The following is a 72,089-nucleotide window of genomic DNA, read 5'->3' as shown; positions in this document are numbered from 1 at the left end:
TCCGAACCCTCTCCAGCTTTATAATATCCTTCCTATAACTGGGCAACCAGACCTGGACACAGTATTCCAGAAGCGACCTCACCAATGTCCTGTACAACCTTAATGTAACTTCTCAACCCCTATATAAGTTAGAACATTAATGTTCTAACTAATTATAACATAATTAGTGTTCAAGCCTTACGGTATACCTGATTAGTTATTTATGTTAAACATTGGTTTTATCTTTTTTATTATAAAATGATTTTAAGGAACATTAGGGTCAAGTGTCCATTAATAAAACTGATACTGCCCCTTTGTACTTCACATGCTTGTCTCAAACCAGTGCCTCCCCCAGGTTGCAGTGGGCATTGCTGTGGGGAGACATGATTTGTGTTATCTTAAATATGTCAAGTAATATATTGACAGGACCATCTGATAGCTTCCCCATAATTTTAGATTTATGTATAAAATGACCAAAACATTAAGACCAAACTAATCTTATAATTACATGATTAGCCATATGTTAAAATACTCTTAAGTTATTTTATTTTTCAAAGACAACAACATTTTTACAGCCATACATTCATAGAGCTGTACAGCATGGAAACAGATCTTTTGGTCCAACCTGTAGTCCCAAACGAAACTAGTCCCACCTGCCTGCCCCTGGCCCATATCCCTCCAAACTTTTCCTATTCGTGTAAATGTCCAAAAGTCTTTCAAACACTGTAACTGTACCCACATCCACTACTTCCTCAGGAAGTTCATTCCACACGCAAATGATTCTCTTCCTGGAAGGTTTGCCCCTTACGTCTTTTTAAATTCTCTCTCCTTTGTTTCAATATTTTTCATTCCAGATACTCAGCTCACATCTATGTGCCTTATAAATCTTAGAATAGTGTGCAGCAAGAGTTCCATGCAAAATATTTCTAATTATTCTCTCAATTAATTCAGTTAGGAGGCCGTTGGAAGTTTATTTCATGTGTTTGAGATTAGTCTGAAATATTGACAGACGAAATTGCTATTCTGTCAAATAGTGACAAATGAGCTGTTAGGGATTATAACAATGTCATCCATTAGTACATTGACTTCAATTTGAGTAAATTTTAATAACATCAGAATTATGGAGGTTTTATCATTTATCATTTTGAAGTTAGAAGTAAGAGCTGGAAAACCTTTTACGGTTACTTTTTCTCAAACCTGTAGGTCCGAACTCCATAGTTCTATTACATTTCTGAGTGATTAATTGATTTTGCTGTTATAACTTATTGATAATATTTTACAAAGAAAATCACTGCTCTCTGCCTTCACTTAACATATTCAAAACGCATTTGGTCAGATGCATGTGATAAAGCATTCATTGAATCTTTGGTCTAATGATCTGTTCCTGTCTTTGCTGTAGATGGTTTCATTCAGAAGCCTGTGATCCACCTGATCGCTCCTCTGTCTGACGCTGCCTCTGCAGGACAAAATGTTACCATGACTTGTTTGGTGTCAGATTTTTACCCTGCCGATATTTCTGTGACTTGGAGAGATGAGAATGGCCCAGTGGATACGGGAGTGACCCAGTTTGCGGTAGCTTTGGGCAGTGCCAGCACTTACCGAACAGTGACCCAGTTGACCGTGCTGACAGCAGAGTGGGAGAGTAACCGCACCTACTGGTGTGAAGTGAAACATGTGTCCCTGGGACAGGCGCTGCAGAGAGCTGTCACCAAGGATCTGCACGACGTCTACACTGGTGAGCTGGTGTGGAGGTGCTTTGGAAGTGCTGAGGGCTCAGTGCATGTGGTATGCATGGTGCATGTGGATGGGTGCTTGCAGGGGTGTACGTGGGGAGTGTGGAAGAGCGTACGTGTGGAATTGAGCTCCATGAGTCTGGGTCAGATGTGGTTTTGTGGAAGGGAGTTGTTTTTTTCTCATCTATGGTGGGGCTGTCAGTTGGGTGCCTTTGAGGTGTGGGTGGGTTGCTGGGGTTGTTGTGTGGTATGCAAGTGGGTACACATTAGTTAATGTTTGTGAGGGCTTACACAGTGTTCGTCTGTAGCCTCTTCACACTATCCTGAAGAACATTCTGACCACATGGGGAGACCCACGGTTTCAGAGGTGGCATTTTTCTGAGGTGTGGAATGTTAAATGTGAAAACGAGCTGCACAGCAGAACATCCATGGTAATCTTTGGTTTGAATTGCATTCATTTACACAGAGAAGCGTTTACAAGTGAATTGTGATGTGCAGAGATGCGGTGCTAATGGATCAGCTCTGGATTCACAATTGTGCAAAGTGGAGGAAATCTGCTTCCTTATTGTGAACACTGTAGATTTCCAGCATTGATTGATTGCTCACAATGAGGTTAAGTTGCAAAAGCAGCACGCCAACCAAAGAAAAACTTATTTAAGGCCATAAAACCATAAGACATAGGAGTGGAAGTGAGGCCATTCAGCCCATCATGTCCACTCTGCCATTTAAATCATGGCTTATGGGCATTTCAACTCCACTTACCCGCACTCTCCCCGTAGCCCTTAATTCCTTGCGAGATCAAGAATTTAACAATCTCTGCCTTGAAGACATTTAACGTCCCGGCCTCCACTGCATTCTGTGGCAATGAATTCCACAGGCCCACCACTCTCTGGCTGAGAAAATGTCTCCTCATTTCCGTTTTAAATTGACCCCCTCTAATTCTAAGGCTGTGTCCATGGATCCTAGTCTCCCCGCCTAATGGAAACAACTTCCCAGCGTCCATCCTTTCTAAGCCATACATTATCTTGTAAGTTTCTATTAGATCTCCCCTCAACCTTCTAAACTCCAATGAATACAATCCCAGGATCCTTAGCCATTCATCATACGTTAAACCTACCATTCCAGGGATCATCCGTGTGAATCTCCGCTGGACACGCTCCAGGGCTAGTATGTCCTTTCTGAGGTGTGGGGCCCAAAATTGGACACAGTATTCTAAATGGGGCCTAACGAGAGCTTTATAAAGTCTCAGAAGCACATCACTGCTTTTATATTCCAAACCCTATTGAGATAAGCGGCAACATTACATTCGCTTTCTTAATCATGGACTCAACCTGCAAGTTAACTTTTAGAGAATCCTGGTCCAGCACTCCCAGATCCCTTTGTACTTCGGCTTTATGAATTTTCTCACTGTTTAGAAAATAGTTCATGCCTGTATTCCTTTTTTTCTAAATAAGAAACACATATTCCATTGCAGATTCTCCCAGTTCTTCAGCAATGATTATTCACTGTCTTGATTAGTGTGAACTCACAAGTGATGTTAAACTATGTTTGGTTTTGAGGTCTGATTGAAAAACAATGTTATGACTGAAATCACTGTCGGAAGGGAAGGTGAAGACCCCAGCATTGTACAAAACCCACATGTTGAGTTTGCTTACCGATGGTGACTTCTTCCTGTGACTGCTTATTTTCCCCAATTTACATGCTCTGAGGTTGGCTTTCAGAGTAGGTTTGTATGTAAGTCTGCAATGTTCCATGATGTGAGTTCAAAACTGTAATTTGGGGTGGCGCATTTGTTCAGTGAATAGCACTGCAGCCTCACAGCACCAAGGACAAAGTTTGAGATCACAGACGGGTATCATCAGAGAATCCCCACAGTGTGGAGGCAGGCCATTCGGCCCATCGAGCCCATACCAACCCTCCGATGAGCATCCCAACCAGACTCACTCCCTGCACTATCCCTTGTAACCCCTTAGTTACCATGACTAATCCATCCTAACCTGCACATTGCTGGACAGTGGAAGGAAACCAGAGCTCCGGAAGGAAATCCACGCTGACACGGGGAGAATGTGTAAACTCCACACGGACAGTTACCTGAGAGTAGAACTGAATCCAGGTCCCTGGTGCTGTGAAGCAGCACTGCTAACCACTGAGCCACTGTGCCGCCCTAAATTCCACAACCTTGAACAAATGAAATAAAACTTTACTGTCTAAGTTATGACACTAAAACTGTACATAGATATTTACCTTATAGTCTACAATCTAGATTTAACGTGAGGTAACTATGTGTATACAGACAAACACCTGTTAAATATCCCAAAGACCACATCAAGTAGCCAATGTTGTCATGGCAACAATCAAGATGGCAACAGGATTTCTCAGCAGTTGCTTTCCACTGCACTATCAGATGTTAGTACAAGCATAGATCTCCATAGAATCCCATTAAAAACTTGTTTCCTTCACAAATGGTTTCAATTCTTAACATTGGAGGTCCTAACTCTGAAGCTCTTGCTAAAATTACCCTGTCAGATACTGCCTGGACAGCTCCTGATGTCCGAACCATTCAGTCCCTTCTCTCACATTTCACCAGGCTCTCAAGGTCACACTCTGGAACCTGCTCGTGAGTACAATTCTAACTCTTTTGCAGACAAGTTACATTGACTAAGCTGAAACAACTCTTTGTTTATCTGAGCTCTAATCATTCTCAACTGTATCAAGCTTGACCTGTTTTTCTACTGCCTTCATCCTAACTCTCAGCTACGCTGAATTATCAATGGTCCCCAGGTTGTTCTGAGTCCCAACTGTTCTGGATAGCAGCCAGGATCTCTCCTCCTGAGATCTAACTCCAAATATTAGCTCTGCTTATTGGCCCCCTGGAGCCCTTACTGCTGGAATGCGCCATAGCATCACCTTTTTAACATGGAACCCCTTTCCCAGCTTGGTGAGAAACTGACAGATAAACAGGCTGAAGGTAGAAGTCTTTGATCTCCTCTGACCAAACAACTGAAACTGACTGCTCGATGACCCTCGAACTGTGTCAAACGATCAATTGAAAATATTGCAACAAGACCTTGATCCTAGGCAGGATCAAATATAGTAACTGTTGAATGTAACAATTAGAACATCGTTTGCAATTTTCACCAAACCCATTCTTTACAGCTGTCACCTTCAGAACATAGGCAGAGTCGCAGAAAGATGTGTTTTATTTCACAAACCCCACAGTGAAGGTCTGAAACTGAGCTCTGATGAATAGGCTCTGGATGTAAGACATTTGAAGCTTTGTTGTTGGGGATTTTGTCCTTCCACTTGCAGGGAGACCTCAGACAATAAATAGCTTTGATATGGAAGTGCCGCTGTAGGACTGGGGTGGACAAAATTAGAAGCTGCACAACTTCATCATGTGATGCTCCGAAAGCTTGTGATTTCAAATAAATCTGTCAGACGATGCCTGGTGTCGTGTGACTACTGAGTAAATTGTGTTGTGCAATTCGGGTAGATTATCCCACCTCCCAAGTGATGTGAGAATCATTACCTAGAGGATGTTAATGTCTCAAAAAGCTGTAGGTGAGTCTGGCTAATTGTTTGTCTCATTGAAAGCGATTCACTGGAGAGAATGTTACAACATTTGCAGGCCTTCTGAACTGAATTGAGGGTGTGTTGTTGGTTATAGTGATATAGTGGCCAGAGGTGGGTTGGCACAAAGTATTTGTCTTTTTCAGAAGAGTTATGAGCCGATTGGGGTTCTGAGGCTCGGGTGTAGTTGTTAATAAGAATCTGGTTTCTTCTGGATTGTGCTATCCACTATGTGTGATTACTCACAGGAACACAGGAGTTCACGTTGCACCTGATAGAAGTTGACAAAATTACAAAACTATGAGAGGCAGAGATAGGGTTGACAGTCAGAATGTCCTTCCTGGAGTTGAAATGTCCACATTTAGGGGGCATGCATTTGAGGTGAGAGGAGGAAAGGTCCAAAGAGATGTGAGGGATGGGTTTTTTACACAGAGAGTCTGGAAAGCGCTGCCGGGGATTGGTGGAGGCAGATACAATAGGGGCATTTAAGGGGCTTTTAGATAACCACATGGATATGCAAGAAATGAAGGGATATGAACCGCGGACAGGCAGGAGGGATTAGTTTAATTCGGCGTCGTGTTCGGCACCACATCGTGGGCTGAAGAGTCCGTTCTTGTGCTGTACTGTTCTGCGTTCTATCTGCTCAGTGATCTTTGTAAGTGCCTTGAACCTTTGCAGATGGAAGAAGTTGCCATCCGTCCTGAACCGAGAACGTGAGGAACGGAGATGTAAGAGTGACCAAAACGAGGCGGGCAAACAGAACGGGAGCTATCGCATGTCTTTCTTGGTGGTACTGGCTGACAGGAAGGGCATCTGATAAGGCACCATTCTGCACCACACCAGCCTTTTGCCATCATGAAAGATCTCTGCACTACTCCTCATTCCTCTGTCATGATTCACTAATGATCCACTGTCTCCTTTGTCTGTAATTAGTGAAATCCAGTGGAGTCCCAGCGGTGGCATCGGTTTTGTTGTGGATTCTTGCGGCCGTGGGGTCTCTGATTTTAGCTATTCTCGCTGTTACCCTCATCTACAAGAAAGCCACTTCTTCCTCCCACACTGGGGCTGGTAAGAATTTTGCTTCCCTTCCCTCTCAAACAATAAACATGTCTCTGGGACTTTCCCTTTGAATAATGCCCATCAGTGTAAGTGGTTTTATTCCCGGGATGTGAAACCCCAGTTGGACTAAGCACTGAGTTGAAAATTAGGAGTGGAGAGCAATGCGTCTGCAGTAGAACTCATTAAGTTTTTCCTTCCACGTAGATCGATGAATAGAAAATGGGGCCCGTTCTGTACAAACCATAGCGCATAGTTGGACAATCAGCAAGTGAGTTTGTAGAATAGAACCATAGAGCAGTGTGGAAACAGGCCATTTGGCCTATTAAGCCCACACCAGCCTCGATTAAGCTATTGAGTTGGATGATCAGCCATGATGGAGTAGGCTCGAAGGCCTCCTACTATCCCACCCAGAAATCCCCCCAGCCACATCCCTGTGACCCTGCATTTCCCACAGCTAATCCACCTAGACCGCACATTCCTGGACACTACAGGCAATTTCCCATGGCCAATCCACCCTAACCTGTACATCCTTGGACTGAGGGAGGAAACCGGGGCACCCAGAGGAAACCCACGTAGACACAGGGGAAGAACACACAAACTCCACATGACCAGTTGCCTGAGGCTGGATTCGAACCCAGGTCCCTGGCACTGTAAGGTAGTAGTGGTAACCATCATGTCACCCTGGTTAAAACTGTTTAAACAGTTTAATACAGATCCCACTGTTTTCATGTTTAATCCTTTGGGTGCCATTATGCTGATGTAAATTCTGGGATTGGCAACTGCAGAATATAACAGAAGAAATTCTGATCCCGTGGTTAAATTTTGGTTTTGTGGTCAGGATCGAATCTGGGTTCCAACACTCCAAGTGTAAGTTAGAGCCACGATCTTCCGAAGCGGAGCCAGTCAGTGGCCAGGCAATGTGCTCTGTGTTCCATTCAAGGACAGTAGGTGATTTCCTGAAACTGGAGAACTAATAGAATGGCTAAGGTGGGAGAGAAAAATAAAATAACTCATTATCATAAGCAGTTATGCACTTGGCAAAATCAGGGGAATAAAGCCTGACACAGTCCTTGGACTTGGAGATGTGCTCCCTGAACTCTTAAAAAAAAATTGCTGAGGGAAAGCAGATGCATTAGTTATAATCTTTCAAAATTCCCTGGATTCTGGGAAGGCCTCAGTGTGTTGGAAAACTGTAACACAACAGTTGTATTGCAAAAAGCAGGGAACCAAGGCAACTTAGCCTCACATCCATCATTGGAAAAAATGCTGAAATTCTCATTAAGGACTTCACCTGACGAAGGAGCAGCGCTCCGAAAGCTTGTGATTTCAAATAAACCTGTTGGACGACAACCTGGTGACTTCTGACTTAGAAAATCGCTATACAATCAAGCCCTGCCTTTGTGGTTTAATGAAAAGAAAAAATCAGGTTTTACAAATGTGTTAGAATACTTTGAGGATGTAACAAGCAGAGTGGATAATGAGCACCCCATAGATGTAGCGTAATTAGATTTCCAAAAGGCACACCGTAAGGTCGTACATAAAAGGATATTGCGCAAGGTGTGTTGGGGAAAATGTATCAGCATGGAAACAGAATTGGTTAACTACTAGAAAACGGACAGTCAGGTCAGATGGTTCATACTTAGACTGGCAAACTGTAATCAATGCATTGCTGCAAAGATCAGTGCTGGGGTTGCAACTGGTTATGATGTACATTAGTGAGAACGATGTAGAGACTGACAGTAATGCACCACAGTTACTTGTGAGTAAAAGTAAATGGGAAAGGAAATTGCGAGGAGGATGCAAAAGGATTTAGATAAAGTGAGGGGGCAAAAAATGGCTGATGGACTCTAATTTGGGGCGGCACGGTGGCTCAGTGGTTAGCATTTCTGCCTCACAGCACCAGGAGCCTGAGTTCAATTCCACCCCCGGACGACTGTCTGTGTGGAGTTTGCACATTCTCCCTGTGTCTGCGTGGGTTTCCCCCGGGTGCTCCAGTTTCCTCCCACAGTCCAAAGACGTGAAGATTAGAGTGGGTTGGCCATGGGAAATGCAGGGTTTTGGGGATAGAACGGGATGCTCTTCAGGGGGTCGGTATGGACTTGATGGGCTGAATAGCTTACTTCCACACTGTAAGGATTCTGTAATGAGTGAAAATATGAGGTTATTCATTTTGACACAAAAAGCAGGGTATGACATAAATGGGTAGAGACTGCATATTGCTGCAGAACAGAAGGATCTGGGAGACCTGGTACACAATTGACAAAAAGCCATTGTTTAGACACAACAAATGGTTAGGAAGCACGTTGGTCTTTATTGCGAGGAAGGTGGTGCCTAACCTTAAGGAAGCCTTTCTCCGATGCTGCAGGTAATTGATGTGACTTCACCTAGACTACTGGTACAGCTTTGGTTTCTTTATTTAAATGCAGGGAGGATATTGGATGTGGTTTACTGAAGCCCATTTGGTTGTTTCCGGGGATGAAGGGTAGCATTGTGAGGAAAGGCTGAGAAGATTTGGTCTATGCCAATTGGAGTCCGCTGGTATTTGCGGGAAGAGTCTAGAAAGACAGGGTGATGGGGGGGTGGGGGGCGCGGGAGGTGGGGGTCTGTCATGGTATCAGAATCAGGGGTTGCCCATTGAAGGTGAAGATTAGGAAGGAGACCCTTCTCTCAGAGGGCCACGACTTTCACAGCATCTCAGTGGAGAATGAAGCGTGGAACAGAATCAGCACTGAGGGACACAGAGTTATTGGGGAGTCAGTTCTTATTGGAAAGTAGAGTTGAGACCAAGATCAGATCAGCCAGGACCTTGTTAAATGTTAGAACAGACTTGAGTGGCCTAATTATGCTTCTTTTCTTTTATATTTTATTCTTTTTAAATTTCAGGAAGACACTGAGCTTGAACTTCAGACAGGAATCTACCTCTGTCACTGGAAACCTGTATAGGAGCTATGCTTACAGATTGCAGCGAGATGTTAAATTTGCATCAAACTATAGGATTTTTCGGACTCTTCGCTATCAGCAGTAATGCTTAGATGTGTATTAGCTGTCAGTCAGTCACACTCTGGTTTCTGAGGCAGAAGATTGTGTTCCCAAATTCCACCCCAGGATTTCAGTTCAGGAATTAAGACTGACATGCCATCACTGTACTGAGAGAGCTACATTGTCTGAAGTGTTACCTTTCGTTTGAGAGACTTATCAGAAGACCTCATTTACCCTTGCAGCTGAGCATAAAAAATCCCAAAGCACTATTGTAAAGAAGGGCAGGGGAATTATTCCTGATATCCCTCGATCAGCATCACACACAACAAAAATCAGATTATCTGATTGCAGTCACATTGCTGTTTGTTGGATCTCACTGTGCATAAATTGAAGGCCACATTTCCTTCATTGCAACAGTGGCTACATTGTTTCAGTGGCTGAGGGGATGAGAGCTTCTGTCGAATGTGAGCCTATACTTTTTTCTCAGCCCTTAGACAGTGTAATGAATCCTTACTGAGAAGTTTTAGCCGAGATGCAGGAGTGATGCTATTCTCACTGACCAGAACGGTCAGAAACCAGAGATGCCAGATTTAATATAATTGGCAAAATATTCAGGAGCATAAGGAGATGTTATTTTGTGAATTATCTGTATTACTGTGTCTGAAAGCATGATGAAGTTAACTTTAAAAGAAAACTTGCAAAGTGGAATCGGGATATGTCATTGAAAAACAATGAATTTTCAATGCTCTTGGGAAAACACAGGGTGATTGGGTTATTTAGGTTCCTTAAAAAGCTAACAGACACTGTGGGCTGAATGGCCTCATGAGCTGTACAATTCCGTGATGCTAACTACAATCAAACTGAGAATTCCTTTTGTCACACTCCCATTGTGTTTTGTAACTGAAGCCAATTGCTGGCTCAGAATCCAATAGACAGGCAGTTCCCAAAATTTATTTACTCTGCTTTTGGCAGAAAGAAGCATTTTGGAGGCACTGCATTAAACCTTCAGAATCCGATGATCCAGTGTACAGTGTATGACTCTGTTGGAATTCCTGGCTGCCTATTACTCTCTTACACATTGGAAGAGAAAATATGTACACCCAATTATAGGGAACTTTAAAGAAAAAATGACAGCTCTGATTATGCTTACATCATTTCTTGGTTTAGTCTTTTAAATAAATTTAAATAATAAAATGTGTAGGTGAGTCTCCCAAATGCCTCTGTTCTGTGGCTTTCTGCAGTCTTTCTCCATTTAAAAAATTTCAGTTACTCTTCCTTCCTGCCAAAGTGCAACACCTCACATTTCCTCACCTGATATTATATATGCCATGGTTTGGACCACCTGCTTAGCTTGTCCATATCCCTCTGCATCCTGGCTGTTGGCCTTCCCAACTATTTTTGTGCCATCTGCAAATTTTGTACATTCACTTTCGCCATCTGAATCATTCATATATATTGTAAATACTTGTCACCCCAGCACTAATCCCTGTGGCACTCCAATAGCTACAGGTTGCTATACTGAAAGTGTCTCTCTTAACCCAACCCTTTGATTAGTCAATCCTCTGTCCATGTTAATGTGTTACCTACAACACTATAGGCTTCTGTCTTATTAAGTAGCTTAATGCGTGGTACTGTAACAAACACCTTCTGAAATCTAAATACATTACATCCACTGCTTCCCCTATATCTAAAAACCAAAAGAACTATAGATGCTGTAAATCAGAGACAAAAACAGAATTTCATGGAAAAGTTCAGTACATCTGGTGGTATCGGTGGAGAGAAATCAGAGTTAATGTTTCAGCTCAAGTGACCCTTCCTCAGAACTATGAAGAATGGCACAGTGGCAAAGTGGTTAGAACTGCTGCTTTACTGCAGCAGGGACCCAGGTTCAATCCCACCCTTGGGCGACTGTCTGTGTGGAGTTTGCACATTCTCTCCGTGTTTGCATGATTTCCTCTGGGTGCTCTCCCACAGTCCAAAGATGTGCAAGGTAGTCGGATCAGCCAGGTTAAATTTCCCACAGCGTTCAGGAACATGTGGATTAGCAGTGGGAAATGCAGAGATCGGGTAGGGGTGCGGGTCTGAGTGGGATGTCCTTCAGAGGGTAGTGTGAACTTGATGGGCCCAATGGCCTACTTCCACACTGTCAGAATTCCATGACCTTTAGCTATCCTTGTAAATGCATCAGAGATGATTTCGCCTTCATGAAACCATGCACAATCTGTTTGATATGCTAGTTTATTGTGAAAAATACGCTCATGTATTGATGGGTTGAACTTTGCATTACATTAAGGGAACTCAGATTGTTGCTGGATTCCCATCATCCAGTTTTCTAATCATCACATTGGATATAAGAACCAGAGATCACTTCCCTCTGAAACTCATGATACTGAAATGCTGGCTTTTTTCATGTATTCATTGCGTTTTGAGAACAATTTTACAATAAAGTGATGACCTGTTAAACCAACTAAATCTCATGTTGAGGGTTTTATTTCCTATCTAAAGCCATTGAAACATCAAAAGATTTCTCCACAGACTGAAAAATGAAGCCTGATCTCGGAATGATCACTGAAATTCCAAGGAATAGCCTCTTCATGTTGAAAAGAATCAACTCTCCAGCGTTGGTTGAAGGGGGAAGGGGGTAAATATTGCCCCACCACCTCTCATGTCCAGTCCTTTCAGAAGTGTGGCTGGGTAGGAATAAGGAATATTGTAGTTGCATTTAAATAGAAGTTTAGTAAGTGTTTAAATACCAATTAATGGTGCAGAATGCCAAAGGCAGTCACCAGGGTGTTGAAGACAGAAGCTCTTTTCATTTTGCAGTAGCACAGTTTCTGGGGACAGAATTTTTCGAATGCTGCTGGCTGTAAAGGATGTTTTATAGCTTATTAAGTTTGTATATCATATTTGTATAAAGAAAATTAAAGGGCTCATCTTCTCCAACACCACATTTGTCAAACAGCACACTTGATTGTATCATCAGCTCAGAATCATGCCATTAAGCTGAAATGTAGCTGTTCTTAGAGCGACCTGTCCTGATTACCAGTTATAGAGTCCTAGAGCTGTACAGCATGGAACAGACCCTTCGGTCCAACTTGTCCATGTCGACCAGATATCCTAAATTAATCTAGTCCCATTTGCCAGCATTTGGCCCATATCCCTTTAAACTCTTCCTATTCATGAGCCCATCCAGATGTCATTTAAATGTAATTTTACCAGCATCCACCACTTCCTCTGACAGCTCATTCCATACACACACCACCCTCTGTGTGAAAAAGTTAGCCCTCAGGTCCCTTTTAAATTTTTCCCCCCTCACCTTACTCAGAGAGTAGTGAGGGCGTGGAATGCCCTGCCTGCAACAGTAGTAGACTCACCAACTTTAAGGGCATTTAAATGGTCATTGGATAAACATATGGATGATAACAGAATAGTGTAGGTTAGATGGGCTTCAGTTTGGTTTCGCAGGTCGGCGCAACTTCGAGGGCCTGAACTGCGCTGTAGTGTTCTATGTTGTGTAAAACTGGCCTGCTTTAGAACCCTGCTTTAAAAGAAGTATATCAGCCTAATTCCAGTTTCTGCTCACACCCCTGCCTTGTGCTGTTTTCAAGCAGTTCCCCAATTCTAAGGAAACATTAATTCTGTTTTTTTTTAACTTCACAGATACTGCCAGACCTGCTGAGCTTTCCCAGCAAGTCCAGTTTTGGTTCCCAATTTGAAGGTTCACTCAAGTTTCAACCAAGATTTGTACTAGAAATTGCCCAATATTCTAACCACTCTACATGGGTATAACCTTCTCTAATCCTTTTTTATTGGTGTTTGTTTGATGCTTTGCCCTCTTATTAACATCCTACAGACCAATGGAAACTTTCTTCCAGGATTTACCTGACCATATTCCTTTATCTCTCTCACTGTCTGTCTGTCTCTGTCCCTGCAGAGCCTTGAACACAATCTAGATTGACACAATCAGGCGGTGTTAATGGTGTGTTGCGCTGTCAGTGATACTGTCTCAATAAGACATTAAAACCGTCCCTCCAGTGGATCTAAAACACAATCCATGACACATTTGAACACGAGCAGGAAAATTCTAAGCATCGCCCCATGCACTATTCATTCTTAAGCAATATCAGAGAATCTGGTCATTAGCTCACTATTATCTGTGGGATCTTCCTTTGCCCATAGTTGTCGTGTTGGTGATGAGGTCAGCTAAGTGGGCCTCATAGGCTATGGCTCCTTGACTGGGTCTGTTAATCTGGCCCAGTCAGGGAGCCCAGGCTGGCAGATACTTACATGAGTGTCAGAGGTTCTGTTTCATTCTGAGAGTTAGCTCTGAGGGAACTGGATCCAATTCCACGATTCTGCAAGGACCACCCAGTACTACTGCCATGTGGGTAAAAGTAAGGGCAGGAACCAGTTTGTTAGAAAAGGAAGGATTCACTCTCCCCCCTCCACTGGGCTCACTCTCCCCCGATCCTGCACCAGGCTCGCTCTCCCCCCCACTGTACTGGGCTCAATCTCCCCTCCGCCCTGCACTGGGCTCGCTCTCCAACACCCCCCCCCCCCAACTGGGCTTGCTGACTCTCCCCCCACGCCCTGGCCCCACACTGGGCTCACTCTCTCCCCCTGTACTATGCTCACTCTCCCCCCCACCCCCTACTGGGCTTGCTCTCCCTCTGCACTGGTCTCACTCCCCCTCCTGCACTGGGCTCACTCTCCCCCTCTGTACTGTGCTCACTCTCCCCCCCAACACCGTACTGGGCTCGCTCTCCCCCTGCACTGGGCTCACTCTTCCACCCCCGCACTGGGCTCACTCTCTCCCCCTGCACCGGTCTCACTCTTCACCCGCCCTGGGCTCACTCGCCCCCAGCACCGGGCCCACCCTCTCCCCCCCTCCCCGTACTATGCTCACGCTCTCCCTTGGCACCAGGCCCACTCTCTCCCCTTGCACAAGGCCCACTCTCTCCCCTTGCACTGGGCCCACTTTCTCCCCCTGCACCAGGCTCACTCTCTCCCCCTGCACCAGGCTCACACCCCTCCAACCCAGGACTACCTGCTGCTGCTGATGCCGTCTGGTGTCTTCACAGGAAGTAAGTGAAAGAAAAGAGAAATAAAAGAGGCCAAAAAAGAGAAAAGAAACAAAAAGAAAAGCAGAGATAACGGTGAAGAAGGTTCTTGACCTGAAACATCAGCTTTCCTGCTCCTCTGATGCTGCTTGTCCTGCTGTGTTCCTCTAGCTCTGCACCTTGTTATCTCAGATTCTCCAGCATCGGCAGTTCCTACTATCCCTGTAATAGAAAGAAAAGCAGACTGAGCAGTTGAGTCCCAAGCTCAGGAGCCCTACCCCACCGTCTTCTTGAGATATTGGTGAGACAGGGAACACAGGGGAGATCCTAAATCTGACCATTGTCGCCAATCTATCTGCCAATGATGCATCCATGCTTGACAGGAATGTTAGGAGCAATCATCCTTTGGTCCCTGTGGAGATAAAGTCCGATTCTGTCAATAAGGACACACTCCATCCTGTTGTATGGCACTACTGCAGTACTGAAGGGAATGGATTGAAAATTGGACGATTCCAATCCGGACAAATGTGAGGTGATCGTGGAAGGTCAAGTACAGGTGGAAATTATACAGTGATATAGCACAACCCTCAGGAGTATTGATATGGAGAGGGATCGGGGTGTGAGGGTCCACAGATCACTGAAGGTGGCACTACAGGTAGACAGAGGAATAAAAAAGAACTATGACATGCTTGCCTTCATTGAAAGGGGGCATTCAGTATAAGGATAGGCAAGTAATGCTGTGGCATTACAGAACTTCAGTTAGGCCACACTTGGAATACTACATACAGTTCTGGTCACCACACAACCAGAAAGACATGGATACTCTGGAAACGGTACAGTAGAGGTTTACCAGGACTTTGCCTGGAGTGGGGGATTTTAGCTGTGAAGAAAGATTGGATAATCTGGGTATGTTTTCCCTGGAACGCAGGAGGTTGAGGGGGGACCTGACAGAGGTTTATAACATTGTGAATGGCACAGATAGAGAGGGAAGTGTGAGGCTTTTTCCCAGGGTGGAAGGGTCAACTACTGGGGGACACAGGTTCAAGGTGTGAGGGGGTAAGTCTAAAAGAAATACTCGAGGCATGATTTTCACCCAAAGGGTGGCGAGTGCCTGGAACATGCTGCTGGAGGAGATGGTGGAAGCAGGGTTCCAGAAGCACCTGACAAATACATGAGGAGGAAGGGAATTGAGGGATTTGGATGCTGTAAGTGAAGACAGTTTTAACATGGAAGGGAGAAATATGTCAGTGCAGACTTGTAGGGCCAGAGGGCCTGTTCCTCAGTTGTGTTGTTCTTTGTTCAAACTGGTCATCCCCAAGGCATTGTGTGCCATCAGCAACTGCAGCAGAATTATATTTGATGGTAATCAGTAACCTTCTGGACTGCATAATCTCATTATCATTATCATCAAGCCAGGCGATCCACCCTGGTTTAATGAGTAGTTTAGCGGAGTATGTCAGAAGCAGACTGTGGCATTCCTAAAGATGAGGTGTTAACTGCAATGCACGTCTCCATGACTGACGAACAGAGAAAGTAGAAAGAACCAAGGAATTCCGATACCAGTGCATTCAGTTGAAGCTCTGTAATTCTTTCACGTTCAGTTGGGAATGGTGGTGGACAATTAAACAAGTCATGACTAGAGGGAATTCCGTGACTTAGCATCATCCTCAAACTGCAGCGTATGCAATCATCTTTGACCGAAAGCGCTGACTGGAATGATCCCCCTCGTCCTCATCCTGAGATCTCCAGCGTCAATCTGCAGCCAATTTGATAGCGATGTCAAGTAGTAGCTGAAGGCAATGAATATGGCCGCAGGCTGTGGAAATGCCCTGGCTGGAGTATCGAAGGTATGTTCTAGAATGAACAGTCCTCTCAGCCAAGCTGCTCCCCAGACACCTATAGCATCCACACCAACGTGAGGAGCATGCCCAAAGATTTCTACTCACAAAAATCAGAACAAATCAATCTTGACAATTACTGCCCCTTCTGTCTGTTCTGAATCATCAACCAAGTGATGGAAAGCATTGTCGCTGTCATATGTGCACCAATAACTCCATTTGAAGTCTGGCAAAGTCACCCAGCTCTGGAGCTCATTGCAATCTTCATTCAATCAGGGCTAAAGGGAGACAGGTGAGGTCAAAGTGACTGACCTTGAGACCTCACATTTGGTGAAGAGTCATAGCCTGGAGCCCACTCAACGGTGAAGCCAAAGTTGGGAATCAGCTTGAACCACGAGACTGCTGACCACGCTCATTACTCCACCAAGACTTAAGAGGAAGTGAGTCGAAACTGTTATAGTTCCATCCAATACGAACTGCTTAAAAATTTAAGGAACAAGAAAGTCTTGAAATTACACCAGACCATCACCATCTCAGGTTCTTTGTACTTCCCTTTAAAGTGAATGCAACAGTTTGGAATACAGTCATTGTTGTAATGTATGATACACATCAGCGACTGGCGCACAGCCCATGGTGTTGAAGGTAATGTATTGGCATGGATAGAGACTTGGTGAATAAGCAGGAAACAGCGAGTGGGGTTAAGGGGTTCTTTTGCAGGTTCCACAGGGATGAGAGCTGGGCCCACAACTGCTTACAATTTATATTAATGACGTGGAGGAAGGAAGTGAAAGCACTGTAGCCAAATTTGCAGGTGACAAAAAAGCGGGTGGAAAGGCAGATTGTGAGAGAGATAGAGACAAGTTATGTAAGTGGGCAAAAGGTTGGCGAATGGAGTATAATGTGAACTATTTCATTTTGGAAGGGAGAGCAAAAGTACAGAATATTATTTAAATTGAATGAAACTGCAGAAAGCTGCAACAGACGAGGGACTCGGGGGACATTGTGTATGAAACACAAAAATCTCGCAGACAGGTGCAGCAGGTAGTCAGGAAGGCTAATGTGGGCCCTTATTTCAAGGGAGTTGGAGTGTACGAGTGGGGAAATCTTACTGCAACTGCACAAGGTGCTGGTTAGACCACACCTAGAGTACTGTGAGCAGTTTTCGCCCCAGTATTTAAGGGAAGAGATCATTTCTTTAGGGGCAGTACAGAGAAGGTTCAGGAGGATGATCAATAGTATGGAGGGATTGTCTTATGAGCAAAGGCTAAACAGGTTGGAACATTATTCACTGGAGTTGAGTAGAATGAGAGGTAGTCTTTTAGAAACATAGTATTCCATCATACTCCTTACAGATTGTGGACAGGTTTTGGGGAGTCAGGAGGTACTCCCTGCTGTATTACACACCGTTACTCACCTGCCCTTGTAGCCACCCTATCTAAATGGTGAGTCCAGTTCAGTTGCTAGTTAATATTAAGTCCCAGAATGTTGAAAGAGGGAATTCAGTGATGGTTAGATTCTCTCTTATTGGAGAGGGATATAGCCAGGCATTTGTGTGGCATGAATGTTACTTGCTATTTGTCTGCCCAAGCCTGGATATAGACCAGGTTGTATTTGGAGGTGGACTGCTTCAGTATCTGAGGTTATGGGAGAAGAAATCTATCGACCTGGGTTAATAAGCTGAGGCACTATCTGCTTCATCAGAGCACCATATGTGTAATAAGAACAGCAAAACTATTGTAGGCCAAGCAGCATCAGAGGAGCAGCAAAGCTGACGTTTCGGGTCGAGATCCTTCTTTAGAAATTTCTGAAGAAGAGTCTCAACCCGAAACATCAGCCCTGCTGCTCCTCTGATGCTGCTTGGCCTGCTGTGTTCATCCAGTTCCAAATCTTGTTATCTCAGATTCTCCAGCATCAGCAATTCCTACTATCTCTGTAGCAAAACTATTATCCCCATTTCTCATTAAGTCCTTGACTAGTATTAATAAACATCAATTGTTCATTATCACGTTGCTGTTTGTGGGATCTTACTGTGCACAAGTTAGCTGCTGCACTATGTTACAACAGTGAGTACACATCAGAAGAATGACATTAACCTCAAAGGACTTTGTGATGGTCTGAGAGACTGCATAAGGTAACTACATTTTGTCTCTTGAAACTTTGCATGAATTTGGCATTGTGCAAATATAACCATTTTGTCTCATTTCCTCTTAAGTATTTTGGTAAATACTAACTATGAACTACAGTCATATAAATAGTATCAGATGGGAACATTGAGAAATGATTTTTTGATGTGTATGTTGTCGTGTGTTGGGAGGAGGGCACTGTATTTCTCTAGCTTTAGCATTCCACTAGTCACAGCATATAATTCAATAAAAAATGTTTTACCTATTTATCAGTTTGGCCAATTATATATACATTGAGTCATAAAGATATACAGCACAGAAACAGACCCTTCGGTCCAACCAGTCCATGCTGACCATAATCCTAAATCAGACTAGTCCCACCTGCTTGCTCCTGGCCCATATCTCTCCAAATCTTTCCTATTCATGTACTTATCCAAATGCTTCTAACACATTGTAACTGTACCCCCATTCCACCACTTCCTCAGGAACTTCATTCCACATGCGAACCACCCTCTGTTTAAAGAAATTACCCCACATGTCTTTTTTAAATCTCTCCCCTCTCACCTTAAAAATGTGCCCCTAGGCTTGAAAACCCACATCCTAGGGAAAAGGCACCCCAATCTATACCGTTCATTATTTTATTAACTTCTATAATGTCACTTCCCAACCTCTTACGCTCCAGTGAAAAAAGCCCCATCCTGTCCAACCTTTCTTTATACCTCAAACCTTCCACGCCTGGCAACATCCTGGTAAATCTCTTCTGAACCCTCTCCAGCTTAATAATATCCTTCCTACAACTGGGCGACCAACACAGGACACAGTATTGCAGGAAAGACCTCACCAATGTCCTGTAGAACCTCAACATGATTTCCTAACTCCTATACTCAAACGACTGAGCAATGAAGGCAAGTGTGTCAAATGTCTTTTTAGCCACCCTGTGAACACAAACTTCAAAGAATTAAGTACTTGCACCCCATGTATATCACTAATTTAGTTGTTTCACAATACAGAACCACCAGTCACGTCTCTGTAATAAAACTAAAGCAGTTGATATTCATAAATAAAATGGGATTTATTCAACAAAAGCTCAATAACACACAATTTTGCATATGACATCATACAGACATGTTAAAGAATTAAAATGGAGATTTCTTTGCAGACATTAACTTTCAGAAATAATTTTGGCTTGATAATTGTTAATTGTTGAATAGAAAAGGGATGAACGGTTCCATCTGGCAATCATACATTAAGATAAATCTCTAAACACAGATGGTTGTCACTAAATAAGTGTCATTTTCCCTGGAATATCTTCAGATGCAGTTTATTCAGGAGGTGCTAAAAGGAAGTCTTTGTAAAACTGTCCCCGGACGAAATGCCATCTCTGTTTGCTGCCCTCATTCTGGATTCTGAGAAGACGGAAGTACAATTGACTTCTCTCAGCAATCAACTGAGCTCCAAACCGTTTCAAATATCCACAACTCCTGACAATTCCTGGATACATGGGGTACATGGATAGGAAAGATTTAGAGGGATATGGGCCAAATGCTAGCAAATGGGGTGGAATTAATTTCGGATATCTGGCTGGCATGGGCGAGTTGAACCGAAGGGTCTGTTTCCGTGATGTTCAAATCTATGACTCAATCCTTGTTTGTGCACAATACATTGGCTGTAGCCAGTCAGCTCAGAGTCAGTTCCCTGAACTGAGGAGACTCTGATTCTCCCCCTCATATTTTTCCCCCATCAGCATCGCCCTAACCGATCTTTGCTTGTTGCTGGTTCCTCGGCCACACGGGTGTTTTCCTAGCGGTGGAAAAATGGAATAAAAATCTTTTGTTCTCACTGAGTCCGTATACTTACACACACCCAACATGGTTGCTCTGGGGGAAAGAAAACAGTGCTGCTATGCAGCAGTTGTGTGGGATAACAATAAAACCACTCTACGACACTATCCAGGCACGCGCTGTCCAGTAAACAAATTCAAGCTGTTAGCTTAAGTCACAAAACTTCTATTATGTGTCTTCTAAATAAAGTACAAAGTATCCTTTTTGGCCCTTTTTAAAAACAAAACACATCAGTACTTCCTCAATTTTTCAAATGAACCAGTTTTGACAATCTCTTAAACATGAGTACTCAAAATATATTCATTATAGAAGCACCTTCATAAGACTGTGCTGTATATTTCTGAGCAAGTACCACTGAGAAGAAATCATAAGCTTTATCAAGCAGCAACCTTCCAAAGTCTAGATTTTCAATGCAGCCAGGGTGATTATTGGAAACATGATGAGATGCAACCTTTCTCTTGGTCCTTAACGCAACTCAGATCTGTCACAATGCCGACATTTAGGGAAATTAATTAGTAAATTTAACAAAACAAAACATCTTAAATCATAGACTCCATAGAACACGTACCATAGCAGGCCATTCAGCTCATTGAGTCATCACCAATCCTTCAAAGAGCATCCCACAAAGACCTACCTCCCTACTCAATCCCTATACTTGCATTTCCCATGGCTAACCTCCCTAATCTGCACATCACTGCACACTATGGGACAATTTAACATGGCCAATCCACCTAACCTACACAACTTTTGACTGCGGGAGGAAATCGGATTTTGCAAGATGATTACAGATGAGGAAGGATATCGGTCACATCTTATTTCTTCCAGCATTCCTCAACTCAAGCTACTTCTCCTAATTAGAATAAGGTTTATTCCCCCATAATCCTATCTGGAAGTTTATTTTACATGCTAATTTCCCAATTTCTGACCTAAAATTACCTTCACTAGTTTCAAGCAGCATTCTGCTGTCACAGTTTAATTTAGTGTATTGTTCTTGATTAACATTTTCTTCATCTAAACTTCTTTCAGATAAATTCTTAAGACCACCTCTCAGTTGCAATCTCCCATGGCTGGTTAGCCAATGATTCACATCTTTCTGTATTAATTAAATTCTTGATTCTAGGGTTCATCCTCCAAACTATTCCCTCACACATGGCTGCAGTATTCAAAGTCCCCCGCATGCTCCAGTTGCCCCCCACAGTCCAAAGATGTGCAGGTTGGGGTGGATTAGCCATGTTCAATTGCCCCATAGTGTCCAGGGATGTACAGGCTGGGTGGGTTAACATGGAAAATGCAGGTACAGGGATAGGGTAAGAGTGTGGGTCTGGTGGGAAGCTCTTCAGAGGATCGGTGCAAACTTTAAGGGCTACATGGCCTACTCCTACTCCGAAAGGATTCTATGATGATTTGAGAATCGTACACTAGTTGTCCATACTCACAATGCTTAGCGTACCTTTCGTCAATTTAGGAGTATCATGGCCAGTTTGATAATCGTGCAATAACACCTCTTTACCATCATCCTTGATTATTTGAAGGTCATCAGTCTATGACTTATTCTTGAATAAGTGAGGACACAGGCTCAGAGTGTAACTCAGCCTGAATAGGAATTGATTCTTGTGCTGTTGGCTTTATTCTAATGTGGAGATGCTGGTGTTGGACTGGGGTGGACAAAGTCAGAAGTCACATATCACCAGATTATTGTCATAAGCTTTAGGAGTGCCACTTTCAAAAACACCTGTTGGACTATAACCTTGTTAATAAAATGTGAAGCTGGATGAACACAGCAGGCCAAACAGCATCTCAGGAGCACAAAAGCTGACGTTTCGGGCCTAGACCCTTATAACCTTGTGCTGTGTGATTTTGGCTTTATTCTGAGCCACATGATGGCCAATTGACCATCCAGGAACCCAACGAAAGCATTTAACAATTTTTTTTAAATGGAAATTTGGATTCATATTATAGTTAAATTAGCTCCAGACATTCATTGATTTAAGTCATGGTTACTGGACTAGGAATCTGCAGGCCTGAACTAGCTCCCCCTTTCAGGTGGATAGGAAGGATCACTGGCATATGTAGAACAGCCTTTGCCAATATCCATTCCACACATTAATATTCCAAATTGCTATTGGTGGGAAATTGCTGTGACCATAAATCCATAAGAAATAAGATAAGGAGTAGGCCATTCAGCACCTCGAGACTTCTCCTCTATTCAATAGGATCAAGGCTGATCTGACCTTCCTCACAACACTTTCCTGGATTTTCCTGTAACTTGATTCCCCTGGAGATCAAGAATGTATCTATCTCTGTGGCAAGGAGTTTCGAAGGTTCACAACTCTCTGAGAGAAGAAATTCCTCCTCATGTCAGTCTTAAATTGGTGCCCCTTCATTCTGGCAGTATGTTCCTAGACTCTCATATGATGGGAGGGGGGGAGACATCCTCTCAACATTTACCCTGTCCGACCCTTGAAGAATCTTCTATATTTTACTGATTTTCAATGAAGGCTTCTCTCCATGAGGCCTCGTAACATCGCTCATCCCATCTGACCAAACCATCCCTCAATAACTGCTCACCTCGCCCGTAAGGCCAATCCCTCTAGTTTGATTCTAGCCCTGTTCTACCACTCACCATACCCTGGGCCAATTCGTCACTGCCGAGATACCTGGGAATGGACTAGATTCCATGATCCTCAAAAGCCAGACACTGTACCAGCATACTCATTATCGCCTGCAACATCCTCCACACTCGCCCTCGCCCACCCTGATATCACTAATGCTCTCTGCCTTCTGCACTGCCCACTCACTCAGGACACCCCCTCACCTGAACCAACAGTAATAGCTGTGCCGCTCACTTCCATCTCCCACGCTGCCTACCTCTCTCTCATTCCAGGAGGAACAAACTCCACTCTCAAGGGCTGCCTGATATTCAGCTCCTCACACCTTACGGAGAGTTTGGACACTGAAAGTGAGTGAGCACTGAGAGAGCCAGCAAACAGCTTGGATGGCGATTCAGCCCAGTGCAGTCCCCAAGCTGGGAGGTGTGTCCCTGAGCACACAGTGTTCTTGCTGCAGTGTCGCAGTAAGAGTTACTGGGGCAACCTGAAGTTGATTGTTTGGTTAATCGGTTTATTATTGTCACATGTACCGAGATACAGTGAGAAGTATTGCTTTGTGTGCTACACAGACTGATCATACCACACAATCTGCAGCAGGTTAGCAGAACAGAGTGCAGAGTACAGTGTCACAGCTTCAGACAAGGTGCAGAGAGAGAGATAAACATTAACATTTGGGAGGTCTGTTCAAAAGCCTGATAACAGCAAGGAAGAAGTTGTTCTTGAATCTATTCAAACATGCATTCAAACTTTTATATCTCCTGCCCGACAAGATGGTGGAGGGCATCTACACGGGGTGGGAGGGACCTTAGATTATGCTGTTTGTTTTCCTGAGGCGGTAGGACCTGTAAATGGAGTCAATGGGTGGAAAGATGGTTATCACAATGGACTGATGTCTGTCCATGACTCCTTGTAATTTCTTGCAGCTCAGCATTGAAGAGCAGAAGTGTTCCACAAGTTGATCGGAAATCTGACATGAGGCTGGCACATGTCAGATGCCAATTTCTGTGGATGTGGGGTTCATGTGGCCAACGCCCATAGGATGTGGCTGAGATGGTGGTGACTGGCATCAAACATGGAGGTGTTTTGGAATAAGCAGTGGGCTGGAGCTGCTACATAACTGCCCTGACTTCCATATCAAGAGTTGTTACAGTCTCAAAGTTGATTGTAGGATGGAATGTTGAATGATAATGACCTGAAATTTTCTAATAATACAATCAATAATCCCCTGGAATGAGCAACTTGTTGCGGTTAAATAAGAATTTCAGTCGCTGCTTCTGGAACAATGCAACATGATGACCCCAACATCGAGAAAGGATTCGACCAGATTTCCCTCCATAATGTATATAATCAGGCCCTTCTCATATTTAATCCACAACTACTGTGCTAATGTGGAACCAGCTACAATCTGAGCGATCGGCATGTTGAATAGACTTCCTGTACAGCCATGGAGCCAAAAATCTCAGAACAATTTATGAGGTAGCTGGAAATTGTGATGTGAGGGAAGTTAGAATTTCTCAGGTAAGTGAATTAAGATGTGGCAAATGCCCTTCTGCATTTCTCATCATTAAGAATAGAATAGAATACCCACAGTGCATAAAGAGGCCATTCAGCCCACTGACACTCTGGAAAGCATCCCATCCAGACCGAAACCCCAACATTATCCCCACATTTCCCATGGCTAACCCACCTAAACTGGACATCCTGGGGCTTTTCATCTGTTTTTTCCTTTATGTTAGCATTTCATAGAATTCCTAAAGCATGGAAGAAGGCCATTAAACCCATCAGGTCCGCTCTGATCCCTCAAAGAACAACCCAACTAGACCACCAGCCTATCCCTGCATTTTCTATGGCCAATCCACCTAGCCTGTACATGTTTGGACTGTGGGAGGAAACCAGAGCACCCGGACGAAACCCACGCAGACAGGGGGAGAACATGCAAACTCCATACAGTCAGTCACTCGAGGATAAAATCGAACCCATATCCCTGGTGCTGTGAGGCAGCAGTGCTAACCATTGAGCCATCACGCTGCCCAAGCTTAAATTAAGGAATTAGTTATTTTAAAACAGTAATTTCTGGTAAAAATTTCAACATGCACGGAAGCATCTATAAGTATATCACAGAGTATGCAATTTACAATTATGCCTCCAATGTTCAGATCAATGCTATTTATAAGACCGCTGATCAAACTTGTTTCTTTCCCAAAATACTCAGCAGGAAGTGAATCCGAACTGTTACAGTAACACTCAACACCAAATTTATTTAAAGTTTTAGAGACAAAGGAAGTCTTGATATTACATCAGAGAAAGTAGGAACCGCAGATGCTGGAGAACCTGAGACAACAAGGTGTAGAGTTGGATGAACACAACAGGCCAGGCGGCATCTGATGCTGCTTGACCAGCTGAGTTCATCCAGCCCTACACCTTGTTGTCTCTTGATATTATATCGTACTTGTCAACACTGTAGGCCATTACAACGTCCTTTGGAGTAAGTAAGGCTCTTTTGAAGTATTGTTGTTGCAATGTAAGAAATGCAGCAGCCCACTGTGTACTCAGTATGATCTCAAAAGCAATGATGTGGTCATGACTAGATTATCTAGGATTAGCGGTGTTCCGCAGGTATCTGTACTGGGACATCTGTTGTTTGTGATATATATATAAATGTCTTGGATGAAAACGTTGATGGGCAGGTTAGTAATTTGGAGATGACACCAGGATTGGTGGTGTGGATAGTGTAGAAGGTTGTTAATGATACAGCGTTTTATAGATCAGTCACAGGTATGGGCAGAGAAATGGTAGATTGAGTTTAAAGTGTGAGGCACTGCACTTTGGGCGATTAAACTTAAAAGAAAAGTATAGGTTTAATGGAAGGGTGCTGAACATCATTGATATATGGCGGGATTTTGGGTCCCTCGTCCACAGCTCCCTGAAAGTGGCCACACAAATAGATCGGGTGGGAGAGAAGGCGTATGGCATGCTTGCCTTTATTGATCACGGAACTGAGTATAAGAGTCAGAATGTCATGTTGCAGCTTTATAAAACTTGGGTTAGGCCGCACCTGGAGTATTTTGTTCAATCCTGGTCACCACTACAGCATATCTTTTAACATAGAGAGTGCTCAACGTGTGGAATGAACTGCCAGAGGAAGTGGTGGATGTGGGTACAGTTATAATGTTTAAAAGATATTTTGATAAGTCTATGAATTTGAAAGGTTTGAAGTGATATTGGCCAAACACAGGAAGATGGGACTAATTTATTTTGGAACATGGGCTTGTTGGACTGATGGGTATTTCCACGCATACTAACTTGGTAACTCATTATTTATAAACTGTAAATCCTTCTGCACCCTAGAATTCTGCAGTCATTCATCATTTACGGAATATTCTACTACTATTTATTCTTCCTGCCAAAGCGAATGATTTCACATTTTCCTTCATTATACACTGCCTGCAAGATCTTTTGCCCATACTAATGTTCTGGGTTTCAGAAACTGTAGGAAGGATAGAAAGGGAGATAAAAGATGAGAGGGAGTGGTATTTTTTAGAAAGGAAAACATTACTGCTGTAACTAGAAGAGATATTAGAAACAAGAAAGAAATGACGTGAGTGCACTGTATATCCCCCAGTAATCAGAGGGAAATTCAGCAACAAATATGTAGAGAGAGCTCAGATATACGTAAGAATAATAAGATTGTAATGGTCGGTGATTTTAATTTTTCAAACATTGACTGGGACTGCCATTGTGTGAAAGGTTTGGATGGTGAATGATTTGTGAAATGTGTTCAAGAAAATTTTCTTTATCAACAAGTCAATGTGCCTACAAAAGAAAGCGACAACCCTTGAGCTTCTCTTAGTTACTAAGGCAGAGCGAGTGACTGAGGAAACAGCGCAGAAACACTTTGCGTCTAGTGATAATAATTATATCAGTTTTAAAACAGTTTGGGAAAAGGATATGCCTTCCATCAAAGTTAAACGCTTTTAATTGGAGTAAGGCAAAATTTCATGGCATGAGACAAGAACTTCCAAAAGTTGATTGGAATAGACTGGAGGTAGAGGACATCGAATAAGTGGGAAACTTTCAAAAGGGTGGTAACAAGAGTTTAAAGTCATTATATTCCTTGTAGAATGTAAGGTAAGGATGGTAGGGCTAGGGAGCAACGGATGAAAAAAACATTCAGGTTTTAGTCAAGAATAAAAAATAATCCTACATTAGATATCAACAACTGTGTTCAACTGAACCTCTTGAACAGTATAAACAGTGTTGGGAGACAAAGTGGGGGGTATATGAAATTGCCTGATAGATAATGTTAAGGATAATCCAAAGAGATTCTAAAGGTGCACTAAGAGAAAAAGAGCAACTAGAGAGGAAACAGGGCCCATAAAGATGAAAGAGGTCATCCTTGCGTTGAACCTCGGGAGATGAGCGAGTCTTAAAGGAGTATTTGCATCAGTTTTTACTATGGGAGAAAGAAATGGAGGCTAGAGAACCCATGGAAAGAATATTGTGTTTTGAAAACAGCTCACATGGACCTCTTCAAAAATATAAAGATAGATATAAAGATGGGGAGGATTTTTAATGGATATTTCTCCTCTGTGTCTAATGAGGAGAGAATCATGGATGCTAAGGAATTAAGGGAAACTAGTGGGGATGTTTTGGACCGCGTATATATTACCAGAGAGAAGGTGTATGCACCCTTAAAGCACATTAAGGTGGATAAATCTCCTGGGCCTGATCAAGTCCTTCCTCAGATGTTGTGGGACGCTAGGAAAGAAATTGCAGAGGTTCTTGCAGAGCTTTTTGCTTCTTCTACAGCCACTGGTGAGGTTCCGGAAGGTAATGCCACAACGATATTTCCCCGAAGGTTGCAGGAACAGCAACTCATATTCCACTTGGGAATCTTGCAGCCCAATGGTATCAATGTGGATGTTACAAGTTTCAAAATCTCCCCTCCCCCTACCACATCCCAAAACCAGCCCAGCTCATTCCAACCCCCTCCCTAACCTGTCCTTGCACCGATGTTTCCCCTCTCCCACCTTAAGCCCCACTGCCATCTCCTACCTACTAACCTCATCCCTGGACTGACCTATCTCCTCCCTACCTCCCTACTTGCACTCACATCTACTGGCTCCATTCCTGCCTCTTTGACCGGTCTATTTCCACTCCACCAATCTTCTCCTCTATCCATCTTCTATTCACCCCCCCCTCCCTATTTATTTCAGAACGACCTTACCCTCCCCCATTTCTGAAGAAGGGCCTAAGCCCGAAATGTCAGCTTTCCTGCTCCTCTGATGCTGCTTGGCCTGCCGTGTTCATCCAGCTCTATACCTTATTATCTCAGCTAATGTTGTTCCTTTGTTTAAGAAAGATAGCGAAGACAAACCAGGGAATTACAGATGAGTGAGCCTGATATGAGTGGTTGGCAAGTTATTGGAGAGAATCCTAAGGGACAGGATCACCCAACATTTGGATAGTCATGGTCTGATTAGGGATAGTCAGCTTGGACTTGTGTGCAGGAAGTCATGTCTGACAAATCTTTTGGAGTTTTTGAAGAGGTGACCGAAAGATGAGGATAAGGCAGTGGATGTTGTCTATATGGACTTTAGTAAGGCCTTTGACAAAGTCCTGCACAGCAGGCCAGTAATGAAGCTTAGGTGGCATGGGATCCAGGGAGAGCTAGCTAATTGGATTCAAAATTGGCTTGATGGTAGAAAACAGAGGGTGGTAGTTGAAGTTTGTTTCTCGAACTGGAGACCTGTGCCTGGTGGTGTGCCACAGGGATCGGTGCTGGGACCTTTGTTATTTGTTATTTCAATAAATGATCTGTTTGTGAATGTACAAGGCATGACTCACAAGTCTGCAAATGATACAAAGTTAGGAAGTAACTTTAATAGTGAGGATGGTTATCAAAAATGTTTCCATGCTGTTTGACCCTATGTAAACATTTCTACTAGAAAAGGAGCAAAACTTGACCTTGTCTTGGGTAATAAGGCAGACCAAATGACTGCAGTGATTGTATATGGGAACACTTTGGGGCCAGTGATCATAATTCTATCAGTTTTAGAAGAGTTACGGAAAAGGGTAAGTCTTCCATTTAAATGGAGTAAGGAAAATTTTAATGTTATGAGACAAGAACTCTCAAAAGTCGATTGGAGTAGAGTGTTCACTGACATCTGGTTAAAGTGGGAGGCTTTCAAAAGTGTGATAACAAGAGCTCCAAGCCATTGTGTTTCATGCTGTTCCTGTTAGAATGAAAGGTAAGCCTGGTGTGATTAAAGAACAATGGATGAATAAAGATATTGAAATCTAGTCAAGAATGAAAAAGAATCAGATATTAGGTATAGAAAACTGGGCTCAAGTGAATTTCTTGAACAATGTAAAGAGGGTAAGGGCTTTCTTAGGAGCGAGATGAGGAAGGCGAAGAGGGATATGAGATAACCTTATCTGCCAAGGCTAAGGAGACTCCAAAGAGAGTAGAGCATATAGAGCAAGGGAGCAACTTAAAGACCAAGGATGATGTCTCTGTCTTGAAACTCGAAAGATGGGAGAGATAATAAATGAATAATTCACATCAGTTTTGACTGTGGAGAAAGTTAGCCCAAATGTTTACTCTCCACGTATGAAGCTGGACAGCTCCTGTTGCCAAAATATTCGACCAAGGGCCAAAGAAATAGAGACTTTTTCATGTTTCTTGTGGCTGGATTGACTTTCTGGTCTGGGTGGCTTCATGCTACACTTAGAGTCTCTATGTCAGCAGGACTGGAGAGTTTACGTTATGAGGAGAGAATGGAAAGGCTGGGACAACTTTTTCTGGAACATAAGAGATTTATAGGAGACTGTAAAGAGGTTTATCAAATCATGAGGGGTATAGATAAGATGAAAGGCAAAAGTTTTTCCCTGTGGATAGGGGTGTCCAAAACTAGAGGGTAGTTTGTATGTGGAATGAACTGCCCGAAGAAGTGGTAGATGCAGTATAGTTACAAGATGTAAAAGACATTTGGACAGATACATGAATAGGAAATATTTAGAGGGATATGGACCAAATGCAAGCAAGTAGGGCTAGTCCAGTTTGGCAAACCTGGTTGGCATGGGGAGGCTGGACCAAAGGAGGCTAGAGAACTCAGAAATAAGTATTGATGTTTTTGGGGTGGCACAGTGGCTCAATGGTTAGCACTGCTGCCTCACAGCGCCAGGGACCAGAGTTCAATTCCACCCCCAGGTGGCTGTCTGTGTGGAGTTTGCACATTCTTCCCATGTCTGCATGGGTTTCCTCCGGGTGCTCCAGTCTCCACCCGCGGTGCAAAGGTGTGCAGGTTAGGTGGATTACCAAGGTTAAATTGCCCTATAGACTCCTGGGATGTATAGGTTGGGTGCATTATCCATGGGAAATGCAGGATTACAGGAATAGAGAAGGGGTGTGAATCTGGTAGGGATTCTCTTCAGAGAGTCTGTGTGGATTTATAGGGCTGAGTGGCCTGTTTCGACACTGTAGATATTCTAATTCTAAATGGTGGGGATTGGGAAGGACTTACACAATTGCAATAGGGCCTTGGGTAGTGCTGTAGAACAGAGACACTTCTGGTTTCAGATACTCAATTCTTTGAAGTTTGCGTCACGTGTAAACAGGGTGATTGAGAAGGCATTTAGCACATTAACCTCTTGCCCATAACGTTAAGTATAGGAGTTGGGACAACATGCTGAGGTTATACAGGATGTTGGTGAGGCCTTATCTGGAACACTGTGTCCAGTTCTGGTCACCCTGTTATAAGAAGGATATTATCAAGCTGCAGAGGCTTCGGGAGAGATTTACCGGGATGTTGCTGGGAATAGAGGGATTGAGTTGTAAGGAGAGTTTGGATAGGCTGGGACTTCTTTCACAGGATTGTAAGATATTGAGGTTGACCTTATGGAGGTCCATAACATCCTGAGGTTTGTAGAATAGCAGGTATCTTTTCCCTAGGGTGGAGATTTCAAGGCTGGGAGTGTATTTTTAATCGAATTAAATTAGCTCCATTGTCACGTGTAGTCAACATGAGTACAGGGAAAGGTTTGCAAGTGTTACTTAGAGCACCATCTTAGGCACAGCTTTACCCACAGGGCCCTAGCTTTAATGGGATAAGCCCTGCCCTTGAGCAGTGGAGTTAAGGTGATTGGCAGGTGTCTTTTCCCCAGGGTGGGGGCATTTCAGGTCTAGGGGGCATATTTTTTAAGGTGAGGGGGAAAGGTGTACATGAGGGGAAAATTGCTTCTTGTAACACAGACGGTGCTTCCTGTCCAGATGCAGGTATAGTTACAATGTTTAAAAGACATTTGGGCAAGAACAGAAATAAGAAATGTTGAGAGAGATGTGGGCCAAGTGCAGGCAGGCGGGACCAGTTTCGTTTCGGAACATGGGTCGGCATGGACTGGTTGGACCGAGGGGTCTTTTTCCATGCTGTATGACTCTATGGCTCCATATGATTAAACTTAGAGAATACTGAGAGGCCTGGATGGATGGATGTGGAGAAGATGTTGCAGCTAATAGGATAGGAGAACACAACTAATAATAGGAGAACCTGAGGCCATAGCCTTACAATGAAAGAACTAAGATGAGGAGGAATTTCTTCAGTCAGATGGTGGTGATTCTGTGGAGCTCATTGCCAGAGAGGGTTGTGGAGTGTATTTATGACAGAGATAGATAGGTTCTTCATTTGTGAGGGGATCAAGGATTCTGGGAGAAGGCAGAAGGCAGGATCAAATGATGGAGTGGATACGATGGACAAAATAGGCCTAATGCTGCTCCTATATCTCGTGGCCTCATGGTTATTGTGCTTGTTACAGGAAGGATGTGGAGGCTTTGAAGAGGATGCAGATGAGATTTAACAGGATGTTGCCTAGATGAGAGGGTATGAGCTACAAGGAGAAGCTGGGAAACCTCAGGTCGTTATCTCTGGAGTTGTGGTTGCTGAGGGAGACCTGATAGGAGTCTATAAAATTATGAAGGGAGAGATAGTGTTGACAGAATCCTTTTCCCGAAGTTGCAATATCTAACACTAGAGGGCATATTTTTAAGGTGAGACGGGGAAAGGAGATGTGAGTTTTACACACAGAGAGTGGTAGGTGCCTGGAACACGCTGCCCGGGCTGGTGAGGGAGGTAAATACAATCGGGGCATTTAAGGAACTTTCAGATAAGCACACGGATAAGCAAGAAATGGAGGGATACGGACCAAGGGCAGGCAGAAGAGATTAGTTAAATTTGGTTCAGAGATGATAGGAACTGCAGATGCTGGAGCATCTGAGATAACAAGATGTAGAGCTGGATGAACACAGCAGGCCAAGCAGCATCAGAGGAGCAGGAAGACTGACATTTCGGGCCTAGACCCTTCTTCAGAAATGGGGGAGGGGAAGGAGATTCTGAAATAAATAGGGAGAGAGGGGGAGGCAGATAGAAGATGGATAGAGGAGAAGATAGGCGGAGAGGAGATGGACAGGTCAAAGAGGCGGGGATGGAGCCTGTAGAAGTGAGAGTAGGTAGGGAGGGAATAGGTCAGTCCAGGGAGGATGGACAGGTCAAGGGGGCGGGGTGAGGTCAGTAGGTAGGAAGTGGGGTGGGGCATGAGGTGGGAGGAGGGGATAGGTGGGAGGAAGAACAGATTAGGGAGGCGGGGACGAGCTGGTCTGGTTTTGGGATGTGGTAGGGGGAGGGGAGGGTGGTGGTGAGGAACAGCAGTAGATAGAGAAACCCGTTTGTAATTTTGCCTGTGCCTGTTTAACTCAGCCACAAGTTTACAAAACAGCTTTTCTGATCAACCCTTCCAGAGATGCCATATGCACCCCTGGAGCAGCTAGGACTTGAATCCTGGTCAAGGGTACAGGCGTTAGTCTGCTACAAGTTTATATAGCAACCCCTTCCAGGCTTTACAGCCAAAGAGGACTTGCTGGCGATCCACCCATACGAGCGAAAGGATTTCCAGGTAAATGAACTAGCATCAGTAGGTATCTGAGTGCTGAAGTCTACAGTGATTCTTAAAGTTTCAGCCAGAACAGAATGGGCATGGGGTGGGGATTGCTCTAACAATTTGCTGCAGGTCCTGCTATAGGCATGAGTGGGCCAGAATTGAGATGCTGTTTTCCATTAATAGGCGGAAGGGGCCAGTAAGCAGATGTGGCTGGAGGCGACCCAGGACATGAACAGCAGAAGGAAGATCCTGTGAACCTGGGTTCAGTGTCACAAGAGGCTGAGTAAACTCATGAAGGCTATTCCAGTGAATGTCATTCCAGGTTCAGGGAGCCCACACTCTGGTTTCTCAGCTTTCTCCTCCAGAGTGGTCCTCAGAGTAGCACTTTGCTGTTTCGTTCATTAAACTCTCTCAACTCACCTCACATCCCAATCCGAATAGCAAACATAGACATATCCTCATTTAGATCTTGCACTCGTCCCTTCTAATCTTCCTCCACAAACATTATAACCTCCCTTATCTCCACACAAATCATTTCCCTCACTCATAACCTCTGTTTACAGGAGAAGGGAAGGTGCACAAGTCCAGGAAGAAGCAGACCTTGTCACCAATGATGGACTGACTGGCTCTTTTATTATTGACCAGACACTTTTCAAACAAATGCACTAACCTTAGCTCATTCAAATTAGTCCATGGGCATGAAATTAAACGTCCATTAAAACTAATTAGTGATAAATTGAGGGGAGGTGACGTCCGAGTGGTATTATTGCTGGACTGTTAGTCCAAAGACCCACGTAAAATCCTGGGAACCTAGGTTCGAATCTTACCATGGCAGATGGTGGAATTGAAATTCAATAAAAGAATCTGGAATTAAGTGTCTAATGAAAACCACGAATCCATTGTCAATTGTTGTAAAAACCCACCTGGTTCATTAATGTCCCTTTAGGGACAATATTGCTGTTCTTACCTGGCTCTGGCCTACATGTGACTCAGACCCACAGCAACGTGGTTGATTCTTAACTAACCGCTGGGCAGTTAGGGATGGGCAATAAATGCTGGCCTAGTCATCAATGCCTTTGTCTTCTAAAAGAAGATGAAGTTGGAGAAATGAATCTTCAGTGTTGGAGAGGACGTATCCTCATTTTTCAAAAGATTAACAGGAGTTTGTAGAGGAATATCCGAAAGCCTCCAGAAACGAAATGAAAGTGTGGGCAGATCCACGCACAACAAGGAAGAGATGAAGATTTGGTAATGATGTTTTTATAAAGTGAGCCACTAAAGGTTTTCAGTGATCCCTACAAAATAAATAAAAAGGTGAGTCAGGTGACAGATTTAATCGAAATTTCCAATCATAGGCTAAGGAATTGGTTGCGAACATGCTGAAATTGTGCTATTGTGGAGAAGATGATGAGAAAATACAGCTGTGTTGTGTGGAACAGAAGGATAGACAAAAGAAGTTTGAGAAATGAGCACTTTCCAAAGTGATCTTCCTACTGTTAGACGAATGAATTTGGAAATATTAGAGATTTTAGACACTGTGTTTTCATATGTGGAGAAACAGCAACAGTGGGATGTATTGCTCAGTTTTGGGAAGATCCTCTCGGACCTCCCACATTAATCCAACATCACGTGGATGTAGGTAATTTGGACCTGATGAAACAAAACCCACCCTGGTTAAACCCAGAGAAACAGGCCAAAGAAACAAAAGAAATTCAAAACGTGTTGGAGAATTAATTGACTGAGCCAACCCTGAGTAGCTGGAGCTCTCCTACAGCATAGTTCCAAAACAAAGTGGTTCAGTTAGGTTTCTGAAGAACATTCCTGGGCCTCTGATGCTGCCTGGCCTGCTGTGTTCCTCCAGCTCCACACTGTGTTATCTCAGTTCAAATAGGTCATGTGTAGACTACAGGAAAGTGAATATAGTTACAGCGATGGATTCATACCCTACTCCCCGCCCAGACGATTACAATAATAGGGTTGGAATTCTGCCATTCTGATCCACAATTGATTTCTTAAAAGGATACACCCAATGAATTGTACCGGTGTTGGGTTATGCCATTTGATTTAAAAGCACTATAGCCACATTTCAATGTTTAATGAATAGACATAATGCTGAATTATCTGATTGTGTAGTTTTCTTGGACGAAATTGTGGAATGTGGTACTACATAGAAGGACCGCAGAGAACACTTAGAAACCTTATTTTCACAATTATGGTTAGGTGGGTTGGTGTTAAATCTAGCAACATTTGTGTGAGCCAAAGTGATGCTACAGGTCAAGGACAGGTGTTACCCAGAATAGCAAACGTTTCAGCGATTGTCCACACGGTAAGGCCGATGGAACAGCTTGGTTAATTGCTTGGCTGGCTCTGAGCACCAGTCTGCAGTCCTATTACTGCAATGTTGTGAGAATAGTGTGTTGCCTTTGCATATTTAATGCCTTCAGCTGTTTCTTGCTATCATGTGGAATGAATCGAGTTGGTTGAAGACCGGTATCTGTGATGGTGGGAACTGTTGGAGATGGATCATCCACTTGGCACTTTTGACTGAAAATGGATGCAAATACTTCAGGCTTGTCTTTTGCACTAATGCACTGGTCATCTCCAGTGTTACAAAATGTTACCATCCCCTCTAATCGTAAAAGAATGAGAATGTTTCTCAAGGGCTGAACGTTAATTTAAAAGCCAGACCTGCATACCTTTATTAATCTGGGCTGCACTTGCTTCGCCTGGCTTAGTATTTCTGCATCGATCCCCACATCACCATTAGCGACCACTGCATCCCACCACCAATCCCATTCCTCCATCCCTTCAAGATTTTCATTGTTTCAACATTCATTAGTGAGCCAAGCGAGCAAAACTGTCCAAGACACACCCTTGGACTAACATTCTCCTCAATATTGTAGAGGATTTCCTTTCATTTCACCAGGGTCCCTGGTGCGGTACTTAGTCAAATGCTGCCTTGATACTAAGGGCATTCACTCTCACTTCATCTCTGGCTTCAGCTCATCTGTGTGTGGGAGCAAGGCTGTAAAAAGTTCTGGAAAAAAGTGATCCTGGTGGATGCCAAATCGCGGTGACATTGTTGATCAATAGGTGCTCCTTGATAACATTGATGATGACACCTTACATCTTCTGTGAATAGGCTGATGAGACAGTAATTGTCCAGGTTGGATTTGTCCTTTAGATTCGACAGACCTATGCTATACTCTATACTGTGAGGGAGTAAAGCCGGTCTAATAATTATACCAGAATAATCTAGTTTGCGATGTGACTTGTTCTGGAGCGTACATCTTCAGCACTATAATTTCTACAAACATCAATTAAAACAGAAAGTGTGACATAAACCCAATGGGTGTGACAACACCTGTGGGAGAGAGACACAGGTAATGTTTCGGGTCCAGTGTGACTCTTTGTCATAACAGAAAGGAATTGGAAAATGATGGTTTTTATGCCGTAGGCAGCAGGAGAAGAGGAGCAAGTGTAACAGATTGTGACAGTGTCCTGAGCCAAAGACAAAGGCACTGCTAATGGTGGTAAGGAGAGATAGTGATGCAAAATAGGTGTAAATGTTGGGTACGAAAAGGAGGAAATGGGTCTTCTCTGCTGACGCAAAGCCAACAAGACAGAGAAAGGGAAGGGTGGGCGGCGGGGTGGGGGGAGCGGAATTTAAGAGAAATGGAAGACTCACCTCCCAACATATTCCTGTAATTCCTGCAGCTAATTCTCCTCGCCTGCACCCTACGGGCAATTTAGTACAGCCGATCCACCTAGCCTGCACATCTTTCGACTGTTGGAGGAAACCAGAGCACCCTGAGGAAACCCGCACGGACACAGGAAGAATGTGCAAACACCACGTAGATGGTCACCAAAGACTGGAATGGCACCCAGGCCCCTGGTGCTGAGACGCAAAGTGCTAACCACTGCACCACTGTGCTGCCCCAAGTTGCGGAGTTCTAGAGGCTGTAATGTGCTTAAATGGAAAACGAGGTGTTGGTCCTCCAGCTTGCTTTGAGATTCATTGGAGCACTGTAGCAGGACCAAGGACAGCAACGTTTGCATGACAGTGAGGAGGTTTAGCAAAATGCCAAGCAACTGGAAGCTCAGGGTCATTTCTACAAATGGAACGGAAGTGATACCATATACCATTGCCATTGTCTTTTGCTCTGGGCACCTCACAATGTGTTACACCTCGTCCCCCTCTGTCAACAGCATAAAAAAGAGCATTTTCCAGCATCCTGCTGGTCTGAAGAAGGGTTGTAAGGTTGAAATGTTAACTCCATTTTTCCTCTCCCCACAGATGCTGACAGACCTGCTGAATTTCTTCAGTAATTTTCTGTTCTTTACATTTCGGCATCTGTAGTGTGTTGCTTTTATTTGACAGTCTCTATAAGAATATATTAGACATATGGAGTCTGTGAAATTATGGAGGACTTAGACATGTATAAAGGAGTTTGGGAGTTGTACAAATGAAGGCTTGGTTTATAGAGAATACACAAGGCCTAAAGACCCTGTATACTGGGCGTACAGAGTAAAAGAAGGGTGACTGAGTAGATGAGACATGTGATGAAATACTATAATCACTTAAAAATGGAACCTCTTTGAGGAAGTGCTGAGCTTATGACCAACATGAGGGTATTTGGGCTACAAGAAGTAAAAGGCTAAGTGGATATGAAAATATATTAACTTTTGCAAAGTGCATAGAGAGTGTACAAGAATTTATGAAGAGAATGGAATGGAATAATTATGGGGCATATTGAAAGTACAGAGATTGTGTGAGGGTAGACTGAGTGCATAGAAGGAAAATGATATACATAATGTCAAGCTGTATTCACCTACGTAAACAAGGAAACATAACAATGCTAGTGCTTTTCTATCACATAATTGAGAAACAAATTTCTTTACTGTACAGAAAAGAAAGATTAGCTGCATAAGTATCACTTCTGAATATAATTGTCTCTTCTGAGCTCTACTGCTGTCCCTGACAAGGGGCTCACTGCTTTGCACTCTGCATAGTAATGTGGATGGGGAAGACCTTTGAACTTTTGCTCCAGCAAAAGACAGGATGACGGCCAAGTCAGGCAGCGATATAATCATCCACATGAATTTCAGTAACATAGAACTCAGGGAGAACTGAGCGAGTCGGGGGGGTATAGACATTTCTCTTGTTTATTTTGTCCTTCCATGCTGTTCAGTTATGATTTCAATTTGACGTTGTTAAATATTCCATACTCAAGTAATCAGACAAGAATCTTGCGTGTAAAACCTCTTTAATCTTCTTAAATAAATTAACATCACAAATACATGAAAGTAGAAAATTTATTCAAGCTGGGCCAACAGGATATGTGTCTGCCACAGGCAACATGGGTACCCAGCATCATCTAATATCAATAATTTGATACAACTGAATATCGGTCAAAACACTCCACTTTGCAATCTTGTGAAATATCTATCTACATGTTTCTTGTATGTAACACAGCTCCCATTCACACAATAGATGGAGACACACAGTACACAGACAAACCTTGAAATACAACATTTTAATAACTTTTAATTCTTCCTACAGCCTGGCAAACTTCACAGATTGAGACACAGAGCACATTGCTGTCGGTGGAGGCATCAACCACCTCGCAGAAAAGGGTAAATAAAACCGATTCTTGAGGATGGAGGTGGCACAGTGGGATAGCACTATTGCCGCATGGCGCCAGTGGCTCAGGTTCAATATCCCCTCCCAGGCGACTCTCTGTGGAGTTTGCACATTCTTCCCGTGTCTGTGTAGGTTTCCTCCAGGTGCTCCGGTTTCCTCCCACAGTCCAAAGATTAGGGTGGATTAGCCATGCTAAACTGCCAGTAGTGTCGAGGGACGTGCAGGCTAGGTCAATTAACCATGGGAAATTCAAGGTTACAGGAATAGGGTGCGGTGCTGTTCAGAGGGTTGGTGTAGAATCAGTGGCCAAATGGCCTGCTTCCACACTGTCGGGATTCTATGATCCAAACTAATCACTTGGGGCTCAGCACTCTGCATAATTTTGCACTAAGTTCACATTATCAATTTATGAGGCTGGCTGATGTCTAGATTTCAGAAGTCACTCTGTATAATAGGGTGCTGTAAGGTAATAAAGTGTGAAGCTGGATGAACACAGCAGGCCAAGCAGCATCTCAGGAGCACAAAAGCTGACATTTCGGGCCTAGGCCCTTCGTCAGAGAGGGGTCTCTGATGAAGCGTCTAGGCCCGAAATGTCAGCTTTAGTGCTCCTGAGATGCTGCTTGGCCTGCTGTGTTCATCCAGCCCCACACTTTGTTATCTTGCATTCTCCAGCATCTGCAGTTCCCATTACTGTATGGAATGTGTTGACACAAATATGTGACAAAACTATACTCTGCATTTATCTTGGGATCTTTCTAACCTGGAAGTGCTCCATATTGGCCATGGATCTAAAGAGAAAGCTTTTCTCCCTGACAAAAGGAAGATTCATGTGTTTATCAGATAAATGACAATGAGTGTGATTTATCAGTGTTCTGAAAAACAAAAAAAAATTGCCCAAAATGAGCTCTGAATAAATCAACTCAACATCTGTGAATCCTCCTGAAGCTTGAATGCTGCCACCAAATTGAAGCATTAACTAGTTGCTGTCATATTATTGGATATAAATGATAAATAACAATAATATCTATATATCGCTACTTCGATTGTGAGGTAATCTACGCCAAGTTAACCTCAGTAGCTGCACTCTTTTTGCGGGGCTGAGCTGTAAACTGTACTTTAAGCCCATCTGTTGGGTGAACCACTGGCACCGTCAGCATCTTGGGAAATGTTCGGGTGGCCAGTTCCCAGTGGCAACTATTGGCTAACTCAATGGCAAAGACTTTCAGGATGAGTTTGGCAAGCTCTTTGCCAAGGCAACGTCGAACGCCTCCGCCAAATGGCAAGTACTGAAAGCGCGCATCCTTGCCCTTTGTCAGCCCATTAGCAAATCTGTCTGGATCGAATATTTCGGGCCGTCGAAATATAGGGGCGGTGTCGTGTGTGTCTTGGATGCTGTACATGACACTCCATCCTTTGGGAATCTGAAAACCCTAAAAGGATAGAAAACATTGACACAGTTATGTACTTGAGCAATTCTTTCTCTCTCTCTCACAAATTTGTCATCACTGTCACCTTTTGTGATAAAACCATTGGCATATTTTAAACAGGACACAATGATTCTGCATTAAATAATTACTCTGAAACCAGAGGTCACTGAGTACACCAATCTCTAATGATGAATGTGGTTCTGACTATTGGATGAAAGGTTCTTTCTCTCCATGTATCATGTAGTGGGATACCAGCTTCAGAAGAGATTGGCCAGGATGTTGCCGGATATGGAGGGTTTGAATTATAAAGAAAAGCTGAATAGGCTGGGACTTTTTTCACTGAGGCATAGGAGGCTGAGAGGTGATCCTACAGAAGTTTACAAAATAATGAGGGGTATAGATCCAGTTAGGGATAGGATGGGGGTTTCAAGACTAGAGGCATGTTTTTAAGGTGAGAGGAGAGAGATTTAGAAAAGACATGGGGGGGGGAGTAAATATTTTTCGCAGAGGGTGGTTTGTGTGTGGAATGAATTTCCTGAGGAAGGGATGGATGTGGGTACAGTCACAACGATTAAAAGACATTTGGATCAGTACATGAATGGGAAAGGTTTGGAGGGATATGGGTCAGGAGCAGGCAGGTGGGGCTGGTTTAATTTGGGATTATGTTCGGCGTGGTCCTGTTTGGACCGAAGGGTCTGTTTCTATGCTTTTTGGTTGTATGACTTTGGTAAATTTTGAAGTAGGTAGAACAGTACTGTGATGTAGCTTAGTGAAGGAAAACGTTAGTCCTCTAATGCTGCAGGCTGAACACAAAATCTAGATCTGCGTTAGTTCTGCAAAATATCATGCCCATTGACATGCACACCTAAATCAAGTTCCTTTCCAGTTACGTAGAGATCTTTGCTTCAATCATGGCTGATCGAAACCACTGCTCCATTTACCTGCAATGTATGCGCGAATCGCTCAATATCTGTTCCTGACGAAATCCAGGACTGTCCAAGCGCTTGGAGCATTCCGTGGCTGTAAGGCCAATCTCACCCCTCGCAATAACAAGGGCAGGTGGACCTCGGTGTGTAGTGACACCTACGTACCGAGGGACTACACACAGAGCGATGCAGCTGCACTCAAAGGCAGCCTTCAGGGTGAGAGCATCATTGAGCATGTTCTTCCTACTCTTACCTAGAGCTTTATCCATGGACCCCCTTCAGTCATGATCCAACCTCGACCCCTAGATGCAGTAGAAGATGGCTAGGGTGCCTACAACAGCACAGGCTTAGGGGAAATGGCCAGATCATTTCCACGAATAAATAAACATGAACTCTAAGTAATTACATGTTTACATTAATGCATAAGCCTAATTGATCCGGTCACATTTGCATATCCCGGGTTTAGTTTGTTTGGATGGACCTTAGGTCTGAATCTGTTCCCATATTATTTGAAATCTCTATGTTTAAATTGACGTCCAGTACTTGAAACAATTACTCTAATGTGTCATTAAAAAAATGCGTTGCTACTAATAATTGTGATTTGTTAATTTATTCAAAAGAATGTTAAATGCAGCTAATAAACAAGGATTGAATAGGAATTAATATTGTTACGGACCAGACCGGACGCCCTCTAAATAATTTAAGAAAGTCGTCTAGACACTAAACTTTTTCTTATTTTAAAGGCAGATGTAGAATGCCATGTTCCAGATGAATTTGTATGGTCAAACTGCTCGACATTAATCAAAATACATTGTGTTCAAAACTGCAATTAAAATACAAAGAACGAAGGAGGAATTTAGAATAACTCTGTTGGAAAACTTCTAATAATAATAGATATAATAACTATTACTAATTAACTGTTCCAATTTAGCAACATCCCTTAATCACACCCCTTTAGCAAAAAGGCAAATTCAGACACAGATTCTCATTGCAACACCCACAGTAGGGAGAGAAACCCCGGCTTCTAGCTGCGATGGAGAGAGAGGATAAAACAGCTTGTACTTCTACAAAACTGCAGCAGCTTCTGCTGAATCTGAAAGCTAAAAGAAACTCGGAACCCTGCTCTGAGAGGTAGCCCACCCATCTCGGCAGCTTCTACTGTTCCAACTTTGAAAGAACTCTCAAAACCTCACAAGCTGTTCACGTGACCATAGACTGATCAGATCCTCTCGTTCAATCTCTCTTCGAGGAAACCAGGACAAAATACACTTCTTAAATCCACAGCATCATTACAAAATATCGTCCCAGCTCTCTGCCAAAGCCTCCTGCACTCTCTTTCTGAACAGCCTCCTTCTACATATACTGTATGTTTTGATATTGGTCAAAAGGTAGGGTGTAACAAGACTGACTCTAATAGAATTCGTAACTTTACTAGATTTTTGAAAATGACCAGCAAACAGGAATGATGACACCTACTGATTATAAACAGCATTTCAACTACACATACTATAAACCATTTAAGATTTGAAAACAGCAAACCGTGGCTACACTTAGGGCCAATGAAGCAATATTGTATGTCAGTAGCATTGGACAGAATCAACCTTCAAATATTGGTGAAGCCAGAGAATGCAGTATGTCTTAATCACTGGGGAGGTATCAGTGGCGCTAAGTTATCATCAGATACGTTTTTCTTGTCAATATCCGGATGAATACCAGATACAAAAAAATCAACTTTCCTGATCCTCTGATGCTGCTTGACCCGCTGCATTATTCCAGCTCCACACTGTTATATCTGACTCCAGCATCGGCCGTTCTTACTATCTCAGGACAAATTCTGGGATTTTGATTTTACGTATTAATCAAGATCTTTATGAGCAAAGCGCGAACAGCAGAAGCCCTTTCACTGGGGGAGTTTATCAGATAAAAATCAGTGTAATTTCCAAAACAGATGACATTTGTAAGTAGAGATAGTAGGAACTGCAGATGCTGGAGAATCTGAGATAACAAGTTGTAGAGCTGGATGAACACGGCAGGCCAAGCAGCATCAGAGGAACAGGAAAGCTGACGTTGGGATTATGTTCGGCGTGGTCTTGTTTGGACCGAAGGGTCTGTTTCTATGCTTTTTGGCTGTATGACTTTGGTAAATTTTGAGGTAGATAGGACCGTGCTGTGATGTAGCTTAGTGAAGGAAAACGTTAGTTCTCTAATGTTGCAGGCTGAACACAAAATCTAGATCTGCGTTAGTTCTGCAAAATATCACGCCCATTGACATACACACCTAGGCCCTTCTTCAGAAATGTAGTGGGATTTAAAATAAACCAACTTACTCCCAGCTCGAAGGTCTGCAGTGCCACCCGGTACCCCCCTGATACAGGGGACAAAAGCCTCAGCACTTCCTTGATTACATTGCCCAGGTACTGCAGGTGGCTGAATTCGCTAAGGCGCAGCATTGCTGCATTTTCAGACTGGAATCCTTTCGCCTGGAGATCGCACCTCAACTTGGCAAGGATCTCCGGATTCTTCAGCAGCTGCAGGACAAGGGACGTACACGCACTGGCGGTTGTAGAGCACGACGCAAACATCAGATCCACCAACGCCTCCTACAATGAAACAATGTCAGCGCTTTGCGAAGCTCAAATCCTGATTGCTTTGGCAGGATATATCGAACGGTTCAAGCTTTTCTAGGGCTCCCATCAACGCCCGTAGATGTCACTAGGCTAGGTCTCCAGAAGAAAATAAGAACAACAACTGCTGGAGAAATTCTGTGCAGCGAGAGAGAAAGCAGTTAACGCTTTGAGTCCATTGACCCTTCTTCAGATTTCTACAGAAGTGTCATATTGGACCTGGAACGTGTGTGTCTCTCTCCACAGATGCTACCAGACCTGCTGAGTTTCTACAGCAGTTGCTGTTTTCGTTATCACTAGGCTGTTGCTGTTAAAGCAGTTAGCTCAGGGAGATCTGTACAAGTTCCCATTCCCTACACTGGGAGCAAATCAGAGTTTACGACTGGATTAAATTAACCTCTTAAATGCCTCTCATAGTCAGAGATAGTTTAGATTAAGACAAATTTGAATTGCTCAGTTCTGAAGAGGAGTCACTGGGCCCAAAACATTAACTCTGGGGTGTAAGCTACAGGGAGAGGCTGAATAGGCTGGGGCTATTTTCCCTGAAGCATTGGAGGCTGAGGGGTGACCTGTAGAGGTTTATAAAATCATGAGAGCCTTGGTTAGGGTGAATAGTCAAGGTCTTTTCCCCAGAGTAGGGGAGTCCAAAACTAGACGGCATAGGTTTAAGGTGAGCGGGGAAAGATTTAAAAGTGTCCTAAGGGACAACTTTTTCATTCAGAGGGTGGTGTGTGTATGGAATGAGCTGCCAGAGGAAGTGATGGAGGCTGGTACAATTACAGCATTTAAAAGGCATCTGGCTGAGTACACGAATAGGAAGGGTTTATAGGGAAATGGGCCAAATGCTGGTAAATAGGACTAGATTTATATAGAATATCTAGTCAGCGTGGACTAGTTGGGCTGAAGGGTCTGTTTCCATGCTGTACTCTCCACAGATGCTGCCAGGCTTGCTGAGTTTCTCTAGCTCTGAGATAACAAGGTGTAGAGCTGGATGAACACAGCAGGCCAAGCAGCATCAGAGGAGCAGGAAAGCTGATGTTTTGGGCCTAGACCCTTCATTTTTATTTCAAATACAAACTGTCATTGTTTTGAATTTCAATTACTTTTAAAAATCTCACATAGCTGGAAGGGCTGAGGTGGGGTTAGATGGGATCGCTGCATTTATTGATCCATCTTAGGCTTGACCCGGGAGTTCTGAACTCTGACACTGAGTGTGAAAGGTCTATTTCTGAGCCCCGTAATGCTGGCTTTGATTAGTGCACACTCAGCACAAAAAAAAACCTGAACCTGAGCTTCAGGCTGTATGTTCACTGATTCTTACCTTCAGTTCCTGTGTGTTTATATCTGTCCCATGTTCTTTGTTGCTCTGTATCAGAATTCCCAGTGCTGTTGGATATTCAGGAGTAGATTGAAGCATATCCTCTATGGCCCTTCCAAAGTATTCATGCAGTCTGTTCCGAGCTTGTATCCCCTGGAGGAAGAACAGGATTCATGAATTTACACACGTTACTGCCTCCCTGTCTCCTGTATTCTGTGATTGGGTAGCCAATAATGGTCTTAGTCACTGATTCCTGAAGCTAACATTGAAATGAAGTATTAACTAGAGGGTTTGCTTGATAAAATAATAATTTTTAATTTGTTCATTCATTCATCCATCCACAGGACGTAGATGTTGCCGGCTAGGCCAACATTTTTTGTCTGCCTCTTGAGAAGGTGTTGGTGTGCTATGTTTTAAAACCCCTGTAGTATGTGTGGGGTAGGTGCTGTTAAGAAGGGAGTTCTAGATCTTAAATGCAGGGTGACACTGAAAGAACAATGATATGTTTCCAAGTCAGGATGGTGTCTAACTTGTAGAAGCAAGGCTAATCCCATCTCTCTTCTGACTTTGTTCTATTCGGAGAGATGAATGCTGGATTGATTCAGTATTGAAGCTTCAGCCTAAGATTCACTTTCTCCACCTTTAGAGATAGATGGAACTTCAATCCATGTTCACTGCAACATTAAGGAAGAAACAAAGTAACAATTTGCATTTACCTAGCGCCGTTGACAATCCCAGGGCACTCCAAAGCAGGTGGCAGCCAATGAAGTATTTGAAGTGTCGTCACTGTTGTCACGTAAGAAATGCAGCAGCCATTTTGAGCACAGCAAGCTCCCACTAACAACAAGACTACCTGTTTCTGTGACGTTGGATGAAATGTAAAGGCTGAGCGGGATAACTGCCCCATTCTTCCAATAAAAAATTGGAAAATTTTGAAAAGGAAGTGGATGTTGTAGTGTACCTTGTCCGTAAGAGGCTTCACTTTTAGGGACTTGAGGTGCTTTGTGTACATTACGTTATAGGGCCACCTCGAATGATCTATTTAGCTGTGTATATATTGACTGCATTCTCTGAAACTAGTTGCTTCAACCTGTTTCTCAACTTATGTGTTTTACTGTTTTCAGAAAAACTAAGCCACCCAGCACACTGCTCAGTGACTAGTTATTTGACCCATGTTATTAACATGGCCAGGAGAACATAAGAAGTTGCAGAAATATTGAAAGAGACCCCTTCCCACTTCGTGGGAGAGTAGAGTGTACCTTTCGGTAACCCGAGCCTGGGAGATCCAGGGGCAAAGAGAAAATGTTGTTGGTAAGTTGCTCGAAGGTGGTGAGCAGATCGATCATCTCCTCCTCAGCCGGTGACGATCCCAGCAGAACAGCCAGAGCTATCCGGAAGGTGAGCTTCCTGCTTTCTGGATAGACCCTGATAGGGCCTTCCCTGGCACACCAGTCTCTCACTGTCTTCACCACCACGTTGCTGATCCGTGGCAAGTAACTCTCTAGAGCAGCATAGCTGAAAACCCGAGTGTAGATCTGCCAAGAAACAAGGAACGATGTTGAAGAGACACGGTTTGGACTGAGGAACACCCAGCAGACTAAAAGCTAACAATTCATTGAAAATATGATACATAATTCGCCAACATTGTACAAACCACTAGTTTTACATGATGTTTAAGTAACCACTATGTTACACCAGGATATAAAATTGAAGCAGATCATAGAATCCCTACAGTGTAGAAGCAGGCCATTTGGCCCATCGAGTCCGCACTAATCCTCTGAAGGGCATCCCACCCAGACCCACCCCATCACCACACATTTCTCATGGCTAATCCACTTAGCCTGCACATTTCTGGACACTATGGGACAATTGAGCATGACCAATCCACCTAACCTGCACACCCTTGGACTGTAGAAAGAAACCAGAGCACCTGGGGAGAAGGTGCTAACTCCACACAGACACAGGGAGAATGTGCTAACTCCACACAGACACAGGGAGAAGGTGCTAACTCCATACGGACACAGGGAGAATGTGCTAACTCCACACAGACACAGGGAGAATGTGCTAACTCCACACAGACACAGGGAGAATGTGCTAACTCCACACAGACGCAGGGAGAAGGTGCTAACTCCACACAGACGCAGGGAGAATGTGCTAACTCCACACAGACGCAGGGAGAATGTGCTAACTCCACACAGACACAGGGAGAATGTGCTAACTCCACACAGACACAGGGAGAATGTGCTAACTCCACACAGACACAGGGAGAAGGTGCTAACTCCACACAGACACAGGGAGAATGTGCTAACTACACACAGACACAGGGAGAAGGTGCTAACTCCACACAGACACAGGGAGAATGTGCTAACTCCACACAGACACAGGGAGAAGGTGCTAACTCCACACAGACACAGGGAGAAGGTGCTAACTCCACACAGACGCAGGGAGAATGTGCTAACTCCACACAGACGCAGGGAGAAGGTGCTAACTCCACACAGACGCAGGGAGAATGTGCTAACTCCACACGGACACAGGGAGAATGTGCTAACTCCACACGGACACAGGGAGAATGTGCTAACTCCACACGGACACAGGGAGAATGTGTTAACTCCACACAGATGCAGGGAGAAGGTGCTAACTCCACACAGACACAGGGAGAAGGTGCTAACTCCACACGGACACAGGGAGAATGTGCTAACTCCACACAGACACAGGGAGAATGTGCTAACTACACACAGACACAGGGAGAAGGTGCTAACTCCACACGGACACAGGGAGAATGTGCTAACTCCACACAGACACAGGGAGAATGTGCTAACTCCACACGGACACAGGGAGAATGTGCTAACTCCACACGGACACAGGGAGAATGTGCTAACTCCACACGGACACAGGGAGAATGTGCTAACTCCACACGGACACAGGGAGAAGGTGCTAACTCCACACAGACACAGGGAGAAGGTGCTAACTCCACACAGACACAGGGAGAATGTGCTAACTCCACACGGACACAGGGAGAATGTGCTAACTCCACACGGACACAGGGAGAATGTGTTAACTCCACACAGATGCAGGGAGAAGGTGCTAACTCCACACAGACACAGGGAGAAGGTGCTAACTCCACACAGACACAGGGAGAAGGTGCTAACTCCACACGGACACAGGGAGAAGGTGCTAACTCCACACAGACACAGGGAGAATGTGCTAACTCCACACAGACACAGGGAGAAGGTGCTAACTCCACACGGACACAGGGAGAATGTGCTAACTCCACACAGACACAGGGAGAAGTTGCTAACTCCACACAGTCACCTGAGTGTGAAATCGAACCTAGGTTGCTGATGCTATGAAGTATCAGTGCTAGCCACTGAGCCACCAAAGGTGTGTCATATAGATAAAGTTTTCAAACAATAAGTGTCATTGAACAATACTTTTGTAATTATTTATGCAGAGTCTGAAATCCCACACACCACTCCTTTGTACAGCAATTATCAGACAGGAAATGAAAAATACACTCATACCTTTTGTGGTAAATGCACCATTCTCATACATAGCAAAATGTATTTTACAATAGACCCAGCGACATGAACTCTGAATAAATGGGTTTAATCCCCTTGGATAATATCAGCAGTCACATTCTCCATTTCCAATTATTAGTTATCAACATGTTTGGACATATAATGTCACGCCTCTAAGGCTACATGGGATTTGAACACAGCTCTTTCTGGCCTGGAGTTTGGAACACTTCCACAGTGTTACAAGAGTCCCCAAACATCCTTGCGATTCAGACAGAGGAGTAATGCTAATGAACTGCACAACTAAAGCATTGTTGTTTAATTCTCCAGGTGGAAAGCATTGGGGTGTATTGTCTACATCAACGATAGAAACAGGCAAATTCAACCTTCAGTTCCAGCTACAAGATGTCATCCCTATATTAACAAAACATAACTTCATCTGTCTGAGAGCGGATTGAAAGCAGGGTTTTAGAAGCAGAGAGAAAATCGTATTCAGTCTTTGAGGGCAATCACACTTAAGTCTGTTCACAGAGGCTGCCTGAACTGTTGAGTACCTGCAATGTTTTCCACTTTGATTTCTGTATCTCTGAAACTGCAGTAGTTCACATTTGCATGAAAAGCGAGGCATTCTTGAAAACTGTGATAATGGGAACTGCAGATGCTGGAGAATCCAAGATAATAAAATGTGAGGCTGGATGAACACAGCAGGCCAAGCAGCATCTCAGGAGCACAAAAGCTGACGTTTCGGGCCTAGACCCTTCATCAGAGAGGGGGATGGGGAGAGGGAACTGGAATAAATAGGGAGAGATGGGGAGGCGGACTGAAGATGGAGAGTAAAGAAGATAGGTGGAGCGAGTGTAGGTGGGGAGGTAGGGAGGGGATAGGTCAGTCCAGGGAAGACGGACAGGTCAAGGAGGTGGGATGAGGTTAGTAGGTAGGAGATGGAGGTGCGGCTTGGGGTGGGAGGAAGGGATGGGTGAGAGGAAGAACAGGTCAGGGAGGCAGAGACAGGTTGGACTGGTTTTGGGATGCAGTGGGTGGTGGGCAAAAGCCTCTTTGTAGGTCACGTGGAACAGTCCCTCTTCCGCACCTACACAGGCCCCAAACACCACCTCTTCCACCGGTACATTGGTGACTGTATCGGCGCCGCCGCTTGCTCCCCAGAGGAGCTCGAACAGTTCATCCACTTCACCAACACCTTCCACCCCAACCTTCAGTTCACCTGGGCCATCTCCAGCACATCCCTCACCTTCCTGGACCTCTCAGTCTCCATCTCAGGCAACCAGCTTGTATCTGATGTCCATTTCAAGCCCACCGACTCCCACAGCTACCTAGAATACACCTCCTCCCACCCGCCCTCCTGCAAAAATTCCATCCCCTATTCCCAATTCCTCCGCCTCCGCCACATCTGCTCCCACGATGAGGCATCCCACTCCCGCACATCCCAGATGTCCAAGTTCTTCAAGGACCGCAACTTTCCCCCCACAGTGGTCGAGAACACCCTTGACCGCGTCTCCCGCGTTTCCCGCAACACATCCCTCACACCCCGCCCCCGCCACAACTGCCCAAAGAGGATCCCCCTCATTCTCACACACCACCCCACCAACCTCAGGATACAACGCATCATCCTCTGACACTTCCACCATCTACAATCCGACCCCACCACCCAAGACATTTTTCCATCCCCAACCCTGTCTGCTTTCCGGAGAGACCACTCTCTCCGTGACTCCCTTGTTCGCTCCACACTGCCCTCCAACCCCACCACACCCGGCACCTTCCCCTGCAACCGCAGGAAATGCTACACTTGCCCCCACACCTCCTCCCTCACCCCTATCCCAGGCCCCAAGATGACTTTCCACATTAAGCAGAGGTTCACCTGCACATCTGCCAATGTGGTATACTGCATCCACTGTACCCGGTGTGGCTTCCTCTACATTGGGGAAACCAAGCGGAGGCTTGGGGACTGCTTTGCAGAACACCTCCGCTCGGTTCGCAAGAAACAACTGCAAGTCCCAGTCGCAAACCATTTCCACTCCCCCTCCCATTCTTTAGATGACATGTCCATCATGGGCCTCCTGCAGTGCCATAATGATGCCACCCGAAGGTTGCAGGAACAGCAACCCATATTCCGCTTGGGAAGCCTGCAGCCCAATGGTATCAATGTGGACTTCACCAGCTTCAAAATCTCTCCTTGCCCCACCGCATCCCAAAACCAGCCCAGTTTGTCCCCTCCCCTCACTGCACCACACAACCAGCCCAGCTCTTCCCCTCCACCCGCTGCATCCCAAAACAAGTCCAACCTGTTTCTGCCTCCCTAACCTGTTCTTCCTCTCACCCATCCCTTCCTCCCTACCAAGCCGCACCTCCATCTCCTACCTACTAACCTCATCCCACCTCCTTGACCTGTCCGTCTTCCCTGGACTGACCTATACCCTCCCTACCTCCCCAACTATACTCTCCTCTGCACCTATCTTCTTTTGTCTCCATCTTTGGTCCACCTCCCCCTCTCTCCCTATTTATTCCAGTTCCCTCCCCCCATCCCCCTCTCTGATGAAGGGTCTAGGCCCGAAACGTCAGCTTTTGTGCTCCAGAGATGCTGCTGGGCCTGCTGTGTTCATCCAGCCTCACATTTTATTACATTCTTGAAAACTGAATGTTTACCAACTATGCAATTTCAATCAATGTGATGGAGTTTGAGGAAATCAGAATGGACGGGCAGAAATTAAACAGATTAGTTTGTGTGAGGAAGGCAAGATATTCTAAATATTATTATGTCAGTTTGTTTCCTCATCTGTAGGCACTTTGGATCAAAGAATGTGGAGAGGTGTGGTGTCGTGGTAATATCACTAGACCTGTATAGCACAGTCCCAGACCAGCATACCAGGCAAGCCTGGGTTCAAAATCCCACCATGCAATATTTGTGAAATTTGCTTTGAACGAAATATGTCCGATTATATCCTTTCGGGAAGGAAATCCATCTTACATGTGACTCCAATCTCATAACAATGCCAATGCTTACAAAGCCAGTGAGCTGCAGCAATCAGCTACAAAACCTCAAGTAACGAATGAGATCTGATAGACTATCCATCTCTGAAGTCATTGCCAGAGACAACAAATAAGCCAAAAAACAGCCTTGGATTGATTTTGGAGAAGCAGCAAATATCCGTGCTTTTATGCAGTCTGAGACACGGGTTGGAGGTGAGGGACAGGGATATCTGTTGGCTATATGAGGGAATGAGGCACTTTGCAGGTTGAAGAGATGTGTGTGTGTGAATGGAAGTTAGAGAGTGTGTGAACCAAGCAGTCACCCTTTCCCTATTCTCCTATGACCCAGGACCCCACCTTTAATCAGGCTCTGAGACAGTACAAGCTTCATCTACTGTTTGATTAGATTTCCGACAGTGTGGAAACGGGCCCTTCAGCCCAAGAAGTCCACACCACCCTTTGGAGCATTCCACCCATCCCCCTGTAACCCACACACCCCTGAACACTACGGGCAATTTAGCATGGCCAATCCACCGATACTGCACATCTTTGGACCGTGGGAGGAAACTAGAGCACCCGGAGGAAACCCACGCAGACACGGGGAGAACATGCAAACTCTGCACAGACAGTTGCCCGAGGCTGGAATCGAACCCGGGTCCCTGGTGCTGTGAGGCTGCAGTGCTAACCTCTGAGCCACTGTGCCACTTGAATGGCTCTTGGGTCTTGGCAGGCACTGGACCAGTTCCATGGTGAAGTCTCCCTGTCTGTCCATCTCCCTTCACATCATGTGGCCAGTGCTCAGGAATGTGGGACTGAAATGCAACAAGAAATTGAAGGACAGAAAATAAAAGAGGGGATGCAAGGTCAAAATTTACATTAAAAATGTGTGAGTAGCATTTACCAGAACACTCTAGTTTCTCTTTCTTTGAGAATTAAATACCAACAAACGAACAACCTCACAACAGTTTGTACTCAAGGCTTTCTCCAACAATGGATTAGGACAACTCCAGGCTATTTCCCCAGTCTGGATTAAAGTCACAATTGGATTGACTGTGCTGGGACACAGCTGTCGGCTGAGACCATTGAACATCACCTTATGATGCAAGGAAACAGATGCTTCGGCCCAACTCGCCCATGCTGACCGGATATTCTAGATTAATCTAGTCTGCTTTGCCAGCATTTGGCCCATATACCTTTAAACCCTTCCTGTTCATGTATCCATCCAGATGCCTTTTAAATGTTTCAATTGTACCAGCCTCCACCACTTCCTCTGGCAGCTCATTCTACACATGCACCACCCTCTGCATGAAAAAGTTGCCCCTTAGGTCCCTTTAAATCTCATTTAGCTTGGAAGAAGTACAAGCACACACGTAGAAAGGGTGAAAGGTCAGAGAGCCAAAGGTCAGATAACAAATCACTTGATTCAAGAGTGTGAAGTAAATAGATTTTGCTTAATTTGGCAGTTGAACAGCATTGTTCACAAAATGAAATCTTAGCTCGCATATTTCACTTGACAATTTTTGCCCCTTCTGAGAGATACAGGTCAGACATCCGAAAGTTTTCAATGCTGGCGATACCTTCCTCCTGTGTTGATGGATTTTCCCAGTGGAGTTTGCCAGGCTGCTGGATCCCAGGATCGCTTGGACACTCTGTGGCCAATTAACACCAACCAAATTGTGCTCTTCCAGCAGCAACCGACGAAGATGCTCTGCACCAGTGACACGCACGACTGGCCGGCCAAGCAAGTGGGTCTTGAACACATTCCCGTGCTGCTTCCTTCTGGAGGCATGGAAACCAGAGCCCTGGAAGGAATAGGGAAATATTTTACACACTGCATAATAAAAGTTCTTGCAATGCAGGCAGCTTTCTGCTTCTTTCCAACTGGTAAATTTTTACTTTATTTATTGAGTAAATATGTTAACATTGAATCCCCACAGTGTGGAAAGAGGCCCATCATGTCTACATTGAGCCTCCAAAGACAATCTCAACCCGACTCACCCCGGCCCTGTTGCCATAACCCTGCATTTACCACAACTAATCCACCTAATCTGCACATCCCCGGATCCTCTGGGCCAATTTTAACACTTCCAATCCACCTGACCTGTCCAGCTTTGGACAGTCATCAGTAAAATCTAATGACGACCATGAATCCATTGTTGGAAAAACCCATCTGGTTATCTAACTTGTCCTTCAGGGAAGGCAACTACCATCCTCACCTGATCTGGCCTACATGTGACTTCAGACCCACAGCAATATGGTGACTCTGAACTGCCCTCTGGGCAATTAGGGATGGACAATAAATGCTGCCTGCTCATGCCGTTAATGAATGTAAAAAAAAGGTATTTTCAATCAGCCGCTTACAGGATGTGGACATTGATGGAATTTATGATCCCCTGAGAAGTGAGCCACAACAATTCTGTGCGATGTAGTTGCTCCTACACTGCTGTTAGGAAGAGAGTTTCAGATTTTGACTCAGCAACAGTAAGAGAATGCCAGTATAGTTCAAAGTCAGGGTGACTTGGAGGCGAAATTAGAGGTGGTGGTCACCTAATGCATCTGCTGCCCGTGTTCACATAGGTCATGTTGGTAGGCCATGCTGCCAAAGAAACTATGCAACGTTGTAGCATACTTCTTACAGATGGTACACTCCACAGCCACTGTGTACCAGGGTAGAGGGACTGAATGTTTAAGGTGGCAGACGGTGTGTCGAACAAACTACATCGGAGATTGTGTTCAACTTGTGTGTTGCAATTATCCAGGCAAATGAGAAATATTTTCTTGCACTCTGCCTTGTGCACTGTGAATATTGGACAGTTAACGGTGGGTTGGCGGATGGCCCTTGGTGGAGAACTTTGCAGAGCCAGGAGGTGAGACACTCTCTGCAAATTATCCGGCCCCTTGCCTTGTTTTTTGTCTTCTCTCGTTCTTAACTCTTTTTATTTTGGCAACAAAGAGATGATACAGTATTTCTACCAGCAGGAACGTGCCCAATGTGGCCAGTGAAACAGTAACAAGCAAAGCCTGGTTACAGCAATGCCCACGTTAAAAAAGTGAAGGGGGAGGGTAGGAATTAAACCAAAATGGTATGGGAAGGGGGAGATAAAGCCCCCCTCGCCTTCAATTACAGTCAAGCCCTTGCACGACTGGTCCAATTAAGCCTGTAATAATTAATTAGCAGTATACCCCAAGTTGTCCGTGGTGGGGGAGTGAGCACATTTAGGTTACTGAACGTCAAGGACAGATTGTTACGTTCTCTCACGTCGGAGATGATCATTGCCTGGCACGTGTGTGACCACCAGTGTTAATTGCCATGCTTTCCCCTTTCTCAGACTAAGTGTGAGAATAGGCAAACATTCCCATTCGGAAATGACCAACTACGGGTTTAAAACTCGGTCAAGGCCCATTTTCTGTGCAATCACCTTCTACTCATTGTGCCTTGAGGACCCTTCACGCTCAGTGTAAGAACAGATATACATCACCTCGTGTGTTTTACGTCCTGGCAGCAAATTACCGCAGACACTGAAATCTGTACTGAAAACTGAAAAATGCTGGAAATCACAGTGGCTCAGGAAGTATCTGTGGGGAGAGAGCAAGCTAACGTTTCGAGCCTCGATGACTCTTCATCAGAGCTGACATGACGCAAAGTTGTATCAGTGATATTGGGAACTGCAGATGCTGGAGAATCCAAGATAATGAAATGTGAGGCTGGATGAACACAGCAGGCCCAGCAGCATCTCAGGAGCACAAAAGCTGACGTTTCGGGCCTAGATCCTTCATCAGAGAGGGGGATGGGGAGAGGGAGCTGGAATAAATAGGGAGAGAGGGGGAGGCGGACCGAAGATGGAGAGAAAAGAAAATAGGTGGAGAGGAGAGTATAGGTGGGGAGGTAGGGAGGGGATAGGTCAGTCCAGGGAAGACGGACAGGTCAAGGAGGTGGGATGCGGTTAGTAGGTAGGAGATGGAGGTGCGGCTTGGTAGGGAGGAAGGGATGGGTGAGAGGAAGAACAGGTTAGAGAGGCAGAGACAGGCTGGGCTGGTTTTGGGATGCAGCGGGTGGAGGGGAAGAGCTGGGCTGGTTGTGTGGTGCAGTAGGGGGAGGGGACAAAGTGGGCTGGTTTTGGGATGCGGTGGGGGAAGGGGAGATTTTGAAGCTGGTGAAGTCCACATTGATACCATTAGGCTGCAGGGTTCCCAAGCGGAATATGAGTTGCTGTTCCTGCAACCTTCGGGTGGCATCATTGTGGCACTGCAGGAGGCCCATGATGGACATGTCATCTAAAGAATGGGAGGGGGAGTGGAAATGGTTTGCGACTGGGAGGTGCAGTTGTTTCTTGCGAACCGAGCGGTGGTGTTCTGCAAAGCGGTCCCCAAGCCTCCGCTTGGTTTCCCCAATGTAGAGGAAGCCGCACCGGGTACAGTGGATGCAGTATACCACATTGGCAGATGTGCAGGTGAACCTCTGCTTAATGTGGAAAGTCATCTTGGGGCCTGGGATAGGGGTGAGGGAGGAGGTGTGGGGGCAAGTGTAGCATTTCCTGTGGTTGCAGGGGAAGGTGCCGGGTGTGGTGGGGTTGGAGGGCAGTGTGGAGCGAACAAGGGAGTCACGGAGAGAGTGGTCTCTCCGGAAAGCAGACAGGGTTGGGGATGGAAAAATGTCTTGGGTGGTGGGGTCGGATTGTAGATGGCGAAAGTGTCGGAGGATGATGTGTTGTATCTGGAGGTTGGTGGGGTGGTGTGTGAGAACGAGGGGGATCCTCTTTGGGCGGTTGTGGTGGGGGCGGGATGTGAGGGATGTGTTGCGGGAAATGCGGGAGATGCGGTCAAGGGTGTTCTCGACCACTGTGGCGGGGAAGTTGCGGTCCTTGAAGATCTTGGACATCTGGGATGTGCGGGAGTGGAATGTCTCATCGTGGGAGCAGATGCGGCGGAGGCGGAGGAATTGGGAATAGGGGATGGAATTTTTGCAGGAGGGCGGGTGGGAGGAGGTGTATTCTAGGTAGCTGTGGGAGTCGGTGGGTTTGAAATGGACATCAGTTACAAGCTGGTTGCCTGAGATGGAGACTGAGAGGTCCAGGAAGGTGAGGGATGTGCTGGAGATGGCCCAGGTGAACTGAAGGTTGGGGTGGAAGGTGTTGGTGAAGTGGATGAACTGTTCGAGCTCCTCTGGGGAGCAAGAGGCGGCGCCGATACAGTCATCAATGTACCGGAGGAAGAGGTGGGGTTTGGGGCCTGTGTAGGTGCGGAAGAGGGACTGTTCCACGTAACCTACAAAGAGGCAGGCATAGCTGGGGCCCATGCGGGTGCCCATGGCCACCCCCTTAGTCTGTAGGAAGTGGGAGGAATGGAAAGACAAGTTGTTGAGGGTGAGGACGAGTTCGGCTAGGCGGATGAGGGTGTCAGTGTTGGGGTACTGTTCGGGCCTGCGGGACAGGAAGAAGCGGTGGGCCTTGAGGCCATCTGCATGTGGAATACAGGGACTCAAAGTTTGCTGTCTCTCCCTGGTTTCTGCCTGACCCGCTGCTTACTTCTTTCTCCCCTGGGATATTGATGTATGAATATTTAACATCCCGAAACATTTGTTATTTTAACAGGGAATTTAATCCATTTGCTTTCAATTAGCTGTAGTGGTCTTGAGAAAACAAAATGTTGGAGATTTTACACAATGACCACTTTGTTTCAATTAAGAAGTTCAAGAATGTTTTGCTTAGAGCTTTTAGTGAAACTAAAGTATCACACAGCAAGCTCCAATTAAAACCATACCATGTTCTTTAAAGCTGCCCTGTTCTTTCCCTCAATGTAAGTTTTGTGTTTTTATCATGGTTCGAATGTTGACATTTGCTACAGAGCATTAAACCTATTTACTACCCTTAGTGAGGTCACCTAGTGTATGTTTGTCGTTCATCCCTTATCTCTCCCCCATCCCTTTCAGTTGTGCCATGATGTTGGGGTGCCGGTGTTGGGCTGGGGTGGTCGATATCAGAAGTCACATGACATCAGGTTATAGCCCAACAGACGAAGTCACACTTCGCCTGATGAAGGAGCAGCGCTACAAAAGCTTGTGATTTCAAATAAACCTGCTGGACTATAATCTGGTGTGTGTTTTCTGACCTTTTAATTGTGACCAGTGAAGTATTAAGCAATGTTTTCCAGATAACATTTGATCTAACGCACCTTTTTTGCAATTTTATTCGAGTGCACACCCTGCTGCATTCCTAGCAAACATCCTGATAAATGGTATTTATTAATAGTCCTTCGCATCAATATCTCAACTGACAAGGAGACCACTATGAAAACTGCCATACCAAATCAATAAGGATAGCTGCCTTTCACACCATGTATGCTTCATTATCTCAAGAGTTGACATGGAATGCTGGTGGTGCTGAGTTTGGCCAATGGCCAACTGCACTTGCCGTTGGTAACCTCTCAGCTCTTGAGATGTAGGGTTGTGGATTCAAGTCATGGTACAGTGGCTCAGTGGTTAGACTGCCACCTCACAGCACCAGAGACCCAGGTTTGATCCCAGTCTTGGCAAAAGAAAAAGATATGGCATGACACTAACCAAAATGGAGTTAGGGAGTTTTGTCCAAGTTCTCTGTCAATAATTACCCATCAATCTACAACACTAATTATTTGCTCATTGTCTCAGTGCCGTTTGTTGTGACTTTGTGAAGTGGAAATTAACAGTTGTACATTATAATTGCAAGCATATTCATGTTTCAAAAGTACCTAATACCTCCAAAGTGTTTCGGGATGCTCTGAGGTTGTGAAAAATGCAATACAAATGCGAGTCATTCTTTCAATTCCTGTATAATGTCTGATACTGAGATATGTAAATGCTGTGAATTGGTTGTTTTTAGTTGTAACAGGGGAAGAGTGAAGGTAGAACAGCTATTCTTGCAGACATGCCTGCCATCAGTAACATTGGCACACAATGGAACACAGATCGAGCTAAATAAAAAACAGACCAATAATAATATAAGTTACTTCAACCAACAAAAGTTACCTTACCCTTCAAATATAACTGAGTCAAATGAGAAATCAGGCATACCTGCAAGAACCAATGGAATGTTTCACCAATTATCGGAAGCCCCATAGACCCTGGAGGGCGAGGGAGATGAAAACTCTTGTCTCCCTTTCGATTCCATCGAAGTTGCCAGAGATAGATGCAAACAGTCATAAGGAAGGCTGTGGGGGCTAGTACGACACAAAAACTGATCAGCAATGCCAATAGCGCTGTCAAAGCCATGCTGAAATGTTTCAGTGAAAAAAATTCAATGAACGCAGCAGATCTACAGTCTATGGAGCTAACAAGACTGGGCAAAAATATGTCAATTTAAGGGTGTTGTGATGCTACATTAGCAACTGTAAACTGAATTGGAATGAACAACTAATCTGAATATATAGTGGCATCAAAGTATACTCAGAGGTTTGGTATTTCACATGAGGATGGCCAAGTGTCGATTCTTCCCCTCCCCCACTAAGCCACCCTCCCCACCCCATGCTCGCATTCTCCCATTGCTCAGCCCCTCGGGATCCAAAGATGGAGGCAGCGGTGGGGGGGGGGGGGGGGGGGGCGTGTGTGGTGGGGATCTTCTCCTGTTCTTATGGTGAGATCCTCTTAAAGAGAGACCTGGAAGTCGAATGTATTCCCTGTAACTATCTGGAGATGGCATTCCACTCTCACAAATGAGTTACAAAACAACGCTGTCATGTGGGAGACACAATACATATCTGGCGCTTCGGACAGATGGAAGTTAAAAAGTGGAAGGAATGTTTGTTGCAACGCGAGAGACAATGAATGAATATGAGGAAACCAGGGAATGGTAGGAAACAAACCGAAACAACTCACAGATAATTAATCTGGCAATCAGAGCTGCCAAAACAACATTTACTCATCTTCATTTTATTCAGCGACTGGATATACTCAGAAAATCTTTATTAAATCCAAAGATCTTCGTGAAACGACACTATAAATAGCAGAATAATGTTGATTTCACTCATTTAGGTACAACTGGAGACCAAAGCTTAGAGTATAACCTTCCTCAAAGTATCACTGTATGTTTCCACTTTATTTTTCCATTGATTGCAATAATGCCGAACAAGAAATAGTTCTGTAATTACCAGAATCCATGACCCCACGGAACATTGGATAGTTTCTCCCTGACTCAGCATCTGGTTCCATATGTGAGATGTGTCACAACGTCAGCTCATATTGAGAAAGGTTTTGTATTCACCCAGCACCTTATTATGTCCCCCAGGTCTTTCCTAATGTGCTTAACACACATAATTACTGAAGACCCCATTTATAGGAAGGTCTAATCAACACACGGAGCGAACCGAATAAAATATAATGTGTTTGGGGACAGGCGATTTTCTGGATTTGACAATTTTAGAATCAAGACCATGTGGTTTACCAATTGGAAGTCTCTTTGTTGCGCTGCTGAAGGTTTAAGCTTGGAATTTTTGGACTGGAGTCAAACATAGTACTGCTGATGGATGTGAAAATAGTAAGAATGTCCTTAATCTTAACAAATTAGTTTAAACAATTGCAATGTGCCTTGGCAAATTAAGCATAATCCTGACAATTTAAAGCATGCCAGAAATATTAATATATACAGACTTTTAAACAAATTTAATTAAAAGGGCAATTTTAACCATTCAGATTGCTGAAGCACAGTGATTGTAGGAAGACCATTATAGCTACACAATAACAGCCACCTCATGACTGCAGAATTTAATTCATTCATGATAGATAACACAACAAGCCCAATTTTATGATGTAAGATTCACCCATGCAGTTAGAACCTGTAGTGAGGGCCTCACTACAGGAGCGATTCATTCAGTATGCTCCCTGAGCTCAAACTTTGACCACTTGTATCCAGCAAATTCAGCATGGTAATGATACTCTTCACTGTGCTGACCTATTAATAGCTCATGGCATCTCCTGAGTCTCCCACAACTCCCACGATTTTCTTCAGCTATCACTCTCCTGGCTATTTGACTCAAATCATAGAATCCCTACAAGTGTGGAAATAGACCATTTGGACCATTGCTTCCACATTGACCGTCCAAATAGTATCTCACCCAGACTCACACAGGCCTATTCCCTACCCTATCCCTGTAACGCTGCATTTCCCATGGCTAATCCACCTAGCCTGCACCTCCCTGGGCACTAAGGGTAATTTAGCATGGCTAATCCACCATAACCTGCACATCTTTGGACTGTGGGAAGAGACCAGAGCACCTGGGGGAAGCCCATGCAGTTATGGGGAAAATGTGCAAACTCCACATAGACAGGTGCCAGAAGGTGGAATCGAGCGGGGGTCCCAGGGGCCGTGAGGCAACAATGCTTAACAGCTAATTATTGTCATGCTGCTTGGGTTCCAGAAGTGAAGAATTCCTCTTATTGAGCCATGTTGACACTATAGTTTGGAAACTGTTCCCTGCTAAGTGAAAGGGAATAGATTCATAGACTGACCTGCATGCTAACAGGTAAGAGTGAGGTGTCCTTGCAGGGTCTGGATTGATAATATTCAAGGTGTTGGGAGGAGAAAAGTGTCAAAGCAGATAACTGCCACTTTTCGGTTTGCTTCTGATTTGAAATGATCAGCAATAACTTACTCACTTCCACCTTCCGCCCATCACCAGCTTCAGACTTGCCAACAAGCTAACGAGTAGGCAAATAGAGTTGAAAAACATTCAAAGTCCTGAAACACAGCGTACTTGCCCAAATGTGAGGAGGACTGTCCTATTTGTAATTAGACCTACCTCTTGCCTGATACTTTAAGTTAGACCCTTTTAACAGCTGCCAGTTCAGCCTCTCTAGCTGTTTGCACCCACGTTATTTATACTCTGGAATGACCCAGACCCTTCCCGTCCAGCTCCCAGTGAGAGTACAGACACTAAAAACTAATGCAGTCCTTGGAGATTGCATGCTATCACAGGGTCAGAGATACAGTTCGTGTTAGATTGTGCGAGTCCAGCATCAGGTATCACTGCGGGAGGTGATGGCCAAGTGTGGTATTATTGCTGGACTGTTAATCCAGAGACTGAGCTGGGGACATAGGCTCAAATCCTGCCACGGCAGACGGTGGAACTTGAATTCAATAAAAGTCTGGAATTAAGAGTCTAATGATGATCGTGAATCTGTTGCCGATTGTCAGAAAAACCCATCTGGTTAACTAACGTGTCCTTTAGGGAAGGAAACTGCCATCCTTACTCGGTCTGGCCTACATGTGACTCCAGACCCACAGCAATGTGATTGACTCTTAACTGCCCTCGGGGCAATTAGGGATGGGAAATAAATGCTGCCTGGCCAGCAATGGCCACATCCTGTAAATGAATAGAAATAGAATCACATCCCAGGAGCTAGTTCTATATTCAGGGACCACACTTGTTTAATAGCTCCAACACTTTCCCAGGGATATTCCATGGAGAGGTGTTGAATCCACGAATGGGGACAGTACGGTGTTGTAGGGCAAAGAATGCTGACCCTATGTTCCACGTGTCCTCTTTGTAAGAAAGGAAGGATTAATCTTAAGACTGCAACTTCTTTTGAATCAAGGGAGAAACCTGTACTCATTCCACACAGCTTGCCGCCTTAGAGCATCAGCTCAGAGCTGCCACATGTCGATCCCAAGACAGACCACATACTTCCAGCTCTGGCTTTCTAAAGTCTAGTAATCCCAGTACAAAAGTGTCACGACTGCACAATTAATTTTACAAACTATCTGACTGTGCAGAAGCTGTTTCTGCCAACTTGATACAGCAGGGATTTTCCATGCCTTCCTGGCCTCTGAGGTGTTCCACAGATTTCGGGAAACGATGTACTGCAATCTGAGTGATCGTCTCTTCTCACATTGACATCATCTTAACTGTAGTTGTGCAAATCATTTCCTCTATCCCTTCGTAAGATCTAATCTCCCTGAAAAATAAGTCTTTGGAAGGCAGAGTTCCCGTAATTCTGGGGAGAGAATGATTCTTTATCCAAAGTTTGTGTAGGATGGCGCAACCCTTCTGTCACACAACTGAGATTCAGTATCATGAGCCCTTGGAGATTAACTCTTTGGCTTCAGTGAGGGAGAGCCTGGAAGTTTCTGGGAGGCAGGGTTGTTGGGTGGCTGGGGGCAATTAGCTCAGTTGACCTAATTAAAGCCCTATTAATGCCAGGATAAGGGAAGAGTTTGGAAATGGTCTCCTAGCAGCAGCACATGGTGGATGCCCAGATTCCAAACAGTGTTGGCAACCCTCCCTGTTTGCCCAACTTTGGGCATAGGTCAACCTGTTGACACACCCGTACCCCCAGCACTGGTGCCCTGGCTGCTAAAGGGTTTTTTTTGTTTGAAATTTCAAACCATTGGAGAGAGGATGCCTCCATCTTGGAGTGTCACTTTCCGCACATACCATGATTCTGCTTTTCTTCAAGAGTGACCTATTGGCCCTTCTATTTTGAGTGACTGCCCATCATCCCGAATTGGATGGCAGATATATCCCCATCTGGTCAGAAATGATTCAGTTCAGGGAAAAACACACTTAAATGATTATTTCCCATATTGTGCAGTGCTCTGACCTCAACTTGAACCTGACAGTGGCTTTCGGAAGCCTGCGGGGAAAATCTTGCCCTTAATATTTAACCTAGTGACTGAGTAGCTCCTTCTATTGCTGCTGGTGCTTTTAAAGTGTGATGGTGCAGTTGGTGGGGAAGTGAGAGCAGTTATAAGTATGCTTCTGGCAATATTCCCCCACTGGAAGTGCCTCATCATTGTAGTTAACCTCTTCCTGCAAGGCACTCCCTATGATCTGTGCCATATGCAGGTTTGTTTTTGCTGTTTGCTGTGATATGTTGCCCTGGTAGAAATTATTGTGCAGTTATGACAGTTTCACAATAAGTTGAGAAAGTTCAATATGCTGAAACTGCTTATGATGGGATTTGTCTAGTTGTTGATTGACTTTCTATTGTCACCTCACCTGGAACCTTCCATTTGTTTGCACCGTCCCTCCTTTCGGTGTGCATTCCGGCTTTTCAATACTAGCGGTTCTATTTCTTTTGCATTGATCTTAGAAAGAAATGAGACAGAATTACAGTGTAGAAACAGCTTTTCTGCTCAACAGTTCCATTCTGTTTTCCACTCTGTGTAAACCTCCAATGCCTCTTCATCAAATCCTCCCAGCATAACTTTCCAATCATTTCTCCCCCATGTAGTAATGCAAGTTCCTCCTGCATGCATCTTTTCTATGTATCTTGACTACTTTTTGCAAAAGCAACTATCGCATTTCACCCATTCCATGTGAAAGATGTTTCACTTGAATCTCTCCTGAATTTGCTAATAATGGGTGTATATTGCTGTCTCCCCGTTTTGCCCCCTGCACACGTGTAAAAGGCAATGTTGTTAAGCACATGGGAGTTGCTATAGGCATGTTTCACCTTAAAATTGCATCTATGTCTTGATAATAAGATGCAGAGGTGCATTATCCCTTTAATTCATCTGTTTTTTTTTGACAAATAGCTGTGACTTTTGTGGCAGGCAAAGTGAGTTTACAGTGCAATGTTGGCTGAAGAATTGATGTTGGCATCAATATCTAGATTTACATTGGTTTGTCTTGCGAGATCACTGAAATTATTTTGGAGCTATGTAAGTTACAGAGAGTGGAACTGGTCATTGTGCTGTCTCTCCCTAAGCAACCTGTCTCACCCTCTTGTGAACCCACACCCTCCGTACTTATTGTTTTTGACAATATATTCTGATGTCTATCGAAAAGGAATGCACCTGATCTCGTACTTACAGAAAATCAATCCACAATATAGAATAAAAATGGAAAGAACTGCTAGAAATCAGAAACAAAAGCAGAAATTGCTGGAAAAGCTCGGCAGGTCGGGCAGCCTCTGTGGAGAGAAATCAGTGTTAACGTTTCGGATTGAGTGACCCCCTCCTCAGAACTGATGGTGTAGGCCTGAAACGTCAGCCTTCCTGCTCCTCTGATGCTGCTTGGCCTGCTGTGTTCATCTAGCTCTACACCTTGTTGTCTCGGATTCTCCAGCATCTGCAGTTCCCATTATCTCTGATACAATTAGTGGCGAACAATGGGTTGTGTGTAATAGCGGATGACGTGATAACAAAGGAAGGCTCACGAGATCCGAAACGTTAACTCTGATTTCTTTCCACAGATGCTGCCAGGCCTGCCAAGCTTTTCCAGCAATTTCTGCTTTTGTTTCTGACTTATAGCATCTGCAGTTATTTTGGTTTTTATGTGATAATGAGGCCTGGTTTTGGTGGTGGGGGGGGGGGGGTGGTGGCGTTTGGGGCAAGGACACGGGAGACTGCCACCTCAAGCTCTAAAATTGTTGAAGTCAACATTGAGTCCAGAAGCCTGCAGAGTTCCCATGCTAAAAATGAGGTGCTGTTCTTAACACAATTCACAACATATGTTTGGATGAAGATGCCCTGCTTACTTTCATCCTACAGAGCTGAATGCCAGACCTTCTCCTGAGGATTTCATCCCCAGGCTGGGAAAATAGCCTAGATTTGGCATGGGCTCTCTAACACAAATAGACTGATAGGGTCCAGTCTGACACAATGTGATGAACCAACCAACCCTAGGAGCATTGTTCTCTGTGATAGTAATAGTCCCAGAGACTAGTATGTACGTGATGTGTGTACCTGATGAGTGCTCACACAGAATGGATCGGGATTTTGTGGTTCGACTCGGGTTCCTTCTCGAGTTAATAAAAAGCATTCCCCATTTCCGATTGATACTCCTACAGCTCCCGGAATAAGGAACCAATTTCCAGAGGTGCCCGTCATATTGGGACGCTGCAGTTTTGGGAAAAGTGTTGGATTTTGTTTTCACGCTCTGCCGGCTTAATTTGCAAATGGAAATGTTTTCATTTCTGGATCAGTGGTTAGAAGCGTTTCATTTATTCACTCATGGTACGTGAGTGTCACTGACTGGGTCAGCATTTAATGCCCATCCCTAGTTGCCCCTTGAGAAGGTGGGGGTGAGCTGGCTTCTTGAATCGCTGCAGACCCCTTGCTGTGGGTTGACCCACAATGCCATTAAGGAGAGAATTCCAGGATTTTGATCCAGTGACAGTGAAGGAACAGCAATATATTTCCAAATGACAATATCTTAGAGGGGAACTTACAGACGGTGGTGCTTTATACCTGCTGGCCTTGTCCTTGTAGATAGAAGCAGAAGTAGGTTTGGAAGGTGCTGTCTAAGGATCTTTGATAAATGTTGCTGGCTTACAATACACAATGACACCAAGAGCATGGGTCCAATTCTCACACCCCTGAGGTTACCAGGACGAGCTCTCCTTCTCAACCCCTTCCCCTCACCTAGGGTATGGTGACCCTCAGGCCAAACCACCATGAGTTGTCTTCTCTTTAATGAGAGAGTGAGACTATGGTAACTCTACTTTTTATAGGATTCAAAAATATCAAGTGATAATCAGAACAAGTTGTAATACACTTGAACTTGAAAACAACACAAATTTGGAATTATTTCTCAGAAGGAATGAGATCACACTGCCACCATCCAGGAGAGAAACTGCTAGACTGAAGAAAGGTGCTTCACCAATGTCCGTTACAGCCACAGCATGACACCCCAACTCCTGTACTCGATACTTTGACCATTGAAGGCAAGCGCGCCAAACATCTGTTTTGCCACCCTGTCTACCTATGACTCCACTTTCAAGGAATTCTGTACCTGCATCCCGAGGTCCCTTTATTCAACAAAACTCCTCAGGGCCCTAGTTTGCCTTACCACATAAAATGCAACACCTCAGGTTTATCTAAATTTAACTCTATCTGCCAATCCAAGGCCCATTGGCCCATCTGATCAAGGTCCCAATTTACGCTGAAATGATTTTTTTCATTGACCACTATCTCCTACATTCACATCCAAACCATTTATATAAGTGACAAAAAGCAATGGACCCAGCACCGATCTTTGTGGCACATCGCTGGTCACAGGCCTCCAGTCTAAAAAAAAACACCCTCTACCACCATCCTCTGTCTCCTAAATTCAAGCCAATTTTGTACCCAGTTGGCTAGCTCCCCAGATTCCATGTGATTTAGCCTTAATAACCAGTCTACCGTGTGGAACTTTGTCAAACACTTTGCTGAAGTCTATGTAGACAATGTCTTCCACTGTGCCTTCATTGATCTTCTTTGCTGCCTGTTCTAAAAACTCAATCAAGTTAGTGAGAGACGATTTCCTGTACACAAAGCCATGCTGATTGTCCCCAGTCGGTCCTTGCTATTCCAAATGAGTGTAAATTCTGTCCCTCAGAATCCCCTCCAACAATTTACCCATCACTGACCTAAGTCTCACCAGTATATAGTCGCCTGGCTTTTCCTGACCACATTTCTTAAATATGGCGCCACATTATAGCTGACCTCCACTCTTCCAACACCTCACCTGTGACTGCTGATGATACAAATCCTCAACAAGGAACCTAGCTATTTTCTTCCGCAAAATTCTGGGAAATATCTTATCGGATCCTGGGTACTTATCTAGGTTTATGCATTTTAAGACCTCCAGCACCTCAAGTATTTCCTCAGGTTCCCTAGCTTCGATGTTCTTCTCCGCAATAGATACTGAAATGTAACATCTGTTTAGAATCTCTCGTGGGTCCACACATAGATGGCCTGTTGATCTTTAAGGGGCTCTACTCTCTCCTTAGATACTCTTTTGCCCTTAATTATTTTGCAGAGGATCCCTGGGACGAGGGGAACTTCCCACCAGAAATTGAACTTTCCAGGTAATTCCTACTGAGGCCTGTGTGTCAGGACATCTGTGGGGTCCTAATGTATATCTTGAGTCGTACGTCTGGTTTCCAATGACATGGAGTCCAGATGCTTTGGGCCTTTGCGATGATCACACAGTATTCTGATGCCCAATTTGATCAACTATCAGGCTAAAATCATTGACAGTACCACAAGCCATACAGAATAGACTATTAAATAATGGGATTTTAAAATTAACAATGTGTACAAGTCCATTACATATTGGAAATTGAGGAGACCATAAATCCATAAGAAATAGCAACAGGAGTAGGCTGTTCTGCCCCTCCAGCCTACTCCACCATTCATAAGATCATGACATTCCTCATGCCCACTTCCCTGCCTTTCCCTGTATCCCTTGATTCCGCTACTGATCAAGAATCTATCTCCGTTTTCAACATACACAGCCCTCTGCTCCCACAGCATTCTGTAGCAAGGGGTTCAAAAGGCTCTCAACCCTCTGAGAGAAGAAACTCCTCCTGATCTCAGTCTTAAATTGATGCCCCTTCCATGAGGGGAAGCATCTTCTCAGCATTAACCCTGCCAGGCTTCTTGAGAATCTGATATGTTTCAATGAGATCACCTTTCATTCTTCTCAACTCCAGTAAGTAGAGTTCCACCTTGTTTAGCTTTTGTTCAGAAGACAATTCCTCCATACCATCGACCATCCTAGTGAACCTTCTCTGAACTGTCTCCAATGAAATGATCTCTTCCCTCAAACAGCTCACAGTACCCCAGGGCCAGACATGGAGAAGGAACCCCCAAAGTGAAACTTGGACAAGGAAACCTCACGGGTAAGGTTACTCTTGGCTTTGGCCAGCCATGGAAGTGAGGACGGGGTTCAGGGCAGGCAAGTGGGTGGTGCATTGGCCTGGTGATTATCTGGAACACTGCACCAGTTCACCAGCAAATCCATCCAGGGCTGTCACTAGCCAGGGGCCATCACAGTTAGATTCCCATGGAAGTCATGCCATTGGAGAAAGAGAACCACAAGGAAATTCCTGGCAAGAAAACTATAAACTGTAAATATACTTTATGTTGCCTCCATTACAAGTATGACATACCTCAGACACGTACTTTCCAGCACAGAAGGAGCTATTAGGCTATGAGAAAATATGACTTTGAATCAGGTGTTATCTAACTCTCCAGTAAGGGAGAGATTTTCCCCAGTGTATCAGTGCATGCTCTTCTGTTACCTGGCCCTGTCATGGTGACTCCAAATTATGTTCTTCCTAAACATATATCCTGTTTATAAAAGGTCCGTGTTAAAAGGAAATGCTAACTGTGTTTGTTAGCAGTCAAGGATAACATTCCACCGACAACCAATTGAAGTCAAATACTTGAAGTTTCTGTAAGACAGCTGGAAGTGGTCAGACAGGAATGCTGAACTCCAGTTGGTCGGTAATGAAGCAAAATTAGACACAGGCTAATCATAATCCATCGAAATCAGAGTACTGAACCCTGTTCCACTGTGACTTCAACTTAACAATCTTGTAGGGTTTGCTCATGATTTCATCTGTGGTCTCTTATTCAGCAAAAAGTCCCTCACAAGTTAGAATGCGGTCCACTTTGTTTCTCGTCTGATGTTGGCTGCTGGGGTCAAGTTCATTATGCCTGTGGATTCAGTATTTATTGTAAACATTTTGAGTTAGTCCGAGACAGTTTCCATGAATCAGTTTGTGAGGGTCAATGCAGACAGCAGGATGAATAGGAGTTCACAAGCGTGAAGCGTTGCAACAGGAAATGCCTTAATGAGTTGCTTGTTTAGCTGATTAATGCTTTGAGGAGCTTAGAGGTGCTGGACATCTCATGCATTGACTCCTGTTGTCTTCTGGGTGGTATGGCCTGTGGGCTCAGAAGGGGTGGTTGATGAAGTCTGGATGTTTTGCTGCAGAACATCTGACCACACCTGGATCTTGCTGCACGTGGGCACTGTTGGTTTTAGTGTCCACGTTCTGAAGGAACATTGTGCAAACATCCTCTGACTGTACGATGGAGGAAAGGTTATCAATGAAGCAGTTGTGGATAGTTGGGCCTCGGACACTACTGTAAGGAACTCTTGTGTTCTCCAGTGGCCTGAGATGATTCGCCTCCAACAATTAGATCCACCTGCCTTTATATTAGGTACGACTCTAAGCTGGAGTTTTGCACAATCCTATCAATAACATTGATGCAGACTGGAGTGTCATTGCAGGGCTTACCAGGAAACTGAATGGTAGCGCAGCCTGAACGTCTGTGTGGCCTGCTCCTGTTCTTATGGTCAGCTTGACAACATTACTGTTCATTGAGGATATACCTCTTGGCATTTGGATGGCAGGTGATGTCAATATCGGAGTATTTTGAAGAGAAGGTGGAAGTTTATTCAGGATCATTGAATTGTTAGACTGCAATAGGAGATCCTTTGGGCCATTCTGCTTGCACCAGCTCTCTGAATGAGCAATTCCCTTAATGCCTTTCTTCTGCATTCTCCGGTAACATTCCTCCTTTTCAGATATTTTGAATTCTTTGATCGAGTCTACTTCTTCCACATTCCCAGGCATTGGATGCTCCATAAATGGACCGATGTATAGTTTCCAACAATTCAGTAATTATAGTCTGAACTAATGGATTTAAGTGGGGAATCAAGACTGTCATGTTGTTGGTTTCCTCATCTTCAATATTTCCTTAATCCTCATCTGTGTTCAGGTTCCAGCCCTTGAGTATGTGAGATGTTAAAGGGATATGGATTGGCAAGCAATGCAGAGTGAGGAGAGATCTGTGCTTACAGAAACCTATCAATGAAGACTGTTTGAGGGATGGGCTATAAGAATTATGGGCTCAAACATCCTGTCTTCAAGGATTTTAACCCCAGCAGCATGCATAATCTCTGCAATAGCCCTTCAGATAAAGACCGGCACAATTTCCTGTCCAGGGATTGGAGAATGTGGGTGCTCCCATCTCACTCCAGCCCGTCCATGCTACCTCTTGTGGCATGGTTCTTTCTCCTGCAGAAAGAACAGAGAAATGCGTCAGTGAACGGACTGCAATCTGAGTATTGTGACTGTCATAGCGAGTGCAAGCAAGGGACATCACAGTCCGGGACACTTTTTCAAGGATTATCTAAATAAAAAACCATGCCCATTCCAATAAGAATTCTTCAATCTGATTAATTAAGTGGGCAAACTATTGCCTAGCCTGTTAGCACGCATCCCAGACTCCCTGTGTATAGCCTGCCGCTTTCATTTCATTTAATAGCATGCTACTGTTAATGTTGGATCTGCTTGACCACACTGTCAAAGACTCCATGTTCGCCTCAGGAGCTGAAACATTCCAGAAAAATGTAAGGTGATGCATTTTGGAGGATCAAATTAAGGTGTGAATTATACTGTAAATGGCAGAACCCTCACGAACATTAACATACAGATGGATCTGGTGTGCAGGTCCACAGTTCCCTAAAAGTGGCAACACAGGTAGCCAAGCTGATTAAGGAGGCATATGGCATGCTTACCTTCATCGGCCGGGGCATGGAGTACAAGAGATGGCAAAATATGTTGCAGCGATGTAAAATCCTTGTTAGGTCGCATTTGGAGTATTGTGTGCAGTTTTGGTCACCACTTTACCAGAAGGATGTGAAAGTTTTGGAGAGACTGCAGAGAGGTTCATTTGGATCATCTCAAGGGCATTGGCTATGAGGAAAAGTTAAAAAGACGAGGATTGTATTTACTGGAAAGACAGAGGCTGACAGGAGGCCTGAGAGGGGTCTACAAAATTAAGAGAGGCATAGTTAGGGTGGATAGTCAGAGGCTTATTCCCAGGGTTGAAGTTTCAATTAGAAGGGGGGGGCAGATTCAAGGTGAGAGGTGGAAAGTTTTAGGGAGATGTGCAAGGGGGATTTTTCACGCAGAGAGTGTTGGGAGACTGGAATGCAGTACCTGAGGAGGTGGTGGAAGCAGGCACGTTGGTGACATTTAAGAAGCACCTGAAGGGTTACATGAATAGGGAGGGAATAGAGGGATGCGGACCGAATAAGACAGAAGGTTGGGTCTTTTTCATTTACCTAGAGCATGATAATCGACACAGGCTTGGAGGAATGATGGGCCTGTGTTCCTGTGCTGGACTTCTCTTTTGTTCATAACAGTGACCTTTCAAATGATTTTGAATATCTCAGTTGACTCAGCATTTGCAGCATTTTTGGAGGCCAGAGCGTCAGATCTATGTGTGGGAAACAAAATCGTCTCTTGATTTCATTCCTGGATAGTGCAGTGTTAATTTTGCATTCCATAGTTTTAGATTTCACCTGCAGAAGAAAAAAACACTCCTCTCCCTGAACTTATTTTGTTTCAGGAATGGACCATCTCCTTGCCCAGCAGATATGATGCAGGCCACCCTAAACTAGATTCAGTGCTTCTGTATGCCCTCTGCACAGGGTGGCATGAGCAAGTTGGGCTGAAGGGCCTGTTTCCATACTATAAAGGTCAATGACTGCATGATTCCTAATGGATCTGACTGAAGGCTCTATACAACTGAAGCAAAGCTTCAGAAGGTGCTGGAAGCACTCAAAAGACTTGACAGTTTCTGTGGAAGGAGAAAAGGAATTAGCATTCCAAGTCCAATATTCCCATCTCTGGAGTATTTCGCTTTTATTAAACTTACTTCATTTTGTCCTCCACACCCCCATCCCCACCTTGATATAAAGGCCAATCTTTCATTAACGTTTTTGATTGACACATTTCTAGACAATATAATGTATGATTCTTAGCAGCCAGTTCATTCCTGCAGAATATATTTTCATGATTTGCGGACCTAGACACCTCCATCCCATTTTTCCTCCACAGTGCATGGTTTCTCTCCATTGAGAACATATTCTGACTTCTTTACTCAGAGTGGATGACATATCTCTAAACACCACTTGTTACATCCAGGTAATCACAGAATGTTCCCTTTACTCTTGCTCTCCGCCCCCTAACTCCCAAATCATTTCCAATCAGTGTCCTTATGTTCTCCCTAGTTCTGTGCACTTTGAGTTTTGTCAATGATTCTCACATATCTTCGGTGAGTTCACGTAAATGCAGCAAGTTACTCCCCTAGTCACAAGATGAATGGCTTGCTCAAAGAATTTTGCTGGATTAGTCAGACATGATCTATTCTTCCCAAAACCATAA

General features: G+C 44.4%; 1 protein-coding gene and 1 gene segment (V, D, J or C); one reads left to right on the top strand and one right to left on the bottom strand.

The window, feature by feature from the left end:
• The window catches only part of LOC125458120 (Ig heavy chain Mem5-like), an 18,173-nt gene extending 6,394 nt beyond the window's left edge, over positions 1–11,779 (top strand). Inside the window, 3 exon segments of the C gene segment in view lie at positions 1,379–1,714; positions 6,216–6,350; positions 9,225–11,779. Of these exon segments, the coding sequence occupies positions 1,379–1,714; positions 6,216–6,350; positions 9,225–9,235 (482 nt within the window).
• Positions 11,780–39,423: 27,644 nt separating this feature from the next.
• LOC125458158 (cytochrome P450 26B1-like) lies at positions 39,424–69,488 on the bottom strand. The gene is made up of 12 exons (XM_059650513.1): positions 69,150–69,488; positions 68,858–69,038; positions 66,584–66,762; positions 66,259–66,421; positions 63,131–63,219; positions 60,785–60,830; positions 58,212–58,357; positions 52,741–52,965; positions 45,923–46,198; positions 44,667–44,816; positions 43,049–43,321; positions 39,424–39,798 (listed from the first exon to the last, which is right to left on the bottom strand). The coding sequence occupies exons 1-12, from the start codon at positions 69,486–69,488 to the stop codon at positions 39,424–39,426; spliced, it is 2,442 nt and encodes an 813-aa protein (XP_059506496.1).
• Positions 69,489–72,089: the final 2,601 nt, after the last annotated feature.

The sequence above is a fragment of the Stegostoma tigrinum genome, chromosome 13 (assembly GCF_030684315.1).
Source record: "Stegostoma tigrinum isolate sSteTig4 chromosome 13, sSteTig4.hap1, whole genome shotgun sequence".
Lineage (NCBI taxonomy): Eukaryota > Metazoa > Chordata > Chondrichthyes > Orectolobiformes > Stegostomatidae > Stegostoma > Stegostoma tigrinum.
This window is presented reverse-complemented; position numbering and strand designations above follow the sequence as displayed.

Coding starts and splice junctions, on each gene's coding strand:
- LOC125458158 (XM_059650513.1), bottom strand. CDS start 69,488: ATGCCTGGGAATGTGGAAGAAGTAGACTCGATCAAAGAATTCAAAATA. Junction 60,831..63,130: donor AAACAAATGGAAGGTTCCAG/GTGAGGTGACAA, acceptor CCTACTCGTTAG/CTTGTTGGCAAGTCTGAAGC. Junction 39,799..43,048: donor TGCAGACCTTCGAGCTGGGA/GTAAGTTGGTTT, acceptor CTATCCTTTTAG/GGTTTTCAGATTCCCAAAGG.